We start from the raw sequence: 72,089 nt of genomic DNA, 5'->3' as shown, positions 1-72,089 counted from the left end.
TAGGGACATATCTTCACTAACAGGCAACTGAGGGCAACTGTCAGAGTCTACATTGTTTTAGGAGTTACTACACTCTTGCTGTTACTACAAGGACTACCTTGATGAACTTTTCTACAGGATATTCCTTGTCCCCGGTATTGGAACTAAGTTTTTCTTAGTCAGTGGTTCTTAGGGGACACACTGCCAGATCTAGTGCCATATTTTAATTTAAGCATCTTCATGTACTTGTATGCTTCATACACTTATACACTTATATGCTTATAATTTTAGATATATATGAAATAATGTTTCCTTGAGACTTTTTCAAACAACCTTGATGTTATTTGTCATTCATCCCCATCTTCTGTATTGACCTTCCTTTGTACCCAGAAGCTGGATTCTCCTCCCTCATTTTTCCGTTTTCACCTCACATCACTGTCTTTTGCTATTCCTCTCATAACCCCTAATCCCCTTATCCCAATAGCCCCTTTATAGTTTCTTTGTTTCTGTGGTTACTTGTTGCATGCTGACACATGAAGAAGTGTAGACTCCCATCTGACAGAACTACAGATGAGAGAAATGTAACATGTCTGGTTTACCTCATTTTGCGTTACGTCATTCAATATAATATTTTCTAGTTCTACCCATTTACCTAAAACTTCATGATCTAATGTTTTTGTTAAGGCTAATTGGAATATTATTGTGTATATTGCTATATTTCATTATCTTTTCATGTGTTGCATGACACTTAGGTGGTTTTCACTGTCTAGCTAGTGTGAATGACCATGTGTACTGACCATGGCTGACAAGTATATTGTGAAGTAGCATGTTCCTTCCTTTGGGAATAGGCCAAGGAGTGGTATATATGGATCATATACTGTATTTAATTTTTTAAGATTTTTGTGAAATCACCATATTGATTTCTAGGATGGTTGCACCAATTTTCATTCTGAATAACAATGAATGAGGGTTCCCTCTTCCCACAAGCTCCTCAACATTTGCTAGTTGATCTGTTGTCTTAGCCATTCAGACTGGGGCAAGATGAAATCTCAAGTCTGTTTCAATGTGCACTTCCCTAATTGCAGAGATACTGAACATTTTTTTTAACTGATCTGTGTTGTGTTTGTTTCCTGAGTTGAAAATTCTGTTTAGATTTTTTAGCTCATTTGTTAATTCCTAGCTCATGTTTCCTTTGACTGTTCTTTCTGAGTTCTTTATATAGCTTGGATATTAACTTTCTTTCAGAAGAATAAGTAGCAAAGATTATATCCCATTCTGCGGGTTTCTATTTTACTCAATGTACTGTTTCCTTAGCTGTAGAGAAGTTTTTAGTTTTTTGATATCATAATTCCCAGGTAAATAATTAATTCCTGGGTAAATGTCCTATTGAGCTTTCAGAAAATTATTTTTTCCATGTAAATCCTGCATGATACTGCTCAAACAGTTTCAATATTTCAGGATTCACATTGAGGTCTTTGATCCACTTGAGTCTAGTTTTTATACAGGATGATATATAGAGGTTTACTTTCATTTTTGTACATGTGGATATTCAGTTTCCTAGCATCATTTGCTGAAGACACTATTCTTCTTTAGTGTATGGTTTTATCTTTTCATCAAATATCAGATGGATATATTTTCAAGTACTCATGTTTGGGTCTTCTGTTTCATTCATCAACATGTCTCTTTTTATTCTATTATATTGAATTTTTATTGGGTATTTTGTATGTACATTTTAAGTATTATCCCCCTTTCCTGGTTTCTCTTCAATAAATGCCTATTCCACCACCACCCCCCTTTGTCTATGAGGGTATTCTACCAGCCATCCACACACTCCTTCCTGCCTCCCTGTCCTGACATTCCCCTACACTGAGTGGGGGGCAGGGCAAGGTGAGACTTGGCATTACCAAAGGCTTCTCCTTCCACTGGTGCCCAATAAGGCCATCCTCTGCTACATATGCAGCTGGAGCCATGGACTGTCCATGTTTACTCTTTGTATAGGGGTTTAATCCCTGAGAGCACTGGTTGGTTGTTATTGTTGTTCTTATGGGGTTGCAAACCCCTTCAACTCCAATAATCCCTTCTCTAACTCCTCCAATGGGGACCCCATCCTATGTTCAATGGTTAGCTGTGAGTGTTCACCTCTGTCTTTGTCATGCTTTGGAAGAGCCTCTCACAAGACAGCTATATCAGGCTCCTGTCAGCATGCACTTCTTGACATCTCAATATTGTTTGAATTTGGTGATTGTATGTACATGGGCTGTATCCCCAGGTGGGACAGGCTCTGAATGGCCATTCCTTTAGTCTCTGCTCCACACTTCATCTCCGTGTCTCCTCCAAGAATATTTTTCTTCCACCTTCTCAGAAGGACTAAAGCATCTGCAGTTTGGTGGTCCTTCTTCTTGAGCTTCGTATAGGCTATAGATTGTATCTTGGGTACACCAAGCTTTTGGGCTAATATCCACTTATAAGTGAGTGCATACCATGTGTGTGGGTTTTTTTTTTTTTTTGTAATTGAGTTACCTCACTCAGGATGATATTTTCTATTTCCATACATTTGCTTTGAATTTCATGAAGTCATTGTTTTTAATAGCTGAGTAGTACGCCATTGTGTAAATGTACCACATTCTCTGTATCCATTCCTCTGTTGAAAGATATCCTGGTTCTTTTGAGATGCTGGGTATTATAAATCAGAGTGCTGTTTCCAGTTTCCATCTGCACCCAGATTTGACCCAGTCCCACAGCTCTCTGTACACAAACCACATGGGGGAGAGAGAGCTGTCCACCTCAGAAGTGCAGACAATCCTGAAAGTTCAGGGGAGACAACCACTTCTGCTCACAATCCTGGCCCAAGAGGAAGAGGTCACCTCGAGACCTCTGGACACAGGAACTGAGGAGCAACCTGGGACAGGACCATACAATTTTTATCACTATTGCTCTGTAATACAGCTAGAGGTCAAGGATAGTGATTCCCCCAGAAGTGATTTTATTGTAGAAGATAATTTTTGCTATCCTGAGTCTTTTGCTTTTCCAAATGAATTTGCAAATTGCTCTTTCAAACTCTATGAAAAATTGAGTTGGAATTTTGATGGGGATTACATTGAATCTGTAGATTGTGCTTGGAACGATGGCCATTTTTACAATATTAATCCTGCCAATCCATGAGCATGGGAGATCTTTCCATCTTCTGAGACCTTCTTCAATTTCTTTCTTCAGAGACTTGAAGTTCCTGTCATACAGATCTTTCACTTGCTTGGTTAGAGTCACACCAAAGTATTTTTTATTATTTGTGCCTATTTTTTTTATAGATTTTTTTCTTTATCTTTATTAACTTGGGTATTTCTTATTACATTTCCATTGTTATTCCCTTTCCCAGTTTCTGGGCCAACATCCTCCTAGCCCCTCCCCCTCCCCTTCTCTATGGGTGTTTCCCTCCCCATCCTCCTCCCATTACTACCCTCTCCCCATCAATCACGTTCACTGGGGGTTCAGTCTTGGCAGACCAAGGGCTTCCCCTTCCACTGGTGCTCTTACTAGGCTATTCATTGCTACCTATGAGGTTGGAGCCCAGGGACAGTCCATGTATAGTCTTTAGGTAGTGGCTTAGTCCCTGGAAGCTCTGGTTGGTTGGCATTGTTGTTCATATGGGGTCTATTTTGAAGGTATCAATTCCCTAATTTCTTTCTCACCCTGTTTATCCTTTGATTAGAGGAAGACTACTGATCTGTTTGAGTTAATTTTATACACAGCCTCTTTGCTGAAGTTGTTAATCAGGCTTACAACTCTCTGGTGGAACTTTTGGTTTCACTTAAGTATACTATCATATCATTTTCAAATAGTGACAGTTTGACTTCTTCCTTTCTAATTTGTATCCCTATGACCTCCTTTTGTTGTCTGATTGTTCTGTCTAGGACTTCAAGTCCTGTATTGAATAAGTAGGGAAAGAGTGGGGAGCCTTGTCCAGTCCCTGATTTTAGGGGGATTGCTTCAAGTTTCTCTCCATTTACTTTAATGCTGGCTACTGGTTTGCTGCATACTGATTTACTGTGTATAGGCATGGGCCTTGAATTCCTGATCTTTCCAAGTCTTTTAAGATGAACGGATGTTGAATTTTGTCAAATGCACTCTCAGCATATAATGAGATGTTCATGTGATTTTTTCTGTGTTTGTTTATATAGAAGATTAGGTTGATGTATATTGAACCATCCTTGTATCACTGGGAGGAAGCCTACTTGATCATGATGGATGATCGTTTTGAAAAATTCTTAGATTCATTCGTGAAAAATTTTTTTTAGTATTTTTGCCTCAACACTCATAAGGAAAAATGGCCTTAAGTTCTCTTTCTTTTTTGGTTCTTTGTGTGCTTTCGGTATAAGCATAATCATGGCTTCATAGCAGGAATTGCGAAGAGCAACTTCTGTTTCTATTTTGTGGGATAATTTAGACAGTATTGATATTAGGTCTTGTATGAAGGGCTGATAAAATTCTGTACTAAACCCATGGTCCAGGGCTTTTATTCATTGGGAGACTTTTAATGGCTGCTTCTATTACGTTAACAGTTATAGGCCTGTTTAGATGGTTTATCTGATCCTGATTTAACTTTGATACCTGGCTTCTGTCTAGAAAATTGTCCATTTCATCAAGATTTTCTAGTTTTGTTGATATAGTCTTTTGTAGTAAGATCTGACGATTTTTTGAATTTCCTCAATTTCTGTTGTTATGCCTCCCTTTTCATTTCTGATTTTGTTAATATGGACACTATCTGTGTGCGCTCTGATAAGTCTGGCTAAGGGTTTATCTATCTGGTTGAATTTCTCAAAGAACCAGATCCTGATTTTGTTGATTCTTTGCATAGTCCTTTTTGTTTCTACTTGGTTGATTTCAGCCCTGAGTTTGCTTATTTTCTGCCTTCTACTACTCTTGGGTTTATTTGCTTCTTTTTGTTCTAGAGCTTTTAGGTGTACAGTCAAGCTGCAAATGTATGCTCTCTCCAGTTTCTTTTGGAGGCACTCAGAGCTACGTGTTTTCCTCTTAGCACTGTTTTATTGTGTCCCATAAATTTAGGTATTTTGTGTCTTCATTTTCATTAAATTCTAAAAAGTCTTCAATTTCTTTATTTCTTCCTTGAACAAGTTGTCATTGAGCAGAACGTTGTTCAGCTTCCATGTTTATGCAAGCTTTCTGTCATTTTTGTTGTTACTGGAGACCAATCTTAGTCTGTGGTAATTTGATAAGATGTATGGGATTATTTCAATCTTCTTGTATCTGTTGAGGCCTGTTTTGTGACTGATTATATGGTCAATTTTGGGAAAGGTATCATGAGGTGCTGAGAAGGTATAGTCTTTTGTTTTAGGATGAAACGTTCTGTAGATATCTGTTAGGTCCATTTGGTTCATAACTTCTGTTAGTTTCTCTGTGTCTCTGTTGATACTGAATTTTTAAAATAGTAGTGTTACTTTAGCTGTATAATGTGTCTTGGAAGTTATTTTTTCCTAAAAAATTGGATATTTTTTACTTACATGTTGAATGTTATTCCCTTTCCCAGTTCCCTGACCCAAAGCTCCCTATCCAGTCCCCTCCATTTCTTCAATAAGGGTATTATTTCCCTTCCCCAACCACCCCCATTCCACTGCCCGTGACATTCCCCTGCATTGGGGGTCCTGCCTTGGCAGAAAGAAGGACTTCTCCTTCCACTGGTGCCCACAAGGCCATCCTCTGCTACAATGCAGCTGGAGCCATAGATATGTCCATGTGTACTCTTTAGATAGAGTTTAATCCCTGAGAGCAATGGTTGGTTGGTTTTGTTCTTCTTATGGGGTTGCAAGCCCCTTCAGCTCCATTAATCCTTTCTCTAACTCCTCCAATGTGGATCCCATTTTAAGTTCAATGGTTGAATGCAAGCATCCACCTCTGTATTTGTCACGCTCTTCTTGAGCCTCTCAGGAGACAGATGTATCAGGGACCTGTCATCATGTACTTCTTGATTTCATAGATAACAACCTAGTTTTGGTGGCTATAAATAGTTAGAGACATATATACCTATACCTATACCTATACCTATACCTATACCTATACCTATACCTATACCTATACCTATACCTATACATATACATATACATATACATATACATTTACATATACATATACATATACATATACATACACATGCTGTATCCACACATGGGGCAGGCTCCATATGGCAATTCCTTCCGTCTCTGCTGCAACATTTGTCTCCATATCCCCCCTATGAATATTTTTGTTCCCCCTTTTAAGAAAAACTGAAGCATCTGCACTTTGGTAATCCTTCTTCTTGAGGTTCATGTGATCTGTATATTGTATCTTGGGTAATTTGAGCTTTTGGGCTAATATTCACTTATCAGTGAGTGTAAACCATGTGTGTTTTTCTGTGACTGGGTTACCTCATGCAGGATGATATTTTCAAGTTCCATCCATTTGCCTATGAATTTCATGAACTCATTGTTTTTGATAGGTGAGTAGTATACCAATATGTAGATATATGATATTTTCTGTATCATTTCCTCTGTTGAAGGGCATCTTGGTTTTTTACAGCTTCTGGCTAGTATAAATAAGGCTGCTATGAACAGAGTGGAGTATACATCCTTGTTCTATGTTAGAGCATCTTTTGGGTATATGCCCAGGAGAGGTATAGCTGGGTCCTCAGGTAATGCAATGTCCAATTTTTTGAGGAACCTCCAAACTGATTTCAAGAGTGATTGTAGCAGTTTGCAATCCCACAAACAATAGAGAAATGTTCCTCTGTTCTACATCCTCACTAGCATATATTGTCACCTGAGTTTTTGACTGGCATGAGGTGGAATCTCAGGTTTGTTTTGATTTGCATTTCCCTGATGACTAAGGATGTTGAACATTTCTTTAGGTACTTCTCAGCCATTCAATATTCCTCAGCTGAGAATTCTTTGTTTAGCTCTGGACCCCATTTTTATACGGTTATTTGTCTCTCTGGAGTCTAACTTCTTGAGTCTTGTATATTTTGGATATTAGCCCTCTATTGGATAAAGGACAGCTAAAGATCTTTTTGCAATCTGTTGGTTGCCGTTTTGTCCTAATATCAGTGACCTTTGCCTTACAGAAACTCTGCAGTTTTATGAGGTACCATTTGTTAATTCTTAATCTTAGAGCATAAACCATTGGTGTTCTGTTCAGAAAATTTGTCCCACTGCCCAAAATGTCTTTGAGGTTCTTCCCCACTTTTTCTTCTATTAGTTTGTGTGTATCTGGGTGAATGTGGAGGTCCTTGATCCACTTGAACTTAAGCTTTGTACAAGGTGATAATAATGGGTTGATTTGCATTCTTCTACATGCTGACTTCAGTTGAAAAAGCACCATTTGTTGAAAATGCTATCCTTTTTCCATTGGATGGTTTTTGACTCCTTTGTCAAAGATCAAGTGACCATAGGTGTGTGGGTTCATTTCTGTGTCTTTGAACTATTCCACTGATCTACCTACCTGTCTCTATACTAATACCATACAGCTTTTATGACTATTGCTCTGTAATACTGCTTGAGGTCAGGGATGGTGGTTCCCGTAGCACTTCTTTAATTCTTGAGGATAGTTTTCACTATCCTGGGCTTTTTGTTATTCCAAATGAATTTGCAAATTGTTCCCTCTAATTCTGTGAAGAACTGAGTTGGAATTTTGATAGGGATTACATTGAATCTGTAGATTGCTTTTGACAAAATAGCCATTTTTACTATATTAATCCTGACAATCCATGAGCATGGGAGATTTTTCCATCTTCTGAAATTTTCTTCAATTTCTTCCTTCAGAGACTTGAAGTTCTTGTCATATGGGTTTTTCACTTCCTTTTTAGAGTTACATCGAGGTATTTTATGGTATTTATGACTGTTGTAAAGTGTGCCATTTCCCTAATTTCTTTGTCAGCCTGATTATACTTTGAGTAGAGGAAGATTTTTCATTGAGTTAATTTTATATCCAGCCACTTTGCTGAAGTTGTTTATCAGGCTTAGTAGTTCTCTGGTGGAACTTTTGAGGTCACTTAAGTATACTGTCATATCATCTGAAAATGGTGATATTTTGACTTCTTCCTTTGAAATTTGTAACCCTTTGACTTCATTGTGTTGTCTGATTGCTCTGAATAGGACTTCAAGTACTATATTGAATAAGTAGCAAGAGAGTGGGCGGCCCTGCCTAGTCCCTGAGTTTAATGGGATTGCTTCAAGTTTTTCTCCATTTAATTTAATGTTGGCTACTGGTTTGCTGTATGTTGCTTTTACTATGTTTAGGTATGGATCTTGATTTCCTGATCTTTCCAAGACTTCTCATGAAGAGGTGTTGAATTTTGTCAAGTGATTTCTCACTAACTAATGGAATGATCATGTGTTTTCTTTTTCTTTGAGTTTGTTTACATAGTGGATTATGTTGATGGATTTTGGTATATTGAACCATTCCAGTATCTCTGGGATGAAGCCTACTTGATCATGATGGATGATCTTTTTGATGTGTTCTTGGATTTTGTTTGCGAGAATTTTATTATTATTGCATTGATCTTCATAAGGAAATTGGTCTGAAGTTCTTTTTATACCTGAAGGGTTTAGGTATAAGCATAATTGTGGCTTCATAGAAAGAATTGGGTAGTATTCCTTTAGTTTGTATTTTGTGAAATAGTTTGACAGTATTTTCTTCTATGAAAGTCTGATAGAATTCTGCACTAAACCCATCTGGTCCTGGGCTCTTTTTATTTGAGGGACTTTTAATAACTGCTTCTATTTCTTGGGAGTTATGGGCCAGTTTCGATGGTTTATCTGATCCTGATTTCCTTTGGTACCTGGTATCTGTCTACAAAATTTTCCATTTCATCAAGATTTTCCAGTTTTGTTGAATATAGGCTTTTGTAATAGGATGTGATGATTTTTCTAATTTCCTCAGAATTCCTTGTTAATTCCTTTTCATTTCTGATTTTGTCAATTTGGATATGCTCTCTGTGCCTCTGGTTAGTCTGGCTAAAGGTTTCTCTATCTTGTAATTTTCTCAAAGAACCATCTTCTGGTTTTGTTGATGCATTTTATACTCCTTTTTTGTTCCTACTTGGTTGATTTCAGCCCTGAGTCTGATTATTTCCTGCCTTCTACTCCTCCTGGGTGTATTTGCTTCTTTTTGTTCTAGAGCTTTTAGGCATGCTGCCAAGCTGCTAATGTATGTTATGTCCTGTTTCTTTTTGGAGGCACTCAGAACTATGAGTTTTCCTCTTAGCACTGCTTTCATTGTGTCCCATAAGTTTGGGTATGTTGTTTCTTTATTTTCATTAAATTCTAAAAAGTCTTTAATTTCTTTCTTTATTTCTTCCTTGACCAAGTTATCACAGTATAAAGCATTGTTCAACTTCCATGTATATGTGGGCTCTCTGTCACTTTTGTTTTATTGAAGACCAGCCTTACCACGTGGTCATCTGATAGGATATGTCAGATTATTTCAATCCTCTTGTATCTGTTGAGGCCTGCTTTGTGACTGATTATATGATCAATTTTGTAGAATGTACCATGAGGTGTTGAGAAAGGGGTATATCCATTTGTTTTACGATGAAATGTTCAAAAATATCTGTCAAATCCATTTGGTTCATAACTTCTGTTAGTTTCTCTATGTCTCTGTTTAGTTTCTGTTTCCATGATCTATCCATTGATGAGAATGGGGTGTTGAAATCTCCTACTATTATTTTGTGAGATACAATATGTGATTTGAGCTTTAATAAGGTTTCTTTTATGAATGTAGATGCCCTTGCATTTGGAGCATAGATATTTAGGATTGAGAGTTCATCTTGGTGGATTATTCCTTTGATGAATATGAAATATCCTTCCTTATCTTTTTTGATGACATTTGGTTGAAAGTCAATTTTATTTCATATTAGAATGGCAACTCTAGCTTGTTTCTTCCAGCCATTTGCTTGGAAATTTGTTTTCCAGCCATTTACCCTGAGGTAGTGTCTGTCTTTGTCTCTGAGGTGTGTTTCCTGCATGCAGCAAAGTGCTGGGTCCTCTTTACATATCCAGTCTGTTAGTCTATGTCTTTTTTCGGGGGGAATTGAGTCCATTGATGTTGAGATATATTAAGGACTAGTGATTGTTGCTTCCTGTTCTTTTCATATTTAAAACTGGAATTCTGTTTGTGTGTCTCTCTTCTTTTGCTTTTATTGCAAGGAGATTACTTTTTTGCTTTTTTCTGTGGAGTAGTTTCCCTCCTTGTATTTGAGTTTTCCATCTATTCTCCTTTGTAGGGCTGGATTTGTAGAAAGATATTGTGTAAATTTGGTTTTCTCATTGAATATCTTGGTTTCTCTATTTATGTTAGTTGAGAGTTTTGCTGGATATAGTAGCCTGGGCTGGCATTTCTGTTCTCTTAGGGTCTGTATGACATCTGCCCAGGACCTTCTGGCATTCATAGAATCTGGTGAGAAGTCTGCTGTATTTCTGATAGGTTCACCTTTTTATGTTACTCGGCCTTTTTCCCATACTGCTTTTAATACATTTTCATTGTTTTGTTCATTTGGTATTTTGACTATTATGTGACAAGAGTTAATTCCTTTTTGGTCCAATCCATTTGGAGTTCTATAGGCTTCTTGTATGTTTATGGTCATCTCTTTCTTTAGGTTAGGGAAGATTTCCTCTATAATTTTGTTGAAGAAATTTAGTGACCCTTTAAGTTAGGAATCTTTGCTCTCTTCTATACCTATTATCCTTTGGTTTGATCTTCTCATTGTGCCCCAGATTTCCTAGATGTTTTAGAGGAGCTTTTTGCATTTTACATTATCTTTGATGGTTATGTTGCTGTTTTCTATAGTATCTTCTGCCCCTGAGATTCTCTCTTCTAGCTCTTGTATTATGTTAGTGATGCTTGCATCTGTGACTCCTCATCTCTTTCCTAGGCTTTCTATCTCCAGGGTTGTCTCCCTTTGTGCTTTCTTTTTTGTTTCTATTTCCATTTTTGAAACCTGGATGGTTATGTTCAATTCCTTCACCTGTTTGGTTGTGTTTTCCTATAATTCTTTAAGGGATTTTCTGTTTCCTCTTTAAGGGCTTCTATTTGTTCAACCGTGTTGGCCCGTATTTCTTTAAGGAAGTTACGTCCTTCTCAAAGTCCTCTATCATCCTGAGATGTGATTTTGAATCTAAATCTTGTTTTGGTGGGAGAACTGGTTTCTGATGATGCCAACTAGTCTTGGTTTCTGTTGCTTAGGTTCCTGTGCTTGTCTCTTGCCATCAGGTTTTCTCTGGTATTAGCTTGTCTTTCTGTCTCTGACAGTGACTTGACCTTCCTTTTAGCCTGTGTGTCAGTACTCCTGTAGACCTGTTTTCTTTCAGCCAGATCTGGGAACAGAGAGCTACTCCTGACTTTGTGTGTCCTAAGGCTACCAGGTGGGTCGCTTGGAGCAGAAGAGTAGGTCTTCTGTCTGTTCTCAAATGTGTAGGTGCTCCTGCTGACTGGCTTTTGGCTCTCAGGGCAGGCAGAAACCAGAAGGGTTCTGCCTCTGACTACTCCTAAGTCCCTGTGTCCAGAGGGCACAGAGGGCATTAGGCAGGTCCTTATGGGATTGGGAATGTGGGCAGAAGTAGTTGTGTCCTCTGAGCTCTCAGGATTATCTGCACTTCTGAGAGTCCAGCTCTCTGCTCCATGGGATCTGGGTGCAGGGAGCTGTGGTACCTGTTCAGTTCACTTCTGGGTGCAGGCAGAAACCAGAAGGTTCCTGCCATTGACTGCTCCTATATTCCAGTATCCAGAGGGCACTAGGCAGGGTCCTCTTGGGCCAGGAATGTGAGCAGAAGTGGCGGTCTCCCCTGAGTTCTCAGGATTGTCTGTACTTCTGAAAGTGCAGCTCTCTTCCCAACAGGATTTGGGTGCAAGACTTGTCTTTAACTTTTTATTAGTAATTTCCCCACTATTTTCTCAGAATTACTTTGGTTTCTGATGTTATTTTTATTTCCGTATGATTTTTTAGAATTTTTCTATTTCTTTGACTAATTTTGGGGGGTATTTATTTTAACATTGCACTGAGCTTTAAATCACTTTTGGTAGGATGACAGTCTCACTATATTAATTCTACCAGTGCATAAATATTTTAAACCTTTTCACTTTCTAGCTTCTTTCTTATTTCTTTCATTAGGTATTTGAAGTTTATATTGTAGATGCTATTGTAAATGTGAATATATTCGTGATCTCTTGGTGTATTTGTTGGTGTTGTATAGAAAGGCTCCTGATTTTGTAAGTTGACGTGGTGTCCTGCCATTTTGCTGAAATTGTCTAGACGTTTTCTAGTAGCATTTTGGGATCACTTAAATGTAATATCACATCATCTGCAAATTGAGATAATTTAACTTCTTTTTCTATTTGTACCGCTTTCTTTAATTTCCTTCTCTTGCCACATTATTCTGCCTAGAGAGAAGCATATCTTTAATTTTCATGAATCTGAATCCTTCCATTAAACATGTTTTGTCTTTTTGCCAAGGATCTTCAATTTATACTTGTGAAGTTTTGGTCTCACTTCTCCTTTGAGGTATGTCCATATGCAACCTGTTCCCTTCTGTTTGTGTCTTAGCTAAGGTTTTACTTCTGTAAACAGACATCATAACCAAAACAACTCTTATAGGGACAACATTTAATTGTGGCTGGTTTACAGATTCAGAGTTTCAGTCCCTTATCATCAAGACAGGAGCATGCCAGCATCTAGGCAGTCTTGACACTGGAGGATCTGAGAGTTCTACAGCCTTCTGAAAGCTTCTAGAAGACTGAATTCCAGGCAGGTAAGAGAACAGTCTCTCAAAACCCACCCCCATAGTGACAAACTTCCTCCAAGCCACACTGCCTAATAGTGCCATTCCTCGGGCCAAGCATATTCAAAACACCAGTTTGTATGTTTCACTTCACTTTTTTTTTTTTACTTTTTAATTGCTTAGCTTTATTACTTTCATGCCATTTATACTCTTACATATAATTTCAACGCATCCATTGTACATTTATTTATTTATTTATTTATTTATTTATTTATTTATTATTTATTTTCCATTTTCCAATGGCTGGTGTGTTGGGGTCTGAGACACAGATGGAAGAAAACTGGAGCTGCAATGAATGCAGACTTTTTATTTTTCATTTCCACTGACCAATAAACAGAAGTACAGGTGCACCCAACCACGGACATGCATTAACTCGTCATGAGAAATCTAGGTAGGCTAAGTAAGGTGAGAGAATGTTTGTCACTCCCAAAACTATCTGGAGAGGAAGAGTGGAGGGCTGGCATTGAGATACAATGTGGACAAGCTAAGTGGTCTCCGTCTGAAAGTTGGCATTCATCCACAAACGTTAAAAAAAAATAAGAAAAGGCTGTAGATTAAAAAAGAAACAGAAAATACTGCTTTCATAAAGATCTGATTGCCTTGGCACTGGCCCTGTGGGCAAAATCAAACACCTTTCTCCCCAGCTGTATCACAGGAGGGATGCTGGGGTTTTTAAAGGATGGAGCCTAGGGGATAGCGGTTCAGGTACAGATGATGTACTTTCAGACAATGGTCTGTAAAATCCAGGACTGACTGGTCAAGGTGACTGAAGGTATATTAGATATTTCCCCACAAAAATACTATTTGGATGCTCCCCGCTCCCTCCCTCCCCGGATGGGACACATCCTCCTATTTTTTTCTTTTCTTTTCTTTTCTTTTTTTTTTATTTTTTAATCCCTTGGGCAATACATAGCCTCACTTCCAATTTGAAACAAGTTAGTATAGGATACAGAGACAGAGAGAGCTTGAGACTGGTCCTTTGCGAGTGACCTCTGAAGGCCACGCTTTGTTCAGAGCTGGAGACCGGTGCCTGGGGGGCCTTGGCCGCGGAACTGGGCGCCTCAGAGGCCGCGAGCGTCTCTGTGGACCAGGGCGCGGGCTCCGCACTGCTAGGTTTAGAATCTGAAGCCGCCTGGGCCGCGTCGCTTTTCGCCTCGCGGCCAGCGGCGGGAGCCTCAGTCTTTTTGGCCTCGCCCCCCTCCTGGGGTGCGAGATCCTGCGCGCGGGTGCCCTCGGCGCTCGGCGCTCGCCTCGCCGGCCTTGGGGGTCTCGCAGCCCATCGCGGGCCCAGGCCAGGCCGCCTCCTGCTCAGGCACTGGCCGGGGCTCGGGCTGCTCCTCCGTGGCGCCCTCGCTCTTCTCGGACTGGGCCTTGGGCGCCTCTTCCTTACCGGCCGCCTGTTGGTCAGCCTCCTTTTCCTCAGCCCATGCCTCCCCATCTGGAGTGTCCTTGGGCTTCTCTGCGCTCTCCTTGACCTCAGTGGTGTGGGCGGCCATCTGGGGTTCTCTCTCCTTTGGGGTCCCCTCTTCCTCGGTGCCCGTGCCTTTAGCCTTCTTGTCTTTGTCCTTGGCCTTCTCCTCATTCACATTGTAACCCTTCTTGCTCAGCTTGCCTCCCATCATGGAGTTCCTCTCCTCAGAGGAGCCGATGAGAAGAGTTCACTTCACTTTTTTAAAGTATGTTCTTGAAAGTCACTCAGTCTATTTCATAGCAAGTGTTTATGATTTCTCAAGACTGTGACTGCTAGAGAAATAACTCAGTGGTTAAGAGCATGTGTTCCTCTTGCAAAGGACACAAGTTCATTCAATTCCTGGCACCTACATGATAAATCACAACTATAAATCCAATTCCAGGAGGTGTACAAACAAACATACAGGCAGGCACTCACACATTTCAAACAAAAGATGAACAGAAAAGAATGCATATGTATATGGACTTTAATTAGTTCTGGGCCCTTAGTACCTCTACCTGCGAAGAATGAATCAAAGTTTCAGACCTTTTTTCTTCCAGTGGTAGGTACTGAATAATCCTCAAATGATATCTCAAGCAGAAATATGGTACCATCACTTTAGAATATTACGTGGATAATGTATCGTTTTAAGTAATTCTACTTTTAAAAGGTAGTATTTGCTCTATCTCTTTCTCTCTTTGAGTCTTTGAGGGTGTGTGTGTGTGTGTGTGTGTGTATGGTGTGTGTGCATGTGTGTGTGTTATAAAGTGATGTGGATGTGTACAATACACATGTGTGCTATGTTGACTGTCTTGCAAAGGTTATTAAGATTGTATTTAACCATGCCCTTTTGAGTTTTGCATTTGTGTAGTTTTAACATATGTCATATAGGACCATGGAGGTGAGTGATTAATTATTAGAGTTCTTTAATAATAAATACCACTGATGGGAATACTGAGGGACACTTTTTGGTTCTATGTTAGAGAGGCACATCTGTATTTCATCGAGTAGAAAGGAAGCTGAATGTGCACACTGTAAGTAGCCCAGCAGGTTACACTGCTAACTGTTCTAAGTTAACTTTTAACCTAGGTGTAACACAGATGGAGACTCAAGAGCAATGCAACAGCCTTGTGTATGTGTGAATCATTCACTACACAGAGAGAAGAATGCTGGATGTCTGACTAAAATGCAGTTTAAAGATTCAGTGTGTGTGTGTGTGTGTGTGTGTGTGTGTGTGTGTGTTCATTTGTTTCTATGGTAGCAAGCACAACATGGATCACCTTATTCCAGTACAACAGAAACTAGTACGGGTAAAGAATTGCTCACAGAACTGAGAGAAAAATAACAAGGACAGAGAACAAGGCAAATGTGGGGACCCATAAAAAAAAGTTCCCAAGTGGTCATCGCCAAAGTATCTCTCATAAGTTGAGTGGGTTGCAATTTAGTTTGCTCATAATTCAAATCTTGAGCAAAGCATATGTTCTACCTAGATGTGGCCATGTGTATACATTTTGGTCAGGGAACAGTGGGGCTCCTGATTGGTACCAAAATCAAATAGGGTGGCATTGTTAAGAATTTGCAAATTTTGTGTTTTAGGGGGAAAACACCCAGACATATTGTAAGAATGAGCTTTCATCTTAAAATTAGGTGTAGGGATACTGGGATACTTCAGACTTCTGTGGCTGCTGACCATGATTTGGCTCATACTCTAGCTTAAGTATGGTTCACCAACTTCAGATGGTTTATGTGATTGTATGACATTTGAATTTCCAGGAACTTTTCATAGGGTACATAAATGTGAGGGCTGGAGAGGGTGTTGGTACTGTTGGTCCTTAATGGGGGTTGTTTATAATTTGTAAGTAGTTGTGATCAAAGAAGAAACAAAAGAAAAATTCAGGCATCTCTATCTCTCTACCCTCTATAACCCTGTTGCCTTATCTAATGTTATGAGGTGAAACCAGAGAGAAGGGGATAAAAAGTGCGAAAAAGAAGAGTCCACAAAATAGCAAAGACCAAAAACATACACACAGAAACATAGCAGTCACACACATACAAACACACACACAAAGACACATGTGAGTGCTATGATACTGAAAGTATCTTAGGAATTGTACTCATGAGGTTCTATAAGTTAAACATAAAAAAAAAAAGTTCATTGGGGCCTTAGTGACAAAACCAAATCTCTGCTAAATGATGATTCTCTTAACACCCCCAACTAGGCAAACATGCAAATACGCACCAGGCAAGTCATTAATGGTTCATTTCCTATCAACCAACAGGGTGCTCCAGGTCAAAGCACAATGCAAGGTGGCAGGATTTAAACAAAGACACGTCTAGAAAGATAGATCATGGTTTACACTAATGAATTCCTGAGTTAGCACCATCTTTTCCCACTTAGAGACTTGGCATGTTGGGAAACATCTGTAGACCTAGGATTTAGAGAAATAATATGTATGGGACCATGAATTTTTACTGACACTATACAGCCTGTAAATCAAAGAAGCGAGACACTCGCGATTGTTTCCAGTCCCTTCTGCCAACCCTCACTGCCTGACATTCAGCAGCAGGACCTCCCTTAAAGGTAACTAAAAGATTCAATGTCTGTAAAGGCCTTGACCACAAGAATTCACATTTTCCTCTTGGGTTATTTGTCTTTTTTCTATCTTTTATGTGACTTCTTTGTAATTAACAACATTAGCTACTTATTACCCCTTATAAATTGTGTCTTTATAATTTGACATATCCAAGTTTCCTATAGAATTTCTCTCTGGAACCGAAAATATATAAATATTTACACTGTTTGAACTGTCACTTCCTGCAGTTTCTTTGTGTTATTTCTTGCAAGGGTTTCTTTGCTCTTAGAGAAATGAATTAACTCATGACTTTTTATTTAACCTGTGGATTTCAGTCACAGACATTCTCAGGAATTCATGTTAATGGTCAACTGGAAAAAGGCATAGCTGTACTTTGTTGAAATGTTACACTGTGCTCAAGTGCCCTGAATTCCAGTACTGATGTAAAGCAGTGTTTTGAGATGTTACTTTCTTGTATACATCATATGTATGTATGTGGAGTGGTGCCTATTAATGTTTATGAAGATTTTTCACAAGTGTATAAATGTGAAAGCAAGAAATGTCAACCTTGGGTGCCATTCTTCAAGTGTAAGCCTCCTTGACTTTGTTATTTAAAAAATCACTCACTCACTCTCACACACATACACACATATACATACACACACACCACACTGCATTTGCTACTATGTGCCTGTGGAGGTCAGAGGATAATTTGTGGGAAGCAGGTCTCTCTTCCAACCATGTGAATTCCTGAGGATTGAACTCAGACCATGAAGGTGCATGTCAAGCCCCTTTACCTTGTGAGCCGGTTTACCCTTATAAGTGCACCCTTATAACAGGATGCTCTAAAACTCATGGACATTCACTTTCCTCTACCTCCAGAGTAATAAGATGTCTGGCTTTGAATACTATAAAGGATGAATGGTAAATTCTTCTAAACATTTAGAAAACAAACTGTGATAGTCCTCTATCCTCCTTTCCATTTTGGCAGAGTTGGGGATTGAACCTAAGACATCCTGTGTCAAATACTCTACCACTGAGCTACAGGTCCTGCTCTCTAATTCCTGTCAGAGCATAGAAGTTGATGGTATCCTTTCTATTCCAGTCTCTGAAGCCAGCCTTTCATAATACCACATTCAACAAAGAACAGAAACAACAAAGGTATCTGTCACAAACAAACATTCAAAGCATAAAACAAATCAGCACATTGTCCAGATGTGGTTTGGGCAAGCCTGCCATGTCAAGACATAAGTTGCAGAGGAAGAAGGATCGAGAGTTCAAAATTACCTTAACCTTAATAATGAGCCGGAGGACAGCTTAGACACTGCACAATAGGAACTGTCAATGGAACAAAACAACCATAAAGCACATTTCCCTGGACTTCTTATCCTTTACCAAAGCTTTCCAGTACCAGAAGGATTGTTGTGTCTTGAGGGGCTTATCATTGGTTTACAGGGGAAGGAACAATGAAGAAGCAAGAGTATACTGTCCTTCTGTAGCTACTGATGGTGCTGGGTTTCTTAATGGACAGGAGCAGGTAGAATTATCTATACATCAACACAACAAACATGCTGAAAACATCACATGCAGAATATATCAACAATAAATTCTAAAGGAAAAGCCATATCGCACTCTACCACAATCCTAGTATTTGTCCATCAGTCTGTCTGAGTGAAGGCTCCCTCTGGGATTTCTTCATCAATGTTCCTGCCAGCGCTGTCTACAGTTTCAGGCTTTATGGAACACATATCAGGCCTTGGAGTGTGTTCAAACAAGGTATACACCTTCCTAAGCTCCACAGCAATTGGAGAAAAATTTCTAGAAGGATCCAAGGCTCAGCAACACTGGACAGCAGCATGGGACTTCCACACGGTCAGAAGTGGTCAGAGGTCTAGAAACTCAACTTTACTCAACTCACTGCTCAGCTTAGGGCACAGTCATATTCAGGCCTGCAGCCCCATGCCTTTCACAGGACCACACCCACTCCGAGTACCCTGAACAGCCATTTCTACCATCCCTGCCCTGGGCATACTGGTGGAACCCTGAAACAACACCACCTCAGGATAATAGACCACACACCAAATTGGCTAGGAAGCTTGACCCTTCTAGAATCCTGCCCAACTTCTTGTAATTGCCTGAGGTAGTACCTTCAAATAAAACTACAATCTGGTGGTACCTCTCCCCAGATCCCAAGATCTCAGCTAACACAAGGAGAGTGGTAATTTTCCATAGTATACTGGTAACCAAGTGCTTAGGAATCACATGACTGACCAAAAATCTGTTTCTGTTGTAGTGATTTACTAAGAAATTTATGTAGATATAAGAGTGAAGGATATTTGCATTTTAGGATAATGTTAAGTTAAATTATTTGTAATCCATAATATATAAGCATGAACTGTTACTAAATAAAAATGTGCATTATCTGTGTTGTTCTGTTGACCTTTTGCATGGTGTCAAACAATATAAGGGGTGGGATGAAGACATTCAGATTCCAACTTTTTTTTATTTATTTATTAACTTGAGTATTTCTTATTTACATTTCGAGTGTTATTCCCTGTCCTGGTTTACGGGCCAACATCCCGCTAGCTGCTCCCCCTCCCTCATCCTCCCCCAATTGCCACCCTCCCCCCAACAATCACATTCACTGGGGGTTCAGTCTTAGCAGGACCCAGGGCTTTCAAGCTTTCCAGTTCTTTCTCTGATTTCTTCAACGGGGGTCCTGTTCTCAGTTCAGTGGTTTGCTGCTGGCATTCGCCTCTGTATTTGCTGTATTCTGGCTGTGTCTCTCAGGAGAGATCTACATCTGGCTCCTGTCTGCCTGCATTTCTTTGCTTCCTCCATCTTGTCTAATTGGGTGGCTGTATACGTATGGGCCATTTATCAATGAGTGCATACCATGTGTGTTTTTCTGTGATTGGGTTAGCTCACACAGGATGATATTTTCCAATTCCAAACATTTGCCTATGATTTCATAAAGTCATTGTTTTTGATAGCTGGGTAATATTCCATTGTGTAGTAGAACCCAATTTTCTGTATCCATTCCTCTGTTGAAGGGCATCTGGGTTCTTTCCAACTTCTGGCTATTATAAATAAGGCTGCTATGAACATAGCGGAGCACGTGTCTTTTTTATATGTTGGGGCATCTTTTGGATATATGCCCAAGAGAGGTATAGCTGGATCCTCAGGCAGTTCAATGTCCAATTTTCTGAGGAACCTCCAGACTGATTTCCAGAATGGTTGTACTAGTCTGCAATCCCACCAACAATGGAGGAGTGTTCCTCTTTATCCACATCCTCGCCAACAGAAAAACACACATGGTATGCACTCATTGATAAGTGGATATTAGCCCAAAAGCTCGAATTACCCTAGATGCACAGAACACATGAATCTCAAGAAGGATGACCAAAATCAGAATTCTTCACTCTTTCTTTAAAAGGGGAACAAGAATACCCTTGGCATGGAATAGAGAGGCAAAGTTTAGAACAGACGCAGAAGGAACATCCGTTCAGAGCCTACCCTACATGTGGCCTATACATATACAGCCCCCAAACTAGATAAGATGGATGAAGCAAAGAAGTGTAGGCGGACAGGAACTGGATGTAGATCTCTCCCGAGAGACAGCCAGAATACACCAAATACATAGGCAAATGCCATCTTAAACCACTGAACTGAGAACGGGACCACCGTTGAAGGAATCGTAGAAAGGACTGAAAGAGCTTGAAGGTGCTTGAGACCCCATATGAAAAACAATGCCAACCAACCAGAGCTTACAGGGACTAAGTCAGTACTTAAAGACAATTCATGGACTGACCTTGGGCTCCAACCTCATAGGTAGAAATGAATAGCCTAGTAAGAGCACCAGTGGAAGGGGAAGCTCTTGTTCCTGCCAAGATTGAACCTCCAGTGAACTGGATGGTAGGGGGGATTGCGGTAATTGGGAAGGACGGGGAGGGGAACAACCATAAAGAAGGGGAGGGCGAGGGGTTGGGGGATGTTGGCCCATAAACCGGGAAAGGGAATAACAGTTGAACTGTAAATTACCCAAGTTAATAAAGATGAATATATATATATATATATATACATGAAATGAAAAAAAAGAAATTCACGCATTTTTTTATGTTTTCCAGTTTAGTGTAATAAAGATTTTTAAACTATATCTTTATGATTCTCTGAATTTCCTCAGTGTCTGTTGTAATGGCTCTCTTTCACATCTCTAATTTTCCTAATTTTGATTCTCTTTCTTTTCTGGCTAATTTGTCTAAAAGTCTGTCAGGACTGTTGATTTTTTAAATGAAATAGTTCTTAATTTCACTGAGTTTTAGCGTATTGCCCTTTTTGTTTATTTCTATCTTATTAGTTTGATCTCTGTGTTTGACTATTTCTTTCTGTCTGTACTTTTGGGGTATTGCTTCTGCTTCTTTTTCTAAAGTGTTCATGTGTATCATTTGCTTATTAATATGAAATCTTTCCAAGAGTTTTTGTGCAGACATGCAGAAAGTCAGAATGACCTGGATAGATAGTCTGCATGCTCTAAGAAAATCAGATGTCAGCCCAGACTACCTAGTAAAACTATCAAACATAATGAAAGATTAAAGAAAAAATATTTCACAGTAAGGACAAATATCAACAATTTCTGTCCACCAATTAATTTCTACACACGGCACTAGTTATAGACCAAAAGAAGGCACAATGAGTAAATAATCCCAAAATAGGTAGGCAAAAGATGATTAAAAAGTGAGTAAGGAACACAAAAACAACAGGAATTCATAAATACTCCTCAATAATAACTGTTAATATTTTTAATTTCTTAATAAAAAGATACAGAATAAGAGATTTGATTAGAAAGCAGGATCCTGCTCCCTGGAAGAAGCACACTTCTCCATCAAGGACAGTTACCATCTTAGAGTTAAAGAATAGAGAAATGTACTCAAGGGAATGAGGACAAGAAGCAAGCAGGCTAACTATTTGATACCTGACAAATATATTTCCAACAAAAACTAATTAGAAGACATAAGGGAGGAAGCCACATACTCATTAAAGGAAAAAACTACCAACAGGATGTTACAGTTTTAAACATTTCTGTACCAAATGTAAGGGCACCCCCTTTCATACTACAAACACTACTCTATCCAAAATTATATGTCGAGCATCACACAGGCATAGTGACTTCAGGACCTACTTCTAACCAATAAGCAGGCCACCCTGACAAAAGCTAAACAGAAAAACTCTGGAGTAAATTACATCATACATTGAATGGAGCTAATGGGACTCTTACAATGTTTTACCCAAACATTAAACACTAAATTTTATTTTGGCAGTTAATGACATTTTATCCAAAACTAAACACAGTATTAGGAGAAAAAGTAAGTCTTCATGAACATAGGAAAATTGAAATTACATCTGACATCTCATCTTGTTAGTGCAATTTTATAATTAACAGTTTCTTGTTTATCTTGGTTATCTTCCAAGTACATGAGACAGAGACTATAAGATTTATTTGATAAGCTTTACAGAACAATATCTGAGTAGTTATTAGTCTATCTAACCCTCTAAGCTAATCTGACTACCTCTCAGGGAAGATTCCCAAGATACTTGCATTTTAGTATTGATTTGGCTCTCTCTGCTCTGGGCACTTTTCCAGGTATCACTCGGACTCTCTCTTTGTGTTGACTTTTCTTTGACCCCTTTCTTTACTCCTCTCCACTCACTGGAATCGGAAGTCCACCTCTGTTCTCTCCCCTGCTCAGTCATTGGCTGATCAGTTTTCATTGACAAATCAGAGAATAAATGGGGAGAAATAAGTATATATCAGCGAGACAGGAGATATTGGAATAAGCATTACAATGCCATGTCTGGATTACAAGAAGTTACAGGAGCAGAGAAATCAACATTTGAATACAGTCATGCCTATCTACTTAGTGTGTTGTGACTGATTTCACAGTAAATAGACAACTGCATACTTTCAAAGTTACCATATGATCGATCAGTAAATCATAACATATTTATCATATGATGCTGCCCAATATATACATCTGGTCTTTAATGTTAAGTTTAAAGTGTACCACAAAAACCATGTGCTAGAAACAATCATCCCACATTCATGCATGAATGCTATTTAGAAGGGTCCTTGAAAAGTAAATAGGATTGGGTGAGAATACATAAGGCAAGAACTAGAATGTTTCCTGTTCTTCACTGTGTGATACCTCTGCCTCAGAGGTCACAAGGTTCTCTATTCTTCATTTCTTGATAAATTACCTATTCTAGGCTATTTTGTAATAGGAAGAGAAATCAAACTAAGACCCTGCTATGTAGAGGGTGCCACCACTGAAGGTTTTCAGGATAACCATGTTTACCAGCCAGTAAGTGCATCTGAATGGACAGAACCAAGGGAGCACATTGTCCTATTGCACATTCTTTTATCTTACCTGTCTCCAGAATTCCACTGTCTTTTACAGAAGCAGGAGATAGGACTATATACTCAACCCAGGAGTTTTGGGCCATTTCTCTTAAGATTTTGAGAGCGGTAACAACACATGCAGTGTCAAGTTTTAAAAATCTTAAGATTTTTAACACTTCTTTCTTTGCACACTCCTCCATGTCTGATACAGTTGCTAGTAATCAACCAATATTTAATGAATAAATGGCCATCATCACTAATTACTAGAACAATATCAGTATTTCTTTCCATCTTTTTATAGAATTCAAAGCCTCCTATTACCTGTTCATAGAACCTTTTGGCTTTCTAACTAGAACATGTTGCCAGAAGCTACTAGACATCACCAATAGCCCCCTAAAGTCTCAAAAGACATAAGTGTAGTGCACTGTTCTCCCTTCCTTGAACAGAGGCCCTCAAGAAGAATGTTTCTGTCACTTTCCTCCCACATTGAGAATTAATTCAGCCTGCATGCTCTTTCCTCTAGAGGACAAAAGTCCAACCCTGATTTCAAACATATATGTGGCCAATACTATCAAAAGTAAACTTATTAATCATAATACAATATGGCAACACTGAGGGGTGATTTCCTGAAGAAAGCCACAGCATTCATGCCAAGATGTTCTGGTGCCTCCAGGATGGGGTCAAAGTGTGTGGATTCCTGCGCTGCCAGTTAACCTTGGATCAGGGAATTCACTAATCTGAAGGAGGACCTTTGGAAGAGACTGTTAGAAAAGCAAGACGTGCATCTGTTCTGCTTAGTATCCTTAGAGACACATACTGGTTGTGCTTAAACACTAAATGTAAGTAATAAAGATAGCATATAGCACCGACTTTACTTAGTCCTTTAAATGAAATGCCATTAAACACTGAATAGAAAATATGCTGTTAGGCTGAAGAGATGGCTCAGCCATTAAAGGCTAGGCTAACAACCAAAAATGTAAGAAAATAGATTATACATTTTGAAAGATGAATAGGATTGTTGGCTCTTCAATTGACAAGGGCAAATTTCAAATGATGTTGGCTAACAAGAAAAATGTTATTTTTCTTTAAAAGAAGTTGTTTAGAGTAATTTTCTTTTATGTTTGAGGGCTTTACATGTGTCCACAGAAGGCAGAAGAGGGCATGGGTCCTGTGATTGGATTTACCAATTCTTGTAAGCCATTTCAAGTGTGAAATAGTTGCATGCAGTGTATGCAGAGACACCAGGACACAGGACTATCTACTACAGGGTAATTACCTGGCTTGATGATCTTGTACAGGTGTTATACCGGTAACCACATCTGCTCTGAGTTACTTGATTCTTGCACCAGCTGTGTCATTTCCAGAAGTCAGCATTTTATAGCTGTCTTCTATATCTGCTGGCTCATATACTCTTTTTCTATTTTGTGAGCAATTGGATAGTTCTTCTCTGAACTTGTGCTAAAATTCTGCAGTGAGTCCATCTGATCTTTGGCACTGGTTATTTGGGACATGTTTTATTTTTATTATTTCTCCAGTCTCATTACTAAGTTATTGATCTCTTTAGATCATTTGTTTTTTATTGGTTTAATTTTGATATGTCAAGTGTTTCTAAAAATTCATCTGTTTCTTTCAGGTATTTTAGATTAGTGGAAAAGAGACTTAAAATATGTTCTTATACTTTTCTTAATTTCATTTATATGTTATAATATTTCCTTTTTCATTTCTCATTTTATTATTTGGGTCTGTAAAAACACACATGCACTTAGGCTTTCATTCAGGGCTTTCTACATGTGAGTTCTTTTTACTTTGCTTAGATTAACATAGAGTTTGCCAAAATATTTTCAGATGAAACTTTTAATTTAATGGATTCTTTGTAAACTTTTTTTTACTTCCATTTCATTAACTTTTGACCTCTTTTCATCTACTGGTTTGGGGTTTGGTTTGTTCAAGGCTTTTGGATGTATGATGAAGTTATTGATTTTTTGATCTCTCAATTAGATTTTCATTAAGCATTCAAAGCTGTAATATTTCATTGTGTTCAGATAGAATGCAGGAAGTTATTTCAATTTTCCTGTGTTTGTTGAAAGTCGCTTTTTGTTCTAATATACGGTGAATATTAGAGAGATTTCTTTGTCTCATTGAGGAGAAAGTATAATTTTAATGTTCAGGTAGATGTGCTATAAGATATATTTTGTCCTTTTGTGTTGCGATTTCATTCAGTTCCAGTGTTTCTCTGTTTAGTTTGTGTCTGGACAACCTCTCAGTTTTTGACAATGGGATACTAAAGTCATCAAATGTCATTGTGGTGGTTAATCTGTGGATTTAGATCTAATAGACAGTATTTGTTTTATGAATTTGTGTTTAGTGCATTTATGGTTATAAATATTTACAGATTTTCTTTTCTAGAGGCCCCTTACTTGATCAATGGGCTGTCAGGAGTGACTGAATATTTGAGGACTTTTACCATCTTTTCCCCTGGCTTCTAGCTGCCTGTTTCAACTGTGGCAAGCTGTATACCATTTCTGTTTTCTCATTTATTGGCGTCTGGTTGGTGGCCCACAGTTTGTTGTGTGGTAGAGGAAGCAAATAGAGCTGTTGGAGGGGTGAGTGTCACTTTAGTTCATCACTGTGACCATGAAGGAATCAGTTGTAATCAATGCTCACTAAATACATATGCCAGGTTATTAGAACCTATTGATTTATCTCTTTTGCATTCACCCTCAATACATAGCTGTTCAATTAGCAATATCACTCTTATATGGGATAAAGAGTCTAGAGTGACACTTTGAGTGTGAAAATAGTAGCATGCAACGTAGGATATCTCCACACAGATACTAGGACACAGGGTCTTCTGCTACAGGGCAATTGTGACTTGCGAGTCAACAAACAAAACCTCTTTAGAAAGGAGGTGGTAGAAGACATATCAGCCATGGAGGAATTACAGTATCAAAAGATGAGTTAAGCTTTAATTTCATGGCTAAAGCAAGTTTGGAAGTTGCCAGAAGAGATCTAGTAAGCTCAGTTTGATCTGAGGTTGCCAAGAACAACATCAAGGAATTTAATTTGCCTTCTTCATGCAAATATATATATATATATATATATATATATATATATATATATATCATGGGATGATGTGAGTATAAATAAATATATACATAGTTTCTTCGTCTAAACTTTTGTTCTGTCATTCTTCATATGTGTGCATCAATGAATATATTCTGGAAAGAAAGGGAAAAAGCCAGCATTTGTAACTACTTAGTCTGTGCTGGGTCTGTCTTTCTCTCTCTCTTTATTTCTTTTTAAATTTTATTTTTCTTGGATATTTTATATATTTACATTCCAAAGGTTATCCCCTTTCCCTCTCTCCCATACCTCCTCCCCCTGCTTCTATGAGCATGCTCCCTCTCTTACCCACCCACTCTAACCTCAGAGCCCTGGTTCCATGTTTTTAATCTAACAGTACTGATTGGAGGTAGTTAGCATGACTCACATTTTATAGATATAGAAAAGAAATCTCTAAGAAGGTTCCACTGGATACCTGAGACCATGCAGCCAGTATTTTAGTTTCTCCATTACTGAACCCAAGTCTGTTTACTTGCCAACAGAACAGGACCCAAGTAACTAAGACTAGCTCTTGTGGTAGAAGAAAAACAAAGATTCTTTAGACTCGTGTTCTGAAATATCTTTTTAAACTCACTCATGTTTTAAGCTTCTTTTTAATCACAGTTAAGGGGAGATTGGGAATTAGTTTACTTTGTGAATCCTGGTGGTTAATAATTTTTTAGTTTGGCACAGCTTAGCATCACGAGTCTTAAAAGGTAAATGAGGTCATGGATGTAAGCCTCATGTGCCAGGTTTGAGTAACTTTATAAGGGCTGCACTCATCTAGGCACAGGGTGCTTTGAGCAAAAGGCTGAATGTGTCAGCTTTTGAGTTATTTTTCTTTTTAAACATAAGCATGGCAATACTCTTGTTTTTCCCACTTTAAACTCTATCAGACTGGAGAGGAAGAAGACCACGTAGCATGGGGACTCTGCAACAAAGCCAGGGCCTGCACATAGTGGGGAACCAGGTGGTCTTAGAGAGGGAGGAGCAGTGTGTTTGCCTCTGTGCATTTCTCTAAACAGCCTTGAGTCTGAAAGTACTTAAGGTAGTGGAGATTTATAGAACAGTGATCCCTAAACAGTGAGACTTACTTCCTCATTGGCCAGATGCCAAAGTTTGTTTCTTGTAGTCGTGACTCTGTTGATTAAAGCTCTAGCTGATCTCGTTGATTGCAGAGCATTTGAGATTGATTGCTAAAGGTTGGGTACATTTGGCATAGTAGAATTTGAGCCTCTGTGCTTGCCGTATACCAGAAGTACTTTCCTCCTTCCTCTAAATGTACCTTTGTACTTACCGAACACTGGGCAGTCCAGCTTTTAGACTGGTGAAAACTCGAGTTTGAAGGTAAGAACACAGCTTATCTGAAACATTTGGCATAACTTGTTGGTGTATGTTCTTAGTTCTCAGACATACAGGTGCTAATGTGTAAGTGGTGTAACTCAAGTCAGAAAGATCTTAAGTCTTAAGAAACCTAAGAAAAATAATAATAAAAAAAATCTGAAGCTAACATTGGCTGTGTTCAACTTAGAAATTCATGCAGACACCTTTCCACAATACCATCTCTTTGTGCATACTGTACTTTTCCCTCACAAAGACTCCCCTCCTGTCAGCCATCTACACTGCTCTGGCTATGACTATTTCTTCACCACACTGGACCCTCTTTCGTCTAAGTCTGTGGACACCATTCAAGCTAGGCCTATAAAAGGAACTGGACCAGGTCTCCTGCTTAGGGAAGTTACTTATATAAGCAAGTAACCATAGCACTGTGGCATAAGATCTGGGAAGTTCTCATGTAAATTTAGATCCTCTTGCAGCTGAGGGTGGAGGACAGTTATGATTTCAAATCGTGTCTGGAGGACAGTGTGAGGACCTGTCTCAGAAAACAAGATGAAAGGTTAACTCTATGGAAAAGACTAGAGATTGTTTCACAAAGGAGGCCACAGGGACCTGGCCTCAGAGGACGAAAAGGAGCCTGCCTGGGAAAGTCTGTGTGTCTATCTGCCTTACTCTAAAAATAGCAGTGACCACAGCTGAGACCACCTATAAGTAGAAGCCCAAGGAAGCACTCTTTTTCTCTTCTAGCCTGCATGCTGTGGGCTGTCAGATGGCAGGTGTATTTCTACCTGTGTGCTCCTTGACCTTCTATGAGGTTATCAGAAGTAGAAAGTGTCATTCTCAGTATTTGATGTACCCAGTCTGCGAGGCACTGGTGCTCAGTAGCACAGGAAGCTGCTTTCAGTTCTTCCCCTGTGATCTCTGCTTCTGCTCAGCAGCAGAAGTGAGGTTTGTGCACACATCAACTCCAATTCTGGGAACACATTCAAACTTGAGAATCTGATTTCAGCTGGGTGTCTGTGGCTTTTGTATCACTGTAAGATAAGGCATTCAGAAACCTCTATTCCTCCCCAACATTGTCAAGCTGGGCATGGTGCACACTGGGCAAACCTTTACTACAGAACTACACATCAGCCCCCACCTGACTCACTGTACATACTTCCATGGCCTCACTCAGCCCTCAAATCTACCTTTATACCACACAGACTCTATTAATGAGCTGGTCTCTGTCAACTGAAGATTTTCAGTCCTTACCTCCAGGTCATAATTTTAAACTTATTTAAATTCAGTTACTTGTTTGGTCAAGTAACAAAGAAACACTAAGAGAAATGCATAATTTTCTTTATTTTCCAATGTTCAATGAAACAGCAGGTCTCTGAGCTTTAACTGATCATGCTATTCTGCTCAGTTTTAAAAAAAATTCCTACAAAAAAGTCCCAGATCAAGGTGTCTGTCAGTATGGTTTCTCAAGGCCTTTTCCTCTGTTTGCAGGGGGCCTTCTTTTACTATGTCCACACATGTTGTTCCCTGTGTACATCCCTTGGTATTTCTCTGTATGTCTAAATCTCTTCTAAGAAGAACCCTAGTATTATAGAATTGGAGCCTCATCTCAACTTTATGACATCTTCAGGGCCCTGTCTCAAACTGACACATTTAAAAGTAAGAAGATTAGAGCTCAACATGTGAATGTGGAGGCACACAGTTCAGTCCATCATATCCACCAATGCTTTTCCAATATTAGTTTATGCAAATAGTTTGCTCTTGCTCACAAATTGAGCAGTTTAAAATGATGCAACAAGATGTGGTAGTACGTATCTGGAATCGCAGCATTTTGGAGGCAGAGGTAGAGGCAGAGGCAGAGGCAGAGGCAGAGGCAGAGGTAGAGAAAAAGGCAGAGGCAGAGGCAGAGGCAGAGGCAGAGGCAGAGGCAGAGGCAGAGGCAGAGGCAGAGGCAGAGGCAGAGGCAGAGGCAGAGGCAGAGGCAGAGGCAGAAGCATACTTGCAATTTTGTTTAGGAAAACAAAGGATGAATTAATTAACTCAAACTTTTTCCTTTATTCTTATTTTGTTTTGTGCCAGCCTAGGTCTGCTTCTGCCCTTGAGGTATCCAGGTACCATTGTGCACTGAGCAGGACTGAAAAGAACAAAGTTTATTCTGGTAGGTGGATTTCACAGGGTGTCAGTTGGAGTGAATGCAAAGGGATAAATAGCCTTCTTTAGTGATGGTTTTCAGTGAAATAGCTCTCTCTTATTGGGCTTATTAAGGGCTATATATACCTCGGTGAGTAGGTAGGAGTTTTCATACTGAGGGTATATTACTGGCTGGTGTTCATATGTTTGGAATGTTCATTTACCTGTGGAGGACTCTTTGATTCCTGAACATATCCTTACAGGGAAAGAGGAAGGATAATCTGTAATTTTGCCATGACTACCTCAAGGGTGGCAAAAATGGGGATCATAGGGATTATGTGCACAGGGAATGCACACCCAGAGCAAGGAGGAAAACAATCCTACTCCTGCTGGTATCAGGATGAGATTTTCAAGGCTTCGACACATCAACCTTACTCTTGCTCTGGATGGCTCCCTTGGTTGCATGGCATTCCAGACTCACAGGTTTAGTGCTTTGAAACAGTATTACTGTAACCTAGACTGGCCTCAAAGTCACACTCTTTCTGCTAGCTTCCCTCATATTGCTTGCCATCATACCCTACTGATTGTTTTAACTGTTTTTGGTCAGAAGTTTGAGCAGATTACAGCAGCTAGGTGAAATGAAGGTCTGCACACCAAGAGGCTTGGGGAAAACATCCCACCTCAGTTCATCTGCTGAACATCAGCCTTCTGTTCTGTTGTGCAGGTGAAGGACTGAGGCTGTTGCCTCCAATTTACTCTCAGCTTCTAAAGGCCTTGAAATCTATTCCCTTTTGTCTATGAGCTGGTAGAGGGAACTGCATCATCAATATACTTTGAGGACTCCCATATCCACCACCAAAGTTCTACTGGAGTTCAAAATGAGAATGTGTTTGGGAACTGTTATACTGAATACCAAAATTTATATTTGAAAAGGACACTGTAGACTTGCAGACTTGCACTCACATGTTGCTAATAGGAGAATGTGCTAGTGGAGATTTGTCTCTACAACCTCGTAGTTCTGGAAGCCATGTTAGGCTTCCTATCTTAATAGATATTTGGTCATTCAAAGATTTCTGGCAGGGTTGAAGACTGATTACACTCTCATAGCCTATCAGGCTGTTTAACTCTGAAAATACATATTTTATTGGATAGTTATCAGATAGTATACAAGCTAGCCAAGATATAATATACATTTTAAGCCTTTCTTAAGATGGAATGGATAACTAAATGTTCTGTTTAACTAAAAAAGTGATGGACTGGGTGTTGAGTATATCATATGCTTTATAAATTTTAGAATGGTAATAATTGTACTCAATTTATATATAAGTGAAAAGGCTTTTTAACTGGACAAAAAGGGGGAAATGTTCTGGTTTGCCCTGGAGTTATCTGTATTTTGATGCTAACTCCACTGCCCCAAGGACAGCTGCCTAGTCAAGTACTCAGGAATCAGGTGACTTCACTAGAAACTTCTCCCCATTGAATTTGTAAAATACAGGTGAGGGGTAGGTACAGGATAGAAGGAGGCCTGTCATTGGAGGAGAAGGAAGGATGGGTGGGAGAGAAGTTTGAAGGAAGAGGAGGAGACTGGAACAGAAAGGAGAAGGGAGCGAGAGAGAGACACTCGCTGGCAGGACAATGGACACTGATGTAAAGATCTCGCTCTGTGTATTTACAGGTTGTTACTAATGTTCCTAAGGGATGGATGGTACTGGGATTTGTATGTTTAGGTGGGCAATTATATCTTAACAATTGGCTTGAAAGAGCGTACCCCTGAACGGGGAGCCTCGTCTCTCGCTCCAATCATGGGGTGGGGTGCCACCAGGAATCACGAGTAGCCAGTCTTGATGTAACAGCAAGAGGTAGCTTTTATTAACGAGATCCCTATTAGCGGGATCCTGGGTCGATACGTATCTCACACAGGAGACAGAGGAATCGACCCCGAGCTTCCAAACTCGGGGGTTTATATAGGGGAGGTTAGGGACATTTGCGTGGTTACACATGATTGGTCATTTCAAATGGTGCACACTTACTTTCGGCTCGAAATTACAACAGCAAGGAGTACATGCTATCTAGCAGCTCAGCAGCTCGGGTAGGGTGGCTCATCTCACTCAGGGAGATGACTCACTTCTGGGGAGTGAAGGAAGGGGAGGGGGTGGCTACGGATGATCAGTGTCCTTGGAACTGGTAGCTGCTTTGGCAAGTCCTATCTCTGGCTCTCCCTCAGGCACGTCCGGCACTGCACATCCTGACTCTGACAATGAGTAACCTTTTTAAAACTCTATTTCTACAGGCTCAAAGAAAAAAAAAAGAAAAGGACAAAAATACATTAAGTAATAACAATTTCTGTATTAGTTTTCTTTGTGAATATGGACTTATTGCATGAACATCTTAAATTTCACGCACACTTGTAACTTAGAAGCAATTTTTAAAGAAGTTTTATGAGATTAGTAGACAGATACTAGCTGAGGTCTTTATCAAACCATTGATTTAGAATCTTGTAAGCCTTCTTATATTTAGAGGAATGATTATTACTTATGCTAAACCTGTGATGTGAATTAAAAGGGAAGGACCTAACATGGAAGGTATGTTAGAAATGTCAGTGCTCCAAACTAAGTGAGTGAGCTTACACTTGCCACTTCAGAACCAAGGAGACTGGAGCAGGAGGATTGTACATTCAAGGCTACAGAGGGAGCTATGGGCAATCCTGGGATATGTAGAGATCCTATCTACTCTTACCTTAAAAGAAAAGAAAGGAAGGGGAGATGGCAATACTCTATCTTCCTCTGCTGAAGCTGACTATATCACATCTCAGAGTTTTATGGGAAGTACACCCTCTCTGCTATACTACAACTATAGCTGCTGCTTATATTGGAAATGTTTTCAAGTAAAACCGGGTCTTCATTTTCTAAAAGCACTGCATCCATTCCAGAGAACTCAACTTTCTCTGGGAACCTGTCATCCTGATATTTGGTCTGGCCAGCCTGGACAGTTTTTGTTTCTCTCATTCACTGTAGTTTTCTTTACACAATTACTAGCAATTATTCACTGTTACACTTTCCATAAATATTCTTTCCCTCTAATGTTCTAGGCTTCAAATTATATAAGAACTAAAAACGAGTTGCTTATAATAAATATAATAGTGGTACTCACTACTGTAGCAGTCACTGAACATTACCTTGCTATGCCTCTGAGCAGCAGTGGTAGATGTGCTTTGAAACTACAATAGCCACTTACTCTTGAGTATTAGAAGATCATTCATCCCTCCTATTCATATATTTGTAAGTTTCTAGGTATAGCAACCAACCACAAACAGTGGAACAATGTGTCTCTCTCTGAAAAAAAGACATAAAGTAGACTGTAAGTACATGAGAAGATATTCATTATTAGTCATGAAGGAAAAGCAAAACAAATCTATTGGGATGGAGATTTAAGGGAGATACATGTCAGTGATTAGAGAGTACTATATACTACTGGTAGACTTCTTAAATGATACAGCCACTGTAGGAAAGTTCTATGACAATTTCTCAAAAATGAGAACATACTATTTTGCATATCTGCATTGAGTTATGAACCCAAAAATATGAATGTAGAAGCTTAGGTATTGTGCATTGTTTATAGTACAATAGTTGAAAGGAGGCACTCCAAGTTCCCGTGGACAAGGAAATGGATAAACAAACCACACTACAAGCAGGCATGCAATAAAAGTTAGCATTAATTGGGAAGAAAATCTGATGGCATGCCACAATACAGCCGATCCTTAAGAATATTCAACTAAATAAAATAGCTATTCACAAGAAGACAAAATGAACTTACTCTAAAGCATCTAGAGTTTAAGGAGATAAAAAGGAAAATAGTGGTAGCCTGGCACTGAGCTTTAGCAGTAGTGGGCTCCTAGCTTCCATCTAGAAAAGTAAAATGTTTTCAGGAGATGGAAGGTGATGGTAGACATAGAACAGCAGGAATATTATTAATGCCACTGAGCCATCCACTTATGATACTTAAGAGTCATTTTCATGTTGTATATGCTTTATCACAGTACTTTAAGAATTCCATTCTGGGCCCCCACCAGCTCACTGCTCCCAAACCCCATGGGAGCGAGAGCTCACCGCCTGGACAGGTGGGCATTCCTGAGACTGCAGAGTGGAAGAGACCACCAACAGTGCGCACACCTGCCCATATCCCTGGCACCAGAGAAAACTGTATACGGCCTCTGGGTTCCTGGAAATAAGCGCACAGGAGCAGCAGGTCCCCTGCCCCTGAGACACCACCGGAACCTGAAGGGACCGACCAGATAAACAGTTCTCCGCACCCAAATCTCATGGGTGGGAGAGCTAAATCTTCAGAAAGGCAGACACGCGTGGGAAACCTGAGGAGACTACACTCTGCTCACATTACTAATTCCAGAGGAAAAAACAAATGCCATCTGGAACCCTGGTGCATGGAAGCTCCCGGAAAGGGCTGTGCAGATAATCCTGGTTGCTGTCCCCCCGGGGAGCTCATAAGCAACACCCCATTAGCAAACTTGAGCCTCAGGACCACAGGTAAGACAAACCTTCCTGCTCCAAGCGACGTGCCTGGTGGACTCAAGACACAGGGCACAGGAATAGCTGAAGACCTGTAGATAGGAAAAACTACACGTCCGAAATCAGAACACTCGGTTCCCATAACTGGCTGAAAGAAAAAAAGGAAAACAGGTCTACAGCACTCCTGATACACAGGTTTATAGGACAGTCTAGCCACTGTCAGAAATAGCAGAACAAAGTAACACTAGAGATAATCTGATGGCGAGAGGCAAGCGCAGGAATCCAAGCAACAGAAACGAAGAATACATGTCATCATCAGAGCCCAATTCTCCCACCAAAACAAACACGGAATATGCAAACACACCAGAAAAGCAAGATCTAGTTTCAAAATCATATTTGATCATGATGCTGGAGGACTTCAAGAAAGACGTGAAGAACTCCCTTAGAGAAACACAGGAAAACATAAATAAACAAGTAGAAGCCTAAAGAGAGGAATCACAAAAATCCCTGAAAGAATTCCAGGAAAACACAATCAAACAGTTGAAGGAATTAAAAATGGAAATAGAAGCAAACAAGAAAGAACACATAGAAACATCCCCAGATATAGAAAACCAAAAGAAGAGACAAGGAGCCGTAGATACAAGCTTCACCAACAGAATAAAAGAGATAGAAGAGAGAATCTCAGGAGCAGAAGATTCCATAGAAATCATCGACTCAACTGTCAAAGATAATGTAAAGCAGAAAAAGCTACTGGTCCAAAACATACAGGGAATCCAGGACTGAATGAGAAGATAAAATCTAAGGATAATAGGTATAGAAGAGAGTGAAGACTCCCAGCTCAAAGGAACAGTAAATATCTTCAACAAAATCATAGAAGAAATCTTCCCTAACCTAAAAAAGAGATACCCATAGGCGTAAAAGAAGCCTACAGAACTCCAAATAGATTGGACCAGAAAAGAAACACCTCCCGTCACATAATAGTCAAAACACCAAACACACAAAATAAAGAAAGAATATTAAAAGCAGTAAGGGGAAAAGGTCAAGTAACATATAAAGGCAGACCTATCAGAATCACACCAGACTTTTCTCCAGAAACTATGAAAGCCAGAAGATCCTGAACAGATGTCATACAGACCCTAAGAGAACACAAATGCCAGCCCAGGTTACTGTATCCTGCAAAACTCTCAATTAACATAGATGGAGAAAGCAAGATATTCCATGACAAAACCAAATTTAAACAATATCTTTATACAAATCCAGCACTATAAAGGGTAATAAATGGTAAAGCCCAACATAAGGAGGCAAGCTACACCCTAGAAGAAGCAAGAAACTAATCATCTTGGCAACAAAACAAAGAGAAGAAAAGCACAACAACATAACCTCACATCCAAATATGAATGTAACAGGAAGCAATAATCACTATTCCTTAATATCTCTCAACATCAATGGCCTCAACTCCCCAATAAAAAGACATAGATTAACAAACTGGATACGCAACGAGGACCCTGCATTCTGCTGCCTACAGGAAACACACCTCCGAGAAAAACACAGACACCACCTCAGAGTGAAAGGCTCAAAACAACTTGCCAAGCAAATGGTCAGAAGAAGCAAGCTGGAGTAGCCGGATGTAGATCTCTCCTGAGAGACACAGCCAGAATACAGCAAATACAGAGGCGAATGCCAGCAGCAAACCACTGAACTGAGAACAGAACCCCCGTTGAAGGAATCAGAGAAAGAACTGGAAGAGCCTGAAGGGGCTCGAGACCCCATATGAACAACAATGCCAAGCAACCAGAGCTTCTAGGGACTAAGCCACTACCTAAACTTTATATATGGACTGACCCTGGACTCTGACCTCATAGGTAGCACTGAATATCCTAGTAAGATCACCAGTGTAAGGGGAAGCCCTGGGTCCTGCTAAGATTGAACCCCAGTGAACTAGATTGTTGGGGGGAGGGCGGCAATGGGGGGAGGATGGGGAGGGGAACACCCATAAAGAAGGGGAGGGGGAGTTTCCTTGCTAAACATAATCCCTTATGTTGGCCCGTAAACCAGGAAAGGGAATAAGACTGGAACTGTAAATAATACTCAAGTTAATAAAAAAAAATAGAGAAAGAAAAAAGAATTCCATTCTGATCTTTTCTCACAGGAACTAAACCTTCTTCCCTGAGACATCATGGCCCTGGCCCCAGAATTGAGCAGACAGACAAAACTGAAAGAGGTCGCAGGGATCCCACTGATGGATCCAACTGTCAACAACTGGAGTCAGATTCAGACCTTCAAGGCAAAGCCAGATGACCTCCTCATCTGTACTTACCCTAAATCAGGTAACCTGGTAGAGTAGTAGCCCCAGCCTCATCCTCTGAGCTATCTGAACTCCTCACCTAAGTTAGAACTACCTACAGTTAGAAGCTGGCTCTTTTTGTCCCACAATGGGTGCTACTTCACATGTCTTATCCCTGGGATCTTGAAGCTTAGTCTGTACCATTCATTTTTCTTGGGAAGAGGTGAGATTTGTCTCTACTTTTTTACCTTTCCCAGAGATCCAAAGTATTTCTTCTATAGCTAACAAGATCCTGGTTAGAACAGAAGGTAAAGCCAACATCTGCATCCACACCCCTTCATTAGTATATTTGAAGAATAATCTTCTAACTCAATCTTTATGGTCTTCCCAGGGACAACATGGATTCAAGAAATTGTCAACATGATTGAGCAGAATGGGGATGTAGAGAAGTGCCAGAGAACCATCATTCAACACCGACACCCTTTTATTGAGTGGGCTCAGCCACCCCAGCCTTCAGGTAAGAGACCCTGATTCCATATATGTTCCTCTTCTGTCTAATCTCTGTCCTTGTCCCTTCATCTTCTCTTTTTCTTTCCTATCCTGTCTCTCTCCCTCCCCCTATTTGTCTTTTGGAACAGCATCATGCTGTATATTAGTCCGGCTTTGAACTCACTGAGATTCTCCTGCTTCTGCCTCCTGAGTGTTGGGTTAAATGTATATGCCACCCTTTCCAGATCCATTTCTTTTCTGTATTTCTACCAAATGTGAATCAGCAAGGAAGATAGATGCATATGAAGGCAAAATTCTGCCTAATGTTCTCATTATACCTTTGCTCTGGTCATGTGTAACTGCAGAATAGAGGAAGGAACAGAAATCTACTCATCAGCAGCTCACACCCATCTGCGTTCAGTACTTTACTTTCATAACCAAGTGGTTTCTGGACAGTGTCTTATGATTCAAAACACACACACACACGCACACACACACATACACACAAACAGAAACACAAACACATGCATGCACACACATATACACACATACACATATAAACATGTGCACACATACACACACATACACACATGCACACACATATGCATGCATATAAATACACACACATACACATGTACATACATACATATGCACACACACACACACACACACACACACGAGGAGGCAATTACTTTGTTCAATTGAAAAGCTATTTTTCACGTAACTTTAACTGAACATTTTTCTTTTCATACATAGTTTCTAGTCTTGAGATTTCCTTGCTAAACATAATCCCTTATTGTTGTGAAATCAACTTTATCAAATTCTTAGTTCAAGAGCAGTGTGTGGCCAGACTCTTCACCAAAATATAATATAATAACCTCCAGCCCATCTCTCCATAGAGCAGTTCTGCGACCTCATGAGTGGGCCTCCACACTCTACTCTTTTTTTGGCACTGTGCTCTTCCAAAATTTCCCCAGAATTGTCTGTGAAGCTTTGCTTACAGCATTTTAGGGCTTTTAAGCTCAAATTTCAGGACACATTATAAATCTGTCATGAAGCTCATCACATTGAGTCTATAGTTAGGAGCACAGACAGATGCTAATGTTTTGCTCACCTTTTTCTATTTAGTTTAATTTCCCATTGGGCTGCCAATCTGTGGGTGAACCTTTCTGGAAACCGTATTATGGATATACACACCCAGAGATACAGTTCATAGTCCAGTCAAGTTGACAATGGAAAGTAAGCATTATACCTTGTCACCTTCCAGACCTCATATCATAGAAGTAAGGTGGAACGCAAGTTTACAGCATGCCCTTCCGCTGTATGTTTATAGTTAAATGCCACTTATTATCAGTCACAATTCTAGTTTTTTAAAAGTATCTCTGCTCCTTGTTTGACAGGTTTTCAGATTATTCATATAAGAGAATCTTTACCATTTTCTGTGGATCACAGTCCAGATTCAAATGTGCCACCTAACAGAATGATTTCATGCAATCTTTGAAGCAATGCAGGACTAATTCTCTAACTTCTCCACTGCCATTATTTGAATAGCCTGATTGCTAGATTAAAGGAAAGACCTTAGGGACAGTCTGCAATATCTTTATTTCATCTTACCCCATTTTAACTCAATGATTCACAGAGAAAGTCCCTACAAGGTTTGTAAATAGAAGTGCAGAAATTACAAATCATGTATCAGAAAGGATGTAATAGAAGAAACATCACTGCACATAACCAGAGAGAAGTTTTTGATATGGCTGGAAGGGAGGTGAAAAGAGTCTGCTCACTGTTTCTTATCAGCTCTGGCTCAATAGGACAAATTTGGTTATTCTTGGCTTCAAGGTCATTATCCTCAAAATGATAAAGTGAATTCCTTGAGGTTCCAATAAGAGACTTCAGGTTTGGGTGTTGAGAGGGACACTAAGAGGAGTTTCCTTAGAGATGTAAGTCTTGTTAGGAGAATTGTTAACCCCATGGTCATACAGATAGCAGCATGAAAGAGCACTGATGAGAATCCAAGCAACATGGTAAAATATGGGAAGTCCATTCTTATAGGTCTCAGAGGAATTGGGGGGTTTCATGAACTCAGGCTGACTAATTCCTATAGAGAACGAAAAGGAGGAGGAGGAGGAGGAAGGGGGAGGAGGAGGAGGAAAGGGGAGAAGGAAGAGAAGGAGGAGGAGGAGGAGGAGGAGGAGGAGGAGGAGGAGGAGGAGGAGGAGGAGGAGGAATAATCTCAAGGTAGGAATGTACAACTCCAGTGATGTGTGTGGGACACATCTATTGAAGTTGAACATGCTACACAGGTGTGGGATGTGTTGTCATTAGTGGCTTTCTGTTCTCCTTGGGTCTGGTAGTTTGGGCATCTAAATTTTCTTAAAGAAGGAAGAATAGAGTCTTTCTTCCTCCTATAATTTGAGAACCAAGTGAATCTCTTAGTCTATAGATTTTAGACAAGGACATATACGTTCCTAGTGCTGGGTCGCTATTTCCTTTATAGAAAGTACAGGCTGTGCCTGTGGTGTGTGTGTGTGCTGAGGAACAGTCCTGTTTGGATTTTCTTAATAACACATACTTATCGAAGCCTCCATCCCATTTTCTACAAACTGACAGTAAATTCACTCGAAGGGAGCATCCAGGTCTTAAGCTATGTAAGCCTACAAACACGAAAGCAAAACCAATAATCCTTCTTCCACCACCCCCAATCCCCAAGGCAAAAATACGAGAATCCCTGTGTGGATGCTGGATTCCCTGAGCAGCACCTGGAGTGGATATTTCATGTGCTGAGCATACTGTGCAATCATCTCCTGAATTGTGTTACAGGTGTGGACAAAGCCAATGCGATGCCAGCTCCAAGGATATTAAGGACCCATCTTCCCCCTCAGCTGCTGCCACCGTCTTTCTGGACAAACAACTGTAAGGTAAGACAGTAGCAGTTCCTATCGGGACTGGAGCAGGGAGCCCAGAGCCTCAGGCCTTCACAGCCTGAGTGAGTATAGCTTCCTTAGCAGTACGCTGTACCTCTGAGACCTCATACTGTGCAGTAAAGTCAAACACCATGCTAGATTTAGTAGAGTGGTTCCCCAGAGGCTTTCAAATGTGATGTGAAGGCCGAGGGCAGACTGAGGTACTGGGGATCATGTGTTCTTCAGTGAAGCAGACTGGGAGTGGGGAACGGGAACCATAGGCTGTAGGCTATAGGAGGGCTTATGGAGTGGAGCACAAAGAAGACTGAGCAGATCAAGTGCAAAGGACTGATGTTCAAAGGGTAAATCCCAGTGGAGCTGCAGAGGAGGCTTGGATGGAGCCTCAGAAGCCTCCAGGCTGCTTTCACTCTTTCTAGGATTATGTCATGTGTCCCAGTGTCTTGTCTATTGTGTTCCTGACACATTGAGGGTGTTTGACCATGATAGGAGTATACCATAGGTATACCAAGGAGTATGCCAAGGGTACAGAATTCGTGCAGTGAGTGGAGCTGAAATTCAAGGATGAGTCAATGGCTTTTCTAAGAATAATCTTTTTCTTTTTTAAATGGAAATAGTGAAAGAAAGATAAAAAGGGACTAGAGAAATGGGCTCAGTGCTTAAGTGTATTGACTGTTCTTCCAGAGGACAAAGGTTCAGATACTAGCTCACAACTGTCTGTAACTTCAGTACTAGGGGATATGATGCCCTCTTCTGTTTTGTATGGGTACTGCTTGCACATGGGTCATGATCATACAAGCAGGCAATGCATCAATATAAATAAAACCATCACATAATTTAAGCTTTAAGGATTGTTTTGAAAGGACTAAAGTATTTATAGATAGCAGAAATATTGGTGGAGTTCCTACAATCAAATTACTTGTATTGTCCGTAAAGGTGGGTGACGAATGCCAATTCTATTCCTGGCATTACTGAGACCAGCTATCATGAAATCACTGAGGAATACCTCTTGATATTATCTGAGATCAAATAAGCTGAGGAAATTCCCAAGTTACAAAAAAATAAAACTGAAATAAAATTAAGAAAAGCATAATTATCATGGACCTGTGCAGTGGTATTTGATCCCCTGGATAATTCAGCAACATTAGCTTTAATGTTTGCACAGGGATTGAAACAGAACATGAACACAAGGAGATAAGAGAATGAGGAGAGAGCATAGGTATCATGGGTCATCATCTTCCATGTATATGTAGGTGGAGGAGTTGAGCTCTGTGGTACTGAGAACCGTCTTCAATGGGTATATTTTCAGTTTTGAATGAGTGAGGTTATTAAGTATATAAAACAAGCCAGAGAAAATGAACAAATAGAAAGCAGCAGGCAAATGGAAGGGTGGAGAGAGAGAGAGAGAGAGAGAGAGAGAGAGAGAGAGAGAGAGAGAGAGAGAGAACAAACAACAAATCAGGTCCTCAAGCAGAAATTGCCTGGACAAGCCCTCTTGAATCTGACACTTGTTGTTCCCAGCACAGAGATTCTCAGGCAGAGCATAGAGTGTCCCTGGGCAAGGCTTCCAGGTCAAGGAACAAATCACAGTAGAAAGATAATATTACAAAGGGAGGACTCACAAACATCTAGCAAAAACTACTGATGAATCTCCACTGGGATAGCCAGTCAATTTACTCATAAAATACCCAGGCTGATCAGAATATTCCTCCAAGTAAAGGACAGGTAGGAAAGAGATAACATCAGGAGATCCTGTGCTCACACCATTTTCAAGAAACTGAGGAAGTTTAAGCATCAGCTGGAGTTTCACACTGAGGTTTCTCTCTATGGCTAAGGTTTCCAAGAGCTGATCTTCTAGTATCTCTTTCCCAATGGGCTAAACAAAGTAACACCTTTACAAAAGAGTTCACCTTCCAGATGTTCTCAGTAACTAGTTTTTTACTTGGGCTATTTTTCTCTTCTCTTCCCTCCTTGTCACAGAGTTCATGGAGTAGTCTCTCCCCAGATAAGGGATCTTGGAGTACACTTAGAAAAATATATTTGGTGTTGAAGTGCGTATGGAGTAACCCAACTTCTGAAGCCAGCTTCTCAGTGAATTCAAACAACAGAAGGAAATTTACCAATATAGTATACATTGTAGGTGGTAAAGAAGACTGTAGGCAACTTCTGGGTAGTCTTGTGTCATCTGTCAAAGGTTTTAAAGATTAATTCCCTATTCTTACCCTGGACTATAAGCTCTTACAAATCAGCATAAGATGACCCCAGTACCAGAAACACCAGTATATCTAACAGAAATACACATGATCTTATCTGAAGAGTCATCTCAGCTCAGATCCCCAGATTACTACTGTGATCATGATCATACATTACAACATACATACATACATACATACATACATACATACATACAACATACATAAGGAAAGAGACCTTCATGAGGGTGTCTGCTAAAGAACAGTTCAAGTTGGCTCCTAAAAACTTCTGACAAACCTGTTATATGCAAAAATAAGAAAATGTTAATGCGGCTGCTCCCAAACCCCGTGGGAGAGAGACTTCACCGCCTGGACAGGTAGGCACTCCTGAGACTTCAGAGCAGAAGAGACCACCAACATTGCCCAACCCTGCCCACATCCCTGGCCCTAGAGGAAACTGTATATGACCTCTGGGTTCCCTTGGATAAGGGCACAGCAGCAGCGGGTCAAGTGCGTCTGAGACACCCGCAGAACCTGAAGGGACCGACCAGATAAACAGTTCTCTACACCCAAATCCTGTGGGAGGGAGAGCTAAACTTTCAGAGAGGCAGACAAGCCTGGGAAACCAGAAGAGACTGCACTCTGCACACATTACTGATTCCAGAGGAAAACACCAAACGCCATCTGAAACCCTGGTGCACGGAAGCTCCTGGAAAGGGCAGCACAGAGCTTCCTAGTTGCTACCCCCACAAAGAGCTCGTAGGCAGCACCCCACAAGCAAACTTGAGCCTCAGCACCACAGGTAAGACAAACCTTCCTACTCCAAGCGACCTGCCTAGTGAACTCAGGACACAGGCCCACAGGAAGAGCTAAAGACCTGTAGATAGGAAAAACTACACGCCCGAAAGCAGAACACTCTGTTCCCATAACTGACTGAAAGAAAACAGGAAAACAGGTCTACAACACCCCTGAAACACAGGATTATAGGACAGTCTAGCCACTGTCAGAAATAGCAGAACAAAGTAACACCAGAGATAATCTGATGGTGAGAGGCAAGCGCACGAACCCAAGGAACAGAAACCAAGACTACATGGCATCATCGGAGCCCAATTCTTCCACCAAAGCAAACACTGAATATCCAAACACGCCAGAAAAGCAAGATCTAGTTTCAAAATCATATTTGATCATGACGCTGGAGGACTTCAAGAAAGATGTGAAGAACTCCCTTAGAGAAACACAGGAAAACATAAATAAACAAGTAGAAGCCTACAGAGAGGAATCACAAAAATCCCTGAAAGAATTCCAGGAAAACACAATCAAACAGTTGAAGGAATTAAAAATGGAAATAGAAGCAATCAAGAAAGAACACATGTAAACAACCCCGGATATAGGAAACCAAAAGAAGAGACAAGGAGCTGTAGATACAAGCTTCACCAACAGAATACAAGAGATGGAAGAGAGAATCTCAGGAGCAGAAGATTCTATAGAAATCATTGACTCAACTGTCAAAGATAATGTAAAGCAGAAAAAGCTACTGGTCCAAAACATACAGGAAATCCAGGACTCAATGAGAAGATCAAACCTAAGGATAATAGTTGTAGAAGAGAGTGAAGACTCCCAACTTAAAGGACCAGTAAATATATTCAACAAAATCATAGAAGAAAACTTCCCTAACCTAAAGAAGGAAATACCCATAGGCATACAAGAAGCCCACAGAACTCCAAATAGATTGGACCAGAAAAGAAACTCCTCCCGTCACATAATAGTCAAAACACCAAACGCACAAAATAAAGAAAGAATATTAAAAGCAGTAAGGGAAAAAGGTCAAGTAACATATAAAGGCAGACCTATCAGAATCACACCAGACTTTTCTCCAGAAACTATGAAAGCCTGAAGATCCTGGACAGATGTCATACAGACCCTAAGAGAACACAAATGGCAGCCCAGGTTACTGTATCCAGCAAAACATAGATGGAGAAACCAAGATATTCCATGACAAAACCAAATTTAAACAATATCTTTCTACAAATCCAGCACTAAAAATGATAATTAATGGTAAAACCCAACATAAGGAGGCAAGCTACACCCTAGAAGAAGCAAGAAACTAATCGCCTTGGCAACAAAACAAAGAGAAGAAAAAGCACACAAACATAACCTCATATCCAAATATGAATATAACAGGAAGCAATAATCACTATTCCTTAATATCTCTCAACATCAATGGACTCATCTCCCCAATAAAAAGACATAGATTAACAAACTGGATACGCAACAAGGTCCCTGCATTCTACTGCCTACAAGAAACACACCTCAGAGACAAAGACAGACACTACCTCAGAGTGAAAGGCTGGAAAACAACTTGCCGAGCAAATGGTCAGAAGAAGCACGCTGGAGTAGCCATTCTAATATCAAATAAAATCAATTTTCAACTAAAAGTCATCAAAAAAGATAAGGAAGGACACTTCATGTTCATCAAAGGAAAAATCCACTAAGATGAACTCCAATCCTAAATATCTATGCCCCAAATACAAGGGCACCTACATACGTAAAAGAAACCTTACTAAAGCTCAAAACACACATTGCACCTCACACAATAATAGTAGGAGATTTCAACACCCCACTCCCATCAATGGACAGATCATGCAAACAGAAATTAAACAGAGACAAAGACAGACTAAGATAAGTCACGAACCAAATGGACTTAACAGATATTTATAGAACATTCTATCCTAAAGGAAAAGTATATACCTTCTTCTCAGCTCCTCATGGTACTTTCTCCAAAATTGACCATATAATTGGTCAAAAAACGGGCCTCAACAGGTACAGAAAGATAGAAATCATCCCATGCGAGCTATCAGACCATCACGGCCTAAAGCTGGTCTTCAATAACAAAAAGGGAAGAATGCCCACATATACGTGGAAGTTGAACAATGCTCTACTCAACGATAACCTGGTCAAGGAAGAAATAAAGAAAGATATTAAAGACTTCTTAGAATTTAATGCAAATGAAGGTACAACATACCCAAACTTATGGGACACAATGAAAGCTGTGCTAAGAGGAAAACTCATACCTCTGAGTGCCTGCAGAAAGAAACAGGAAAGAGCATATGTCACCAGCTTGACATCACACCTAAAAGCTCTAGAACACAAAGAAGCAAATACACCCAGGAGAAGTAGAAAGCAGGAAATAATCAAACTCAGAGCTGAAATCAACCAAGTAGAAACAAAAAGGACCAGAGAAAGGATCAACAGTACCAAAAGTTGGATCTTTGAGAAAATCAACAAGATAGATAAACCCTTAGCCAGACTAACGAGAGGACACAGAGAGTGTGTCCAAATTAACAAAATCAGAAATGAAAAGGGAGACATAACTACAGATTCAGAGGAAATTCAAAAAATCATCAGATCTTACTATAAAAGCTTATATTCAACAAAACTTGAAAATCTGCAGGATATGGACAATTTCCTAGACAGATACCAGGTACCGAAGTTAAATCAGGAACAGATAAACCAGTTAAACAACCCCATAACTCCTAAGGAAATAGAAGCAGTCATTAAAGGTCTCCCAACCAAAAAGAGCCCAGATCCAGACGAGTTTAGTGCAGAATTCTATCATACCTTCATAGAAGACCTCGTACCAATATTATCCAAACTATTCCACAAAATTGAAACAGATGGAGCACTACCAAATTCCTTCTATGAAGCCACAATTACTCTTATACCTAAACCACACAAAGACCCAACAAAGAAAGAGAACTTCAGACCAATTTCCCTTATGAATATCGACGTAAAAATACTCAATAAAATTCTGGCAAACCGAATACAAGAGCACATCAAAACAATCACCCATCATGATCAAGTCGGCTTCATCCCAGGCATGCAGGGATGGTTTAATATACAGAAAACTGATTTATTTCAGTTAATTTTATACCCAGCCACTATGCTGAAGTTGTCTATCAGCTTCAGTAGTTCTCTGGTGGAACTTTCAACCACCATGATTTTTTCAACGTGATCCATTATATAAACAAACTGAAAGAACAAAAGCACATGATCATTTAATTAGATGCTGAGAAAGCATTTGACAAAATTCCACACCCTTTGATGATAAAAGTCCTGGAAAGAATAGGAATTCAAGGCCCATACCTAAACATAGTAAAAGCCATATACAGCAAACCAGTTGCTAACATTAAACTAAATGGAGAGAAACTTGAAGCAGTCCCACTAAAATCAGGGACTAGACAAGGTTGCCCACTCTCTCCCTACTTATTCAATATAGTTCTTGAAGTTCTAGCCAGAGCTATCAGAAAACAAAAGGAGGTCAAGGGGATACAGATCGGAAAAGAAGAAGTCAAAATATCAGAGCTATCAGAAAACAAAAGGAGGTCAAGGGGATAGAGATCGGAAAAGAAGAAGTCAAAATATCACTATTTGCAGATGATATGATAGTATATTTAAGTGATCCCAAAAGTTCCACCAGAGAACTACTGAAGCTGATAGACAACTTCAGCATAGTGGCTGGGTATAAAATTAACTGAAATAAATCAGTAGCCTTCCTCTACACAAAAGAGAAACAAGCCGAGAAAGAAATTAGGGAAACGACACCCTTCATAATAGACCCAAATAATATAAAGTACCTCAGTGTGACTTTAAACAAGCAAGTAAAAGATCTGTACAATAAGAACTTCAAGAACCTGAAGAAAGAAATTGAAGAAGACCTCAGAAGATGGAAAGGTCTCCCATGCTCATGGATTGGCAGGACTAATATAGTAAAAATGGCCATTTTACCAAAAGCGATCTACAGATTCAATGCAATCCCCATCAAAATACCAATCCATTTCTTCAAAGAGTTAGACAGAACAATTTGCAAATTCATCTGGAATAAGAAAAAACCCAGGATAGCTAAAACTATCCTCAACAATAAAAGGACTTCAGGGGGAATCACTATCCCTGAACTCAAGCAGTATTACAGAGCAATAGTGATAAAAACTGCATGGTATTGGTACAGAGACAAACAGATAGACCAATGGAACAGAATTGAAGACCCAGAAATGAACCCACACACCTATGGGCACTTGATTTTTGATAAAGGAGCCAAAAGCAGCCAATGGAAAAAAGATAGCATTTTCAGCAAATGGTGCTGGTTCAACTGGAGGTCAACATGGAGAAGAATGCAGATCAATCAATGCTTATCACCCTGTACAAAGCTTAAGTCCAAGTGGATCAAGGACCTCCACATCAAACTAGATACACTCAAACTAATAGAAGAAAAACTAGGGAAGCATCTGGAACACATGGGCACTGGAAAAAATTTCCTGAACAAAACACCAGTGGCTTACGCTCTAAGATCAAGAATCGACAACTGGGATCTCATAAAACTGCAAAGCTTCTGTAAGGCAAAGGACACTGTGGTTAGGACAAAACGGCAACCAACAGATTGGGAAAAGATCTTTACCAATCCTACAACAGATAGAGGCCTTATATCCAAAATATACAAAGAACTCAAGAAGTTAGACCGCAGGGAGACAAATAACCCTATTAAAAAATGGGGTTCAGAGCTAAACAAAGAATTCACAGCTGAGGAACGCTGAATGGCTGAGAAACACCTAAAGAAATGTTCAACATCTTTAGTCATAAGGGAAATGCAAATCAAAACAACCCTGAGATTTCACCTCACACCAGTGAGAATGGCTAAGATCAAAACCTCAGGTGACAGCAAATGCTGGCAAGGATGGGGAGAAAGAGGAACACTCCTCCATTGTTGGTGGGATTGCAGACTGGTACAACCATTCTGGAAATCAGTATGGAGGTTCCTCGGAAAATTGGACATTGAACTGCCTGAGGATCCAGCTATACCTCTCTTGGGCATATACCCAAAAGATGCCGCAACAGATAAAAAAGACACGTGCTCCACTATTTTATAGCCTTATTTATAATAGCCAGAAGCTGGAAAGAACCCAGATGCCCTTCAACAGAGGAATGGATACAGAAAGTGTGGTACACCTACACAATGGAATATTACTCAGCTATCAAACACAATGACTTTATGAAATTCGTAGGCAAATGGTTGGAACTGGAAAATATCATCCTGAGTGAGATAACCCAATCACAGAAAAACACACATGGTATGCACTCATTGATAAGTGGCTATTAGCCCAAATGCTTGAATTACCCTAGATGCCTAGAACACTTGAAACTCAATACGGGTGATCAAAATGTGAAATCTTCACTCCTTCTTTGAAAGGGGAACAAGAATATCCTTGGCAGGGAATAGAGAAGCAAAGATTAAAACAGAACCAGAGGAACACCCATTCAGAGCCTGCCACACATGTGGCCCATACATATACAGCCACCCAATTAGACAAGATGGATGAAGCAAAGAAGTGCAGGCAGACAGGAGCTGGATGTAGATCTCCTCTGAGAGACACAGCCAGAATACAGCAAATACAGAGGCGAATGCCAGCAGCAAACCACTGAACTGAGAATAGGACCTTCATTGAAGAAATCAGAGAAAGAACTGAAAAGCTTGAAGGGTCTCGAGACACCATATGAACAACAATGCCAAGCAACCAGAGCATCCAGGGACTAAGCCACTACCTAAAGACTATACATGGACTGACCCTGTACTCTGACCAAATAGATAGCATTGAATACCCTAGTAAGATCATCAGTGTAAGGGGAAGCCCTGGATCCTGCTAAGACTGAACCCCCAGTGAACGTGATTACTGGAGGGAGGGCGGCAATGGTGGGAGGATGCGGAGGGGAACACCAATAAAGAAGGGGAGGGGGAGGGATTAGGGGGATGTTGGCCCGTAAACCGGGAAAGGGAATAACACTCCAAATGGAAATAAGAAATACTCAAGTTAAAAAAGTAAATAAATAAATAAACAAACAAAAAAAGTGACAAAAAAAGAAAATGTTAATGCTGTACCAAATAGATCATTGTATCAAATATGACATAAAGAAAGAAGATGTGACTTTAGGTTGAATCATCAAATAAAGCAATGGTGTTTTATAATTGCTTACACATATATGTATATATCATTATATATTATATACATTATATATTATATATACATATTTAACGATTTATATATACAACACAGAAAATTAAAAACCAGAACGAGCCTAACCCTCAGACTGTGTGCATCTGAATAGAGAAATGTATGGACTTGGAAAGGGATGAATGAGGGCTGAGGAAAGGTGAGAGTTATGCCATGTGGCTGGAAAGCACATCTCTGAAAAGGAAAGATGAAACTCCTAAAATGTCAGTCAATACTGAGGTGAAAGACAGCCTGAGTACAAAGTGCAAGAATTAAATTAAAAAATAAATAAATAATCTGACTCTTTAGAAAATTCTTTCCATTGGTGCACAGCAGCATTTTGACTTGGAGAATACAAGGGCAAGATAACAAAGTCTCCCAACAGGGTCCTTATTGAAATGCACCTAGTGTTTGCTTATTCTGTGTAGAAACACACAGATTTTAAAGTGATCATCATGGAAGAAAGTGTGTGCTCATATCAAGTAGGATCCACGGTGCTGCTCCACGCCAAAACAGCAGGTGGAGCAATTGCTTTCTCAGAAATCAGGCTGAGGTTTCTGGAAGGCTCAGTGGCTCTGTAGTTGATTCAGAGTATGTAGAGGAAGAGTTTGCCCCTGATAACAAAAGGGAAATCAAGAATTGAGATAAATTTTAATGAGTTAGGGCTGGGCTGGGAGTATCATAATTGGTGACATTGCTCTAGGCTGAGTCTCAGTGCCAGGGCAGGAGAGCTGAGCATTCCCCAAAAGGACTCACCCAGAGGGACAACTAGGGAGTTCCAATATTTGTGTTCCTTTAACTCACCTCTCTTCTTCTCCAAAGTACCTTTATGTGGCTCGAAACGCCAAAGACTGCATGGTTTCCTACTACCACTTCTACAGAATGTGCCAGGTGCTCCCCAATCCAGGCACCTGGAATGAGTATTTTGAAACCTTCATCAATGGAAAAGGTAAATAAAAATGCATTGTCCCTCTGTGGTTTTACCCCGATTAGGCTGAGCTGAGAGAACAACCCCTGACAGTTGATCCCCCAGAGTTTCCTGTGCCTCCTATCCTGGCCTCTATTTGGGGATTCCCGACCTATAGACTTTCCTCAGCCTGTGTGACCCTGTCATAATATCAGGGTGCAAGTGATTGTGCATAATCAATATGAAGCCACTTTAATTCTCATATTAAAGAAAAGCCCCCAATACTGACAGAAACTACGTGACCTCAGAATCGAGCAGCTCAGTGATGCTGGGAAATATCTAATACAGAATTTTTCCTTCTCTGATGTACCTGAAGCCAGAAAAAAGAAAAAAAGAAAGAAAGAAAGAGAGAGAGAGAGACAGAGAGACAGAGACAGAGACAGAGAGTGAGACAGAGAGAGAGAGAGAAAGAAAGAAAGAAAGAAAGAAAGAAAGAAAGAAAGAAAGAGAGAGAGAAAGAGAGAGAGAAAGAGAGAGAGAAAGAAAAAGAAAAAAGGAAAGTCAAACTTTCCTGACTTGGAAGGTTTGTGTCCATGAAAACAATTCTTGTTTTTCACAGTAAGTTGGGGATCTTGGTTTGACCATGTGAAAGGATGGTGGGAAATTCGAGACAGATACCAGATTCTCTTCCTCTTCTATGAAGACATGAAGAGGGTAAGTAAATTACTTCTTCAGCATCAGGAACAGGGAAGCTGCTTTAGGAATGTGGTTCTGACAGAGATGTCTGGAAAAATGTGATAGTGTGAAAACTCTTTTCCAGTCCAACTAATGCTACCCTCACTCACAGGACCCAAAGCGTGAAATCCAGAAGGTAATGCAGTTCATGGGCAAGAATTTGGATGAAGAGGTCGTGGATAAAATAGTCCTGGAGACATCGTTTGAGAAAATGAAAGACAATCCTTTGACAAATTTTTCTACAATCCCCAAGACTATCATGGACCAGTCCATTTCCCCTTTCATGAGAAAAGGTCTGTGGGGCTTATTTATCTCTAATTCTAAGGCAGTCCCTCTCCAATCCACATATTGTGATTCTAAGAAAGCTAGAGATTTGTTCCTAGTGTACAAGAAGCTCTACAAAGCAAGTCTTACAGATAACTAAGACAGACTCCCCTTGGTGCACACCTCCTTGGGATCCCTGCCTGCGGTTAGACTCATCAGAGCTGACATCTAGTTTGATTCTGTCTCCAAATCATGACTCATGACACTTTCAGGACTTTCAGCATGTATTACTGAGACCCAGGCCCTTAATGCTTCCTAGATTTTGAAAGAAAAAAATCTGATTATCCCTGGTGATTCACTTTTAAGTGGGGAATGTTATTTTTTAAAGTTAGTATACTCAGTAACTTTCTAAAACTCAACAGTTCGATGATTTCACACAGATCCTCAGTAAACCCACTTTCCAAAAAGGTAGGTACAGAATGAAACCCATCCCACTGTCTCATTAACATCTGCACTTTTTTCCACTGCTATGCAACCAGGACTAGGTTTTATAAACAGCTGCAGAACTTTTTTTCTTTTACTTTCAGCACAGGAGTTAATCCATTGCCCTTGCAGTATTCCCTCTTTTCTCTCTTAGACTTTGGTAAGGTTTGAGAAGCACCCTTTTTCCCAGTCTATCCATGTCCACTCTTCTCTGCACTCACTTGTGTTTGCTTCTTTGCTTGCTTGCTTTGGCCATAAAAACACAACTAAGAATACCATGACAGAAACCTGTTCACTAACACAAACCGTGATTACCTTACATACTTTTGCTTACCAGAATATGAGCTATCCCTCCAGGAAAAGAAATACTGACCTCTACGCATGACTGTCTATACAGGACTCATGGATATCCTGTTATTCTTCCAAGTATTTCTCTTATTCTAGATATTGTGTCCATATTTTTATGATTAATGCTACAATGAACATTTCTTGTTCATCAAGTTGGATAATTTTCTTTAAGAATCACAAGTGTTACAGTGATTATCTCTCTAAAATTATTTAAAATAATAAAAATAGAATCTCGTTCCAATAACATAATCTACTAAAAACAATTCATAGAAATAAACGATGCAGTTCAATACATTCTTACAAACAAATAAAACTAAGTGATCAAAGTAAAAAGAATTCCATCAGCTTGGTTGATATCCTGCCATATCCTTTGCAGGCAATCTTTCCTTCAGAAGAAAATATTCCCATTTCTCACTGTAAGTTGGTTTTGTTTGTTCTTAGGTGGCATATACTTGGAGTGTCACAATATGTATTTTCTTATGCCCCAGATCTCTGGCCAGTATAACATCTTAAGATCTCCTTGTATGGCTATATGTCTACCATTCCTTCATTTTTATAATTGTTACTACCTAATATGTGTGTGTAGCACAGTAGAGCCAAGATTCTGGGTCACATTGAATTGATTGATTTTATTTAGATGCCAGAGCCCCTGCACAAAGAAAACTAAACCCCCTTCTCATTAAGGAGAGGTAAAGTGGTGAGGAATTGAGCTCCTCTCAGGACAGCACCAATGTGGGTACTGCACACTCCAGTCAGGGATACAGTCTGTCAACCACACACTGATGCTTTTGTCTGGCCTTTGTCCTTTAGGAATTGTGGGTGATTGGAAAAACCACTTTACTGTGGCCCAGAATGAGAGGTTTGATGAAATCTATGAGCAAAAGTTGGATGGAACCTCTCTAAACTTCTGCACGGAACTCTGATCAAGATGAGAAGATAGACATCAAGGACAGGAGTCCGTCTGCAAGCCTCAATCCAGCCAAAGGAAGATCAGAAAGCAAACTGTAAATGCCAAGGACTGTGACACCGACTCTGTTATTACTGACATCACATTACAATTCACAAAATCATATTATGTCCAGTGTATACTTTCTCCACTATTCAGTACAAATCAGTAAGATGGCTTAATAAGCTAATAAATAAACAAACTTGAATAGTATAAATTTTATGATGACATCTTTCTAGGAGGTATAGCCTATATTCTAACTCTAAATAACTATCTTATGCACAAAAACACAAATATTAGAAATCATCTAAATGAATGTACAGAAATTCCTAATGTCTTTCTGCTCAATCGGTATTTTTCATGGTTACAGTGGGAAGACTCAGTTTGTAGACAACTTGTTGCAACATGCTCACTGGAACATTTTCTACCTGGTAGGAGGAAATTGAGGGAAGGACTTCAAGGAGATGTCAGAAATCCAAATCTTAATAAACAGAATCCTAGTTCTGGAGCATAAAAGAAACAGAAGAAAGGCATGAGGGTGACCTTTGGAAAGCACAAATTGTGTCTTGAAAAAAGCAGAATGGATGCTTGGTGTTCAACTTGCAGCCAGTTGAGTTTTGATCTCCTGTCATCTCTTCTGAGGAACAGCTTGTACTTTTGCCCACTTTAGCAGAGTCCATCTGCATTTGCTTGCCAGCATACTTCCTTCCACCTCCCACTCGCTCCATGTCTTGGGCATCCTTTTACTCCCAGTAACCAGGCAATATGGAGAACACAGCATGTTGCACGATGGCTCGGAAGACGGAAAGGCAAACACGTTTCGGGTCACAAATTCTCAGCACTTACCCTTTCACTTTAGTTGCAGATGTCAGCACTGCTAAGCTGAGATCAGCAGGAGCAGCCTGTGGTATGAGCAGGATATATATGTGAGTTCAGGGTACCTAGCATGAGCTAGAATGACATTTGCTTTCTATCACTCAAATGTACACTTTCTCCTAAATGTTGAGGACGTGGGCACAGCATGTGTTACTACCAGCAAGAGCTATGAGAAGGTGTAGTAGAAGTTAGTGGATGGAAGCTAAGAAACTGGAACATGGCCTAGAAGAAAATGAGTGCTCCTGGCCCTGGGTCTTCCTTTCCCTTGTTTCTTGGCCATGAAAAATTCAATAAAATGAGGTGGTTAGTTTTGCTTTGCCATTTACCCTCACCATGATATTCTGTCCATCTCTCCACAGAATGTAAATTCCAAACCCAAGAGCTAAAATAAAGCTTCTGTCTTTATAAGTTGCTTTCCCCAGATATTGTTATAATGAAAGAAAGCTCACTAATACATTCCCAATGATGTGGTTATAAAATACTAGAAAAGTCTGAAATTTTGTTGAACTTATAGACAATCGCTTGGTTACTGCCGAAATCTAACCATATGTGTATAGTTAATTAACAATGTCTATTATATTAAAAAATTATATCCTAATTGTATTGTAAATTTTTATTGTTTGCTTCTAAGTCTTGAAATTATTCAAAGTTTCTCTAGGTAGAGAGTCCCCTCTTACAATCCAAACTAAACTGAAGTCCCTACATCTGCCTCCTTTCAGGGTTAAGTTCATAAGAGCCCAGAGTCACTCTAGCCTATAAAAGGAATGACTCTGGTCTCCAACCATCTACTGGTTAACTGTAGATTTAAGGTAAACTTTGGAAACATAATAGTGTCGAACTTAAGCCTCTTTTGGCTTTATTTTTCTGGGAGTTTCCTTTGTATTCAGAAATTAAAATAGCAGAACTTGAAAGAGATAAATGGTAAAACATACTATGTTGGCTTTGTACACGATTGTATTCATAATTTACCCATTGGCAATTTTTAACTATTACTTTTAGAGAAAAGAATTAATCAAGTAAATGAAACATTACATCAGAAGAGTAGTTAAGTAACTGTTAGAACGTTTATAAACATTTTAGTTTTACTAGCATTGACTTATGATTATTTTACTAGCACATCTCTATATACACAAAATTCAATAAAAGAGTTTCAGTTACTCCATTTGTTTGCTATCAATCATTTATTTATTTCTGCTCATGATAAATACTGATAACAGACTGGGTGCAGGAAAATGGATAGTAAAAATGATTCAGTCCAGTTTAAGAATGAGCCAATTAATAAGCTCATGCAACCTTCCTCGGCAGACCTCTCTTACATCTGGTATCACTAAAACCTTGAGGTCTCCAATGCTTTTTGTACTTCATGGTTACAGCTTTACTCTTGGATTTTGGGGGTACTGTTGAGGATCAGGGATCCATCCCCTTCTGTGGCAGTCTCAGTTCAGACTGACACCTTTTAAACAAATGTGCATGTTCAGAAGTTGAAGTCTGCTATAGGTGGAGTTTTTCCTCAGTGTATGTTCATATCATCCCACAGCAGAGCAGGGGATTACAGGTAACAATCTCAGCCTCTTTTTCAGCATACACCTTAGCTGAAATTTTCACTTTGTCTTTTCCTAGTCAGTAATCTGCAGATTTTTTTCCAATCTGTCTATCCAACAGTTGCTCTTTTTCACCACAGATGTAGACAAGAGAGTTCAGAAGAAGCCACAGCATAGCCTAAATGCTCTCTTGTCTTGAAATTACCTGTGCCAACTAATTAGTTCCTAATTATTTGATTTAATTTTCAGTTTAAGTGCTCAATTCTTAGCATCCATTCGTGAATTCAAGTACACCTAAGTTCATAATAGAAGCATTTTTACAGCTTTACTCATATATTGACCCTTAAACACAGATAGTAGGAGACTTCAATACCCTACTCAGTTGACATGTCATACAGACAAAACTAAATAGAGAAATACCAGAGCTAACTGACATCGAAAACTAAATGGATCTGACAAATATTTACAGAACATTTCACCCAAATACAAAGTAATATACTTTCTTCTTTGCACATCATAGAACTTTCTCCAAAATTGATCACATACTTAGACGCAAAGTCTTCACATACAAGAAAGTTGAAATAACTCTCTACATTCTGTCTATCACAAGAGAAGCTGGATACCAACAATAGAAAAATGAAACAAAAAACTAAAAGACAGAAATCTTTACAAACTCATGGTAAAAGAACAGGTCACTACTGAATGAAAGCAAGTCAAGCTAGAAATTAAGAAAGAAATTAAACACTTTCTAGAATTGAATGAAAATGGTTACTCTACATGTTCACACTTAAAGGACACAATAAAGACAGTTCTCAGAGGAACTAAGTGCTTCACAGGGTTGTTAAGAGCTGTTATATTAGAAACTGTGAGCATACCTGAAAGCTATAGCATAAAAGAAAGAAATCACAACCAAAAGAAGGAGATGGCAAGAAATAATCAAAGTCAGGGCTGAAGTAAATAAATTTGGAACAAATACAAAGAATCAATGTAACAAAAGGTTGATTTTTTGACAAAATCAGCAAGATTGACAAACTCTTAGTCAAATTAAATAAAAGACAGAGAGAAAATATCCAAAGTACCATGATTAGAAATGAAAAGAGAGAGATAACAACAGAAACTGAGAAAATCCAGAGAATCATAAGGAAATATATTAAAAACTTGCACTCCACAATTTGGAAAATCTTTTAAAAAAAGAATTTTCTTTTTCTAAATTTCATTTATTTTATTGGATATTTTATGTGTTTAAATTTCAAATGTTATCCCCTTTCTCAGTACAACCCCTTTGCCATCACTCCTAATGCTCCCCTTCCCATCCACCCACTATGCTTCACTACACTGGCATTCCTCTACACTAGGAAATGAGCCTTCACAAGACAAAGGTCTTCTCTTCCTTTTGATACCAGTCGATGCATTCCTCTGCTACATATGCAGCTGGATCCATGGGTCTCCCCACATGTACTCTTCTCTCTGCCCTAGAGCACTAAGGTTACTGGATTATTCTGTATGTCCTGGGAATGGGAATTTATACCCCCAATGCTTAAACAGCAAATACTATACAATCTCCATAGCACAATTTGTACAAAGCCCTCAACAAATCTACTAAAAATCAGCAGTGTTTTCCATACATACAGGTGTTTGCTTGAAAATCCAATTCAAATTTGTTCAGCACTTTTCTAAAGAGGACACCTCTACCACAATCTTCAAAAGCCTGTATTAGTCCCAACACTTGCAATTTTGTTTAATCAGTACACTTGTTAACATTTTCCACATTGCACAGCACATCAGTAAAATTATTTGGATAACTGACATGGGGAAAAAGACACTAGAGAGTACACAATTCTGAAAGAACAAGCATAAACGATATAGGTATTCTCTCCAGGAACAACTTATCTAAGAAAGTAGCATGGTGCTGGAAGTAGTTTGAAATATTTGAGGCTTATGAAAAACATGAAAGAGACACAAAATATCACTGAGCATGCTTTGTATCTGGGACATAACACTATTCTCCCTATGGAATATCAACCTCGTCTAAGTTAAAGGTTCATGTCAGGATAAATGTAAGGTATTTGTTATCAAAGCTGATCATTCCCAGAACTGAGGTCAATTCCCAGAAATTGAGTTTAATTCTCAGAACCCTTATGATGGAAGAAGAAAACAACTTCTGAAAAATTGTCTTTTGACTTCTAAATGTCTGCCTTGGCATTGGTGCCCCCACGACAGTATAAATTGTAAAAATCCCAAAACATAGAAATGAATGCCAAATGAACATAACATGGCCAAATAATTTTCTGGCATTAAATGGAAACAAAATTCAGGAAGAAGCTAAAACAAAAGCTATATAGGGGAGAAGATTAATTCTATCCAGTTTATATTTTCATTGGAAAACTTGCAAATACATCTATTGTTTATTCTCTCCAAATCTGTCTTCTTCTTGGCTGTGTTTGTGAATTTTGTCTATTCAAAATATGTCCTTAATATACGGTTTATAACTTCCCTTAAAACTGGGCTCACAAACCTCTTGATTTTGCTATTTTTGAATGATTACTATTTATTCAATTACATTAACTATGATTTAAATGCTCTTCTAAGCTGTAAAAGAAGTCTTTAGACAATAGTTTAAGACAAAGTCTGTGTTGTACATGTCAAGAAAGGGCATGTGTCCTGTATATATGTCCAGCCTTCTCCAGACATGGTGGTTTATAGATTTAAAATCTATAAATTATGTGGATAAACTCACACAGAACACACACACACACACACACACACACACACACACAGACAGAGAGAGAGAGAGAGAGAGAGAGAGAGAGAGAAAGAGAGAGAGAGAGACATTCTAATTAAAAAGTGCCATGCCACTCTAGAAAATAACTGTCACAGGTTTCACAGCTCTGTGCAAACACTAGCCAACATAAGAAACCCATGTTTACCATGAGCTGCCAGCATTTTAACTATTTCCACATTTGCAATGTGTGGTTTACATTGCAAATAGAGAGTAAAAACCTCTAGCAAAAATAATTGTATAATATTTTTACTATGAACAAGGTATAATAAGACCACAATTTTAAAATGTCAAATAAATCACTCAATCACAATCTAGTATTTTTCAGTCTACCCCCATGTAGACTCATTCTGGGGACTCTGCCCTCCAGTGTTCCCTCTCAACTGCCCCTCAGGTTTAGGATTTTGGGGATGCATACTAGACCTTGGACCAGGTGAGGAGCTGGGATACACATCCCTAGGCTCCACTGCGGGTGCAGGCAAATTCTGAAAAGGACCCATGGCTCAGCACCTCAGGTCACTATGAGACACGCAAAAAGGTATTACAGTCCTAGAAACATAAATCTGTTTCACTCGCCCTTCCAGATGAGCACATGGACCCCATACAGTCCTGAGGTCCCATTCTTTTCACAGGGCTACATCCCTTTCCAGCACCCTGAACTTCCACATTAGCAAGCCATGCCCTTGCATTCAGCTATGCCCCTAAAACAACCACTTCTCAGGCAAAGAGATCTTACCCAGAATTGTCAAAGAAGTACCTATCCCAATTTGTGGAAGAGACTGGGGTATTATACTCAACTAAAACCTTGCACCTTGTGGATCATTTTCTCCCGACCGCCAAACTGCACAACACCAAATGTGGCATTTTTCCTGAGCATACTGGTCACCAAGAGAGGTTGGAGTGGGTGGGTGGGAGTGGGAGCATCTTCAAAGAGGCAAGAGGAGTGGGGAGGGGATGCGGGAGAAGGAGAATGGAGATAACATTTGAAATGTAAATACATAAAATATCCAAGAAGCATAAAATCAATTAAATAAATAAATAAATAAATAAATAAATATTTTTTAAAAAGAGCTTAGGAGTCAAATGAATGACTCCTGTGATGATTTACTAAGTAAATCATATAGAGATGAATCTAAAAAAAAGTCTTCATTTTAGGAGAATGTTAATTTCCATTATTCATAATTAATAATCCCTAAACACAAATTGTTAATGAATAAAAATGTATACTACATGGTTTTTTATTGTTATTTGGTTGGTTGGTTGGTTGATTGATTGGTTGATTGGTTTCGGTGAGGAGTTAGACATCATGAAGAATGGCAGTATGAGGATGTGCAAACAATGACTTTAATATATGTGCTGGGTAGTTTTTGTCAACATGGCACAAACTAGAGTCACCTGGAAGAAGAAACTCCAGTCGAGGAATTATGTCCATCAGATTTGGTTTTTTGCAGGTCTGTGGAGCATTTAATTCATGATTGATATGGAGGGTACTGCCAAATGTTTGTGCCACCCCTTGGCAGGAGGTCCTGGTTTCTCTAAAGCACACCCAGACAATATGGAAAGCAGGGCAGCAACCAATGTAACTCCATGTTCTCCTCTTCATTCCTGTCTAAAGTTACTGTGTAGGCATTACTTCATGATAGCCTAGCTTGTGAGATGAAATAAACTCTTTTTTCTCACCTTCCTTACTTTTAGTCAGTATTTTCTTAAAGCAACAGAGCATCAAGCTATTCCATGTATCTAGACTTAGATGTATACTTGGCACCATCAGAGCCCAGTTCTTCCACCAAAGCAAATACTGAATATCCAAACACACCAGAAAAGCAAGATTTGGATTTAAAATTATATCTCATAATGATAGAGGACTTTAAGAAGGACACAAATAACTCCCTTAAAGACATACAGAACAACACAAGTAGAACAAGTAGAAACCCTTGAAGAAGAAACACAAAAATCCCTTAAAATACAAACAAGTAAAGGGATTGAACAAAATCATCCAAAATTAAAAATGAAACTAGAAACAATAAAGAAAGCAAAAAGGAAGACAACCCAGGAGATAGAAAACCTAGGAAAGAGATCAGGAGCCACAGATGCAAGCATCACCAACAGACTACAAGAGATAGAAGAGAGAATCTCAGGGGCAGAAGATACCATTAAAAAAAACATCACAATTGTCAAAGATAATGAAAAATGCAAAAAGCACCTATCCCAAAACATTCAGGAAATCTGGGACACAATGAGAAGATCAAACCAAAGGATAATAGGTATAGAAGAGTGCAAAGCTCCCCAAGTAAAAGGATCAGTAAATATCTTCAAAAAATTATGGAAGAAAACTTCACTAACCTAAAGAAAGAGATGCAATAAGCATCAACATAAAAGAAGCCTACAGAACTCCAAATAGATTGGGCCAGAAAAGAAATTCTTCCCATCACATAATAGTCAAAACATCAAATGCACAAAACAAAGAAAGAATATTAAAGGCAGTAAGGGAAAAAGGTCAACTAACATATAAAGGTAGACCTATGAGAATTACACCAGACTTCTCACCACAGATTATGAAAGCCAGAAGATCTTGGGCAGATATCATATGGAACTTAAGATAACACAAATGCCAGCCAAGGCAACTATATCCAGCAAAAATTTCAATTAACATAGATGGAGAAACCAAGATATTCCATGATAAAACCAAACCTACACAATATATTTCTACAAATCCATCCCTACAAAGGATAAGAGATAGAAAATTCCAAAACAAGGAGGGAAAGTACACCCTAGAAAAAGTAAAAAACTAAAAGAAGAGAGACACACAAACATAATTCCACCTCTAACAACAAAATAATAGGAAACAACAATCAAAACTCCTTAATACTTCTCCAAATCAATGGACTCAATTCCCCAATAAAAAGACATAGACTAACAGACTGGATATGTAAAGAGGAACCAGAATTTTGCTGCATACAGAAAACACACCTCAGTGACAAAGATAGCCACTATTAGAGTATAAGGCTGGAAAACAATTTTCCAAGCAAATAATCCAAAAAACAAGCTGGAGTACACATTTTAATATTGAATAAAATCGACTTTCAACTGAAAGTCATCCAAAAAAATAAGGAAGGACACTTCATATACATCAAAGGAATAATCCACCAAGATGAACTCTCAATCCTGAATATGTATGCTCCAAATGCAAGGGTACCTACATTCATAAAACAAACCTTACTAAAGCTCAAATCACATATTATACCTCACAAACTAATAGTAGCAGATTTCAATACCTCACTCTCATCCATCGACAGATCGTGGAAAGAGCAATTAAACAGACATACAGAAACTGACAGAAGTTATGAACCAAATGAATTTAACAGATATTTATAGAACATTTCATCCTAAGACAAAAGAATATACCTTCCTTTCAGCACCTCATGGTCCTTTCTCAAAAACTGACCATATACTGAGTCACAAAACAGGCCTCAACAGATACAAGAAGATTGAAATAACCCCATACATGGTATCAGATCACCATAATCTAAGGCTGGTATTTAATAACAACAAAAACGACAGAAAGCCTGCATATACATGGAAGTTGAGCAATGTTTTACTCAATGGTCAAGGAAGAAATGAAGAAATATATTAAAAACTTTTTAGAATGTAATGAAAATTAGGGCACAACATACCCAAACTTATGGGACACAATGAAAGCAGTGCTAAGAGGAAAACTCATAGTTGAGTGCCTCCAAAAAGAAACAGGAGAGAGCATACATCAGCAGCTTGACAGCACACCTAAAATCTCTAGAACAAAAAGAAGCAAATACACCCAAGAGGAGTAGATGACAGGAAATAATCAAACTCAGGGCTCAAATCAACCAACTTATACAAAGAATCAACAAAACCAGGAACTGGTTCTTTGAGGAAATCAACAAGATAGATAAACCCTTAGCCTGACTATCCAAAGGGCATAGAGAGTGTATCCAAATTAACAAAATCAGAAATGAAATAGGAGAAATAACAATAGATTCTGAGGAAATTCAAAAGATCATCAGATCCTACTACAAAACCCTATATTCAAGAAAACGGGAAAAATCTGGATGAAATACACAATTTTCTAGATCGATAACAGGTACCAAACTTAAATCAGGATTAGATAAACCATCTAAACAGGCCCATAATAAGTAAAGAAATAGAAGCAGTCATTAAAAATCTCCCAACCAAAAAATGCTCAGTACCAGATGGATTTAGTGTAGAATTTTATGAGACCTTCATAGAAGACTTTATACCAATACTGGCCAAACTGTTTCACAAAATAAAAACAGAAGGAACACTATACAATTCCTTCTATGAAACCACAATTAAGCTTATACCTGAACCACACAAAGACCCAACAAAGAAAGAGAACTTCACACCAATTCCCCTTATGAATATTGATGTAAAAATACTCAATAAAATTCTCGCAAACCAAATCCCAAAACACATAAAAATGATCATCCATCAGGATCAATGAGGTTTCATCCCAGGAATGCAGGAATGGTTCAATACACAGAAATCCATCAACATATTCAACTATGTGAACAAACTCAAAGAAAAAACCCACATGATCATTTCATTAGATGCTGAGAAAGCATTTGACATAATTCACCAGCATGAATCATTGGCTCCAGATCCAGCTAAATGTCTCTAAGATGATATATTTCAATAGCAAGAAATGAAATGCATAAATCTGATGGGGACTTTGTGTACCCTTGCTACTCAGTGAGGGGCATTGCTCCATGTAGACTTTTACCCGATAGGAGAGAAATCAGATGAGTACCAGGACCCCACATCCAGTACCTCCTTCCTTCCCTATCTGCTGGAGGGAATAGGAGCAGGGGCAGTCAGTCCAGCTATTTGTAGCAGGGTCTTCACAAAGATCATCTCAAAACATTCCACAGGTATTCACCTCATAGAGGACAAAACTGAGTCCTTGAGATGCTCTGTACCTTGCTTTTTTGGACAGATCAGTTTTGGTTGGGACAGTGTTTTAAGTTCTACCCAGTAAACCTTTTGACCTTATGTAACCAGTGCACCTGGCTTCTTTGGAGACTCAGAGGCCAAATCCAGATCTCTCATTGACTGTCCTTTCTCTTCTAATATTTTCAGACTCTTTTGGACATATGCTATTGTGGAGGTTTACTTTCAACATGTATGCATTTAGTCTCATGTAAACATATGTGAGTTGTGGTGCAAGAATTAGGTGCATATGTTTAGACATTTTGGTGAGGAACGCTTTACCTCCTTTGCTTCTAGGGCCTGATTTCTGAAAAGTAACAGGGCATCAGTGAGAAATCATTAACTTGTAGTCAGAGGTGACAGAAGAGACAATGATGATGTCATTGTAGCGACTTTCACACTGGTTATCTGTCTCAGTCCTGATTCCACTAAAAAAAATAAGCCTACTGTTATCTGCCAGGGTTACAGGTATTGGGCTTGGGGAATGTGAAACTCTTGGCCAGCTTCTTCATTGATCCATAATATTTCTTCTCTTGTAGGTCCCTGGCCACATCCTGAAGCTCATTTCCACTTCCCAATCCCAGGACCTTCACACTCAACACTTGTCCAGAGATGAAGGATAGCATGTCACACCACCCTTCTGCTGGGAGACCAGCAGGCCATTGCATGAGCTTTAAAGGATCATAGAGGCTCTACACAGCATCAGAAAGACATGTTGTGAATAACAATGAAATGGTTTCTATTCCATCATCTACCTATAGACTACCATCCTCACTTCTCAGTAGTATCTGGGAATAAAGACCCCCTGTGAAAGCCTTTCGGGAGATGAGATCCCCAATTCATTTTCATGCTTTCTACAGTGCAGAAATGTCATCTATGTCCTCTTGGATTACCAAGAAAACTGGCCTTATCAGATGAGGAACGTGTCTCAGTAGAGTCTTGAGAAGGGAATGCACAACTGTTGGGCCTCTAGACTAGATCTGAGAAAGGCAATGTCCATGGACCAATTATGCCTGGCTACAACTAAGCTGAAGAGGGTGAACTGGAGGTCATCCTATTAGACAATTTCTCACTGAAAAATTCTATTTAAATACTGAAGTATTCAAGAATTCCAACATAACTTACGTAAATTGTCATTAAGAAAACTTTAAAACTTGGTTGATAGAAATATAAAGTTGTTAACATGAGGGAACTTTTGCACTTCATCTATAGACTTAGCCAAATCTAGTATGATGCTCAAATACCAAATGTAACAAATTACTGGAAGAGGGCAGAAAAGATTCCTCAAGACCCTGCACTTCTGGTTCTAGCACTTTCCACACAAAGCCTCCAAGAAACAGAAAGTGCTACAAGGAAGGAACAAAGACTGAACACATGAGATTGACCACAAAAACCAGCAACAGATCACCTAATTCAAGTCAGCTAGTTCTGTCAAAGGCACACAGGCAAATCAAGGCAGATAACATTGTTTATCCACAAGGGTTGCAAAAGAAGCATAAAAAAGCAAGTAGGAAAGCCATTGAAATAATGAACACTGTCACCAATATTACACTGTCCCAAAATCTAAAACTATAGTGTTCATATAAAAGTTACCTAAGAGAATTACCTAACTGTGACGTTGTGGAGAGGATTATTCAGTTATGTTATAACATAACACAGAAAAGGTGAACTATGGACACAGGAGCTCTGCATTTACCAGACAAGAAAATACAGAATGTGGAGCCTGGCTTGTTCAAACACCGCCTTAGGACATCTAGAGTGAGCCTCATCACTGTAACACCCAGGTGCCACAAATTCCTATCCTATGCCAAGATACTGATTTACTATTTAGCAGTACCAAGGGAATGTCCTGGCAGACAGGCAGATGTGCTTTGTTTGCTGCTGTTTTACACTCAAGACTCCCTTATCCACTTCCAAGATTTCTCCACAGGAATGTGGGATAGAAGAATGATCACAACCCAAAGCTGTGTTGTCCCTTCCAGCTCTTACTGTTAGCTTTGCTTTTGACTTCCAAATACCTCAGGAAAGTAGAAGAGTGAGGTAAAAGATGGGAAAGACATGGAACATTCTGTAGCTTGAGTGTCTCAATGCTGCTTCTCCTAGAAAACAGAAAGCCTAGAGCTGCACGTGTCCTATGAATTCTCTATACACACTGCTAGTTATCAACCCGTGCAGACATCCTCCTGCTCCCCCACAAAGACTTCAAGTTACCAGGCTCTGCTGGACACAGCACAGCTCCAACACTAGTAGGTACCAGCCCATGCAAATACTTGTGGCCCTATACCACATATACCTCTAGATATTAGGTCTTAACTGAGACCTTTTTCCATGCACACACAAACACATACCAAAACTCCACAAACATTACAATGTATCAGGTCTGGATGCCTCTCTCTCTCCACCACTCTATTCAATACATACCAGCAAGTCAGGACTTGACACATATGTCCTCCAGCTGCTCTGCTCAAATACCATTAGTAGTATTTGCCCCAGCTTGAAGTCCCATCCCCCAAAACCATCTCCTCAAATGTATTGCTCATCTAGAACCAGCTGAATATTTCCCCACAAAGCCCCATGTAACATACTCTATGACAAGCCTTTCTGTTCACCAACCATGCAGTTCTACATGAGCTGTGTATCAGCAGTTGTTAGGCACCCTCCATAACCCCACATACTGAACCATTTCTTGGGGCCCTACTAGACACAAAGGTCATCTCATTGCCACCCAAAGCACACTGCTATTTAATGGACCATGCTAGGTAATACCCTGCTATAACCTTGCAGCACAAATGGAAGGGCACCTACATTCATAAAAGAAACTTTATTAAGCTCAAAGAACACATTGCAACCCACTCTAATAATGGACATAACATGGAAAGAGAAACTAAACACAGACACAGAGAAACTAACAGATGTTATGAACCAAATGGATTTAACATATCTATAAACATTTCATCCTAAAAAAAAAGAATAGACCACCTTTGCAGCACCTCATGGTACCTCCTCCAAAACTGACCATATAATCAGACACAAAACAGGACTCAACAGATACAAGAAGATTGAAATAATCCCATGTTCCCTATCAGATCACCATGGACTAAAGCTGGCCTTCAATAAGAGCAAAAATGATAGAAAGCCCACATACACATGGAAGCTGAACAACACTCTACCCGATGGTAATTTGGTCAAGGAAGAAATAAAGAAATTAAAGACTTTATAATTTAATGAAAACGAAGGCACAACATAACCAAACTTATGAGACACAATGAAAGCAGTGCTGTGGAAAACTCATAGATCTGAGGGCCTCTAAAAGAAAACTGGAGGGAGCATACACTAGCAGCTTGACAGCACACCTAAAAGTTCTAGAACAAAAAGAAGCAAATGCGACCCGCGGATCCCGGCCCGCAGCAGCTCTCTGCTCCCAAACCCCGTGGGAGAGATCTCACCGCCTGGCCAGGTGGGCACTCCTGAGGCTGCAGAGCGGAGGAGACCACCAACACTGCCCACCCCTGCCCACATCCCTGGCCCAAGAGGAAACTGTATAAGGCCTCTGGGTTCCCGTAGGGGAGGGCCCAGGAGCGGCAGGACCCCTGCGACTGAGACACCACTGGAACCTGAAGGAAACCGACCAGATAAACAGTTCTCTGCACCCAAATCCCGTGGGAGGGAGAGCTAAACCTACAGAGAGGCAGACACGACTGGGAAACCAGAAGAAACTGCACTCTGCACACACATCTCGGACGCCAGAGGAAAACACCAAACACCATCTGGAACGCTAGTGCACAGAAGCTCCCGGAAAGGGCGGCGCATATCTTCCTGGTTGCTGCCGCCGCAGAGAGCTCCTGGGCAGCACCCCGCGAGCAAACTTGAGCCTCGGGACCACAGGTAAGACAAACTTTTCTGCTACAAGTGACCTGCCTGGTGAATTCAAGACACAGGCCCACAGGAACAGCTGAAGACCTGTAGAGAGGAAAAACTACACGCCCGAAAGCAGAACACTCTGTCCCCATAACTGGCTGAAAGAAAACAGGAAAACAGGTCTACAGCACTCCTAACACACAGGCTTATAGAACAGTCTAGCCACTGTCAGAAATAGCAGAACAAACTAACACTAGAGATAATCTGATGGCGAGAGGCAAGCACAGGAACCCAAGCAACAGAAACCAAGACTACATGGCATCATCGGAGCCCAAGTCTCCCACCAAAATAAACATGGAATATCCAAACACACAAGAAAAGCAAGATCTAGTTTCAAAATCATATTTGATCATGATGCTGGAGGACTTCAAGAAAGACGTGGAGAACTCCCTTAGAGAACAAGTAGAAGCCTACAGAGAGGAATCGCAAAAATCCCTGAAAGAATTCCAGGAAAACATAAATAAACAAGTAGAAACCCATAGAGAGGAGACACAAAAATCCCTGAAAGAATTCCAGGAAAACACAATCAAACAGTTGAAGGAATTAAAAATGGAAATAGAAGCAATCAAGAAAGAACACATGGAAACAACCCTGGACATAGAAAATCAGAAGAAAAGACAAGGAGCTGTAGATACGAGCTTCACCAACAGAATACAAGAGATGGAAGAGAGAATCTCGGGAGCAGAAGATTCCATAGAAATCATTGACTCAACTGTCAAAGATAATGTAAAGCAGAAAAAGCTACTAGGCCAAAACATACAGGAAATCCAGGACTCAATGAGAAGATCAAACCTAAGGATAATAGGTATAGAAGAGAGTGAAGACTCCCAGCTCAAAGGACCAGTAAATATCTTCAACAAAATCATAGAAGAAAACTTCCCTAACCTAAAAAAAGAGATACCCATAGGCATACAAGAAGCCTACAGAACTCCAAATAGATTGGACCAGAAAAGAAACACCTCCCGTCACATAATAGTCAAAACACCAAACGCGCAAAATAAACAAAGAATATTAAAAGCAGTAAGGGAAAAAGGTCAAGTAACATATAAAGGCAGACCTAGCAGAATCACACCAGACTTTTCGCCAGAAACTATGAAGGCGAGAAGATCCTGGACTGATGTCATACAGACCCTAAGAGAACACAAATGCCAGCCCAGGTTACTGTATCCTGCAAAAGTCTCAATTAACATAGATGGAGAAACAAAGATATTCCATGACAAAACCAAATTTAAACAATATCTTTCTACAAATCCAGCACTACAAAGGATAATAAAGGGAAAAGCCCAACATAAGGAGGCAAGCTATACCCTAGAAGAAGCAAGAAACTAATCGTCTTGGCAACAAAACAAAGAGAAGAAAAGCACACAAACATAACCTCACATCCAAATATGAATATAACAGGAAGCAATAATAACTATTCCTTAGTATCTCTCAACATCAATGGCCTCAACTCCCCAATAAAAAGACATAGATTAACAAACTGGATACGCAACGAGGACCCTGCATTCTGCTGCCTACAGGAAACACACCTCAGAGACAAAGACAGACACTACCTCAAAGTGAAAGGCTGGAAAAAAACTTTCCAAGCAAATGGTCAGAAGAAGCAAGCTGAAGTAGCCATTCTAATATCAAATACAATAATCCACCATGATCAAGTAGGCTTCATCCCAGGCATGCAGGGATGGTTTAATATACGGAAAACCATCAACGTGATCCATTATATAAACAAACTGAAAGAACAAAACCACATGGTCATTTCATTAGATGCTGAGAAAGCATTTGACAAAATTCAACACCCATTCATGATAAAAGTCCTGGAAAGAATAGGAATGAAAGGCCCATACCTAAACATAGTAAAAGCCATATACAGCAAACCAGTTGCTAACATTAAACTAAATGGAGAGAAACTTGAAGCAATCCTACTAAAATCAGGGACTAGACAAGGCTGCCCACACTCTCCCTACTTATTCAATAGACTTCTTGGAGTTCTAGCCAGAGCGATCAGACAACAAAAGGAGGTCAAGGGGATACAGATCGGAAAAGAAGAGGTCAAAATATCACTATTTGCAGATGATATGGTAGTTTATTTAAGTGATCCCAAAAGTTCCACCAGAGTACTACTAAAGGTGATAAACAACTTCAGCAAAGTGGCTGGGTATAAAATTAACTCAGATAAATCAGTAGCCTTCCTCTACACAAAAGAGAAACAAGCCGAGAAAGAAATTAGGGAAACGACACCCTTCATCATAGACCCAAATTATATAAAGTACCTCGGTGTGACTTTAACCAAGCAAGTAAAAGATCTGTACAATCAGAACGTCAAGACTCTGAAGAAAGAAATTGAAGAAGACCTCAGAAGATGGAAAGATCTCCCATGCTCATGGATTGGCAGGATTAATATAGTAAAAATGGCCATTTTACCAAAAGCAATCTACAGATTCAATGCAATACCCATCAAAATACCAATCCAAATCTTCAAAGAGTTAGACAGAACAATTTGCAAATTCATCTGGAATAACAAAAAACCCAGGATAGCTAAAACAATCCTCAACAATAAAAGGACTTCAGGGGGAATCACTATCCCTGAACTCAAGCAGTATTACAGAGCAATAGTGATAAAAACTGCATGGTATTGGTACAGAGACAGACAGATAGACCAATGGAATAGAATTGAAGACCCAGAAATGAACCCACATAACTATGGTCACTTGATTTTTGACAAAGGAGCCAAAAGCAGCCAATGGAAAAAAGATAGCATTTTCAGCAAATGGTGCTGGTTCAACTGGAGGTCAACATGTTGAAGAATGCAGATTGATCCATGCTTATCACCCTGTACAAAGCTTAAGTCCAAGTGGATCAAGGACCTCCACATCAAACCTGATACACTCAAACTAATAGAAGAAAAACTAGGGAAGCATCTGGAACACATGGGCACTGGAAAAAAATTCCTGAACAAAACACCAGTGTCTTATGCTCTAAGATCAAGAATCGACAAATGGGATCTCATAAAACTGCAAAGCTTCTGTAAGGCAAAGGACACTGTGGTTAGGACAAATCGGCAACCAACAGATTGGGAAAATATCTTTACCAATCCTACAACAGATAGAGGCCTTATATCCAAAATATACAAAGAACTCAAGAAGTTAGACCACAGGGAGACAAATAACCCTATTAAAAAATGGGGTTCAGAGCTAAACAAAGATTTCACAGCTGAGGAATGCCGAATGGCTGAGAAGCACCTAAAGAAATGTTCAACATCTTTAGTCATAAGGGAAATGCAAATCAAAACAACCCTGAGATTTCACCTCACACCAGTGAGAATGGCTAAGATCAAAAACTCAGGTGACAGCAGATGCTGGCGAGGATGCGGAGAAAGAGGAACACTCCTCCATTGTTGGTGTGATTGCAGACTGGTACAACCATTCTGGAAATCAGTCTGGAGGTTCCTCTGAAAATTGGACATTGAACTGCCTGAGGTTCCAGCTATACCTCTCTTGGGCATATACCCAAAAGATGCCCCAACATATAAAAAAGACACGTGCTCCACTATGTTCATCGCAGCCTTTTTTATAATAGCCAGAAGCTGGAAAGAACCCAGATGCCCTTCAACATAGGAATGGATACAGAAAATGTGGTACATCTACACAATGGAATATTACTCAGCTATCAAAAACAACGGCTTTATGAAATTCGTAGGCAAATGGTTGGAACTGGAAAATTTCATCCTGAGTGAGCTAACCCAATCAAAGAAGACATACATGGAATGCACTCAGTGATAAGTGGCTATTAGCCCAAATGCTTGAATTACCCTAGATGCCTAGAACAAATGAAACTCAAGACGGATGATCAAAATGTGAATGCTTCACTCCTTCTCTAAAAGGGGAACAAGAATACCCTTGGCAGGGAAGAGAGAGGCAAAGATTAAAACAGAGACTGAAGGAACTACCATTCAGAGCCTGCCCCACATCTGGCCCATACATATACAGCCACCCAATTAGACAAGATGGATGAAGCAAAGAAGTGCAGACTGACAGGAGCCGGATGTAGATCGCTCCTGAGAGACACAGCCAGAATACAGCAAATACAGAGGCGAATGCCAGCAGCAAACTACTGAACTGAGAATAGGACCCCCGTTGAAGGAATCAGAGAAAGAACTGGAAGAGCTTGAAGGGGCTCGAGACCCCATATGTACAACAATGCCAAGCAACCAGAGCTTCCAGGGACTAAGCCACTACCTAAAGACTATACATGGACTGACCCTGGACTCTGACCTCATAGGTAGCAATGAATATTCTAGTAAGAGCACCAGTGGAAGGGGAAGCCCTGTGTCCTGCAAAGACTGAACCCCCAGTGAACGAGACTGTTGGGGGGAGGGCGGCAACGGGGGGAGGGTTGGGAGGGGAACACCCATAATGAAGGGGAGGGGGGAGGGGATGTTTGCCCGGAAACCAAAAAATTATTATTAAGTATTAAACAAATTTTAAAAAAAAGAAGCAAATGCACTCATGAGGAGGACAAGGCTGGAAATAATCCAAGTCAGTGCTGAAATCAACCAAGTAGAAACAAAAATCACTATACAAAAAAATCAACAAAGTCAGGAGCTGGTTCTTTAAGAAAATCAACAAGATAGATAAGCCCCTAGCCAGACTAATCAGAGGGCACAGAGACAGTATCTGAATTAACAAAATTAGAAATGAATAGGAAGACATGACATCAGAAACTGAGGAAGTTCAAAAAGTCATCAGATCCTATTACAAAAGCCTATTCTCAACCAATTGGAAAATCTGGAAGGAATGAACCATTTTCTAGACACATACCAGGTACCAAAGTTAAATCAGGACCAGGTAAACCATCTAAATAACTGCATAAGCCCTAAAGAAATAGCAGCCATTAAAAGTTTCCCAACCAAACAGAGGCCAGTACCAGATGGGTTAGTGCAGAATTCTGTCAGACCCACAAAGAAGACCTAATACCCTTCACACTATTCCACAAAATAGAAACAAATGGAAAAATACCCAACTCCTTCTATGGAGCAATAATTGTGCTTATACCAAAACTACACAAAGACCCAAC

General features: G+C 39.6%; 1 protein-coding gene and 1 pseudogene across 6 annotated transcripts; one reads left to right on the top strand and one right to left on the bottom strand.

Annotated features, from left to right (window-relative positions):
• Positions 1-13,060: 13,060 nt before the first annotated feature.
• Positions 13,061-14,420, bottom strand: LOC134480259 (brain acid soluble protein 1-like; annotated as a pseudogene).
• Positions 14,421-27,508: 13,088 nt separating this feature from the next.
• On the top strand, positions 27,509-54,952 carry Sult1c2a (sulfotransferase family 1C member 2A). 6 transcript variants are annotated; one of them, XM_039083469.2, is made up of 10 exons: positions 27,509-27,666; positions 29,737-29,815; positions 36,460-36,637; positions 36,986-37,111; positions 39,904-40,001; positions 41,985-42,131; positions 50,059-50,185; positions 50,763-50,857; positions 50,991-51,171; positions 52,784-54,952. In XM_039083469.2, exons 3-10 carry the CDS (start codon positions 36,487-36,489, stop codon positions 52,894-52,896), a joined length of 1,038 nt encoding a protein of 345 aa, XP_038939397.2. In that variant the 5' UTR covers positions 27,509-27,666; positions 29,737-29,815; positions 36,460-36,486; the 3' UTR covers positions 52,897-54,952.
• The last annotated feature ends 17,137 nt before the right edge of the window (positions 54,953-72,089 follow it).

This window comes from Rattus norvegicus, chromosome 9 (assembly GCF_036323735.1).
Source record: "Rattus norvegicus strain BN/NHsdMcwi chromosome 9, GRCr8, whole genome shotgun sequence".
NCBI lineage: Eukaryota > Metazoa > Chordata > Mammalia > Rodentia > Muridae > Rattus > Rattus norvegicus.
This window is presented reverse-complemented; position numbering and strand designations above follow the sequence as displayed.

Bases quoted from the DNA above. Each gene is read 5' to 3' on its own strand.
- Sult1c2a (XM_039083469.2), top strand. From the start codon at position 36,487: ATGGCCCTGGCCCCAGAATTGAGCAGACAGACAAAACTGAAAGAGGTC. The intron at 37,112-39,903 runs GTAAGAGACCCT...ATTGTGTTACAG, and splicing joins TCAGCCACCCCAGCCTTCAG to GTGTGGACAAAGCCAATGCG. The intron at 40,002-41,984 runs GTAAGACAGTAG...TCCTTGTCACAG, and splicing joins TCTGGACAAACAACTGTAAG to AGTTCATGGAGTAGTCTCTC.